At 46.0% G+C, this 72,089-nt stretch overlaps 2 protein-coding genes across 3 annotated transcripts in view; one reads left to right on the top strand and one right to left on the bottom strand.

Annotated features, from left to right (window-relative positions):
* The first annotated feature begins 12,437 nt into the window (after positions 1–12,437).
* LOC149431169 (uncharacterized) lies at positions 12,438–42,271 on the top strand. Of its 2 annotated transcripts, none has more exons than XM_089665832.1 (2): positions 12,438–12,515; positions 38,457–42,271. In XM_089665832.1, the coding sequence occupies exon 2, from the start codon at positions 38,764–38,766 to the stop codon at positions 39,715–39,717; it is 954 nt and encodes a 317-aa protein (XP_089521958.1). In that variant the 5' UTR covers positions 12,438–12,515; positions 38,457–38,763; the 3' UTR covers positions 39,718–42,271. The 2 variants fall into 2 exon arrangements, with proteins under 2 accessions (XP_089521958.1, XP_089521960.1); XM_089665834.1 differs by lacking the exon at positions 12,438–12,515 and adding an exon at positions 18,641–19,056.
* Positions 42,272–64,691: 22,420 nt separating this feature from the next.
* Positions 64,692–72,089, bottom strand: part of LOC149431168 (uncharacterized) — a 16,420-nt gene continuing 9,022 nt past the window's right edge. Inside the window, exon 2 of the mRNA XM_089665831.1 lies at positions 64,692–69,852. Within this exon, the coding sequence (XP_089521957.1) occupies positions 68,460–69,509 (1,050 nt within the window). The 5' untranslated portion in view covers positions 69,510–69,852 and the 3' untranslated portion in view covers positions 64,692–68,459. The remainder of the gene's footprint in view (positions 69,853–72,089) is intronic.

Genomic DNA, 72,089 nt, shown 5'->3' with positions numbered 1-72,089 from the left:
TTTTAAAAATTTGCAAATAAATAATCTTTCTTCATAAATCTTGGACAAAATGTATTCAGTTATCTTTTTAGTAAAAAAAAAAAAAAACCAAATTAGTGTATAACCAAAAATTATAATTTTTCAAAATTTTGTTTTACATTTTTATTTTATTTTTCTATATTATTATTTGTTTTTATTTTGTTTGTTTTTTTACATACTGTCACCCTAGCAGTACATGGTGACACTGTACTACTTGTGGGGGGTGATGAAGATTTTTCTTTTTTTTTTACACTGATTGCTTTTACACCCATAAAGGCTGTAAAATCAAACATTTCTCCTTCTCTCTGGCTGCATTCTTCCCTTTGAGCCTATATAAGAGGAGTAGGGTATAGTGGAGTCTTGTTGCCGTGGTTACCTGTCCGCAGATTATTGCTCCCAGAGCAAATGCGCAGTTTGCTATTTTAAAATCTGTTTACTGAAAGGCAGGGAAAGCAGAGTTCTGGTAGGCAAAGGAGAAATCTGTAACACAGGGCTGAACACACTGCAGGGATGGCAGGACTCCAGCAGACAAAGGGTTAAGTCCAGCTCACAGGGCAAAGGGTTCCGGGCAGAGCAGGGTTAAGTCCAGCACACAGGGCAAAAGGTTCAAGCAGAGTTAAGTCCGGCACGCAGGGCAAAAGGTCCAACCAGAGCAGGGTTAGGTCCAGCACACAGGGCAAAAGGTCCAAGCAGAGTTAAGTCCTGCACGCAGGGCAAAAGGTCCAAGCAGAGTTAAGTCCTGCACGCAGGGCAAAAGGTCCAAGCAGAGTTAAGTCCAGCACACAGGGCAAAAGGTCCAAGCACAATTAAGTCCGGCACGCAGGGCAAAAGGTCCAACCAGAGCAGGGTTAGGTCCAGCACACAGGGCAAAAGGTCCAAGCAGAGTTAAGTCCGGCACGCAGGGCAAAAGGTCCAAGCAGAGTTAAGTCCAGCACGCAGGGCAAAAGGTCCAAGCAGAGTTAAGTCCGGCTCGCAGGGCAAAAGGTCCAAGCAGAACAGGGTTAAGTCCAGCACGCAGGGCAAAAGGGTTCCAGGCAGAGCAGAGTTAAGTCCAGCACACAGGTTCTGGGCAGGATAGGGTTAGGTCCAGAGTCAAAAGCAACAATCCATCCAGGCACAGTGAGTCGCAGGCCATAGACTGGTACAGCAAAGTCCAGGGGCACAGGGCAGCAATTCAGGGACTTCACCTACTCATCACTGGTCTTCAGAGGGCTGTGGTGTCCTGGCCGCAGCTTCAAGACCACACAGGCAACATTTGCAGGAAGAGCAGAGAGGACAGCAGAGTCCCAGTGTCCAGGAAGCCACATAGACCATATGTGGCTACAATTCCCAGCAGTTCAGAAAGTGAAGCTCAGCCCACACAAAACTATCTTTCTCAGCAGTTCTGCTTATCTTCTAACTTCCTTCTAGGAAGACTTGGAACCCTCAGCTCCTGTGTGTTCACTCAGAAAAAGGTCTGAACCTTTCTGCCAGCATAGGGAAAATATATTGTTCCTTCAATTCAACCCAACCTCAAACACTCGGTGCCGACACGTCTGGCTTTTCACAGCCACAGGACACCATGCTGTCTGTGCCTCCCGCTGAGATCGACCTCATCTCCCACCCCCTCTGGGGCACAGGAACTCCTAGATTTGACACACTTGTTGAGTTCAACAAAAGAACACAAAAATAAAATCATATTTCTGCTATCCGTCACACATACAGGTTGCCGGTCTTGGGTGGCACTTGAGGACCAACATCTGGTTGTGTATCTGTGTTACTACTTCACGATCCCCAGCCTCAAAACACCAGCTCGGGGTCAAACCCACTTCTCTGCAGATAACAACTTGTTACCGATTCCCAGATAATACCCCATTAACTAGGATCCAACAGAGGACACCATACCTTAGATGGGTCACTGCTAGAGATGAGCGAAGTATTCAAAAATTCGATTCGGCTGATTCGGCGAATTCGAGGAATAAATTCGATTCGAGGCGAATATATTCGCTGCGAATTTAACTTATAAAAAGGGTGTTTCTAGGCTTCAGAGAGCCTTTATATTAGTGCAGAACACTGTACCTTTAATTTAAATGCCCTTGGAGTCTGCTGGGGAAGAGAAATAATACTGACAGTCAGTATGACATGCAGATGAGTGCCGTCGATCTTAGAATCACCGCACACTTCACTCATTTGGGCAGTCACGGGGCCAAAACCAGAGTGTGGAGCCACAGTGTGGCGGAGGAGGCAGCAGCAATGGGAGGCCATACATCACCCTATGACAAAATGGAACCCACCAGCAGTGTGAGGAGACCTGAAAGTGGCACATGGCAGAGTGTGGCGATGGAGACAGCAGCAATGGGAGGCCGTACAGGGACCCATGAGACACTCTGGACCTGGCAGCAGCATGAGGAGGCAGTACAGGGGCCCATGACAGATTACGGGCCTGGCAGCAGCATGAGGAGTCGGTACGGGGGCCCATGGCAGATTACGGGCCTGGCAGCAGCAATGGGAGGCCCGTAATCTGCCAGCACCCTATGACAAAATGGAACCCACCAGCAGTGTGAGGAGACCTGAAAGTGGCACATGGCAGAGTGTGGCGATGGAGACAGCAGCAATGGGAGGCCGTACAGGGACCCATGACAGATTACGGGCCTGGCAGCAGCATGAGGAGGCGGTACAGGGGCCCATGACAGATTACGGGCCTGGCAGCAGCAATGGGAGGCCCGTAATCTGCCAGCACCCTATGACAAAATGGAACCCACCAGCAGTGTGAGGAGACCTGAAAGTGGCACATGGCAGAGTGTGGTGATGGACACATGGGCCCCCTGGCCACGCTTGACTTTCTGGCCACATAGTCGACATACGGCTACGTTTACTTCCTTGGGCGGCTTGACGAAAAATTGCCACACCGCCGAGTAGGAAACTTTGCCCCCGATACTCCTCACTGGCTGACTGCTGCTTCCTCCGTGCACACCGGCACCACTACTGGCCGTGGTGGTAGGCTGCAGTGGAGCTGGTGCTGTACTCCGTGGCCGTTTGCCTCCACTGACACTGCTGCGACCCTGCTGCCTCCTGGGCAACCCACCGACTGTTTTGCTCGCTGCCAAGCTGGCACCCTCTTCTCCTGATGATGCGGAAGCTATAGCCTGATGACGACGAGGCTGCCAAGTGCGATCAGCCTCATCATCATCAATTAGGGTCTCCGCCTCACTACTAGCCCCCTTGGCTGCGTGTGGGTCAGGAGACAGACCTGTCTCTAGACCGGCTACCGAGCCACTCTCCTCGCCAGTACTTCTTCGCCTGGCTGCTGAAGAGGCGGATGTCTCCCCCCGTTCCTGACCGCCCTCTGTTAGCTCTTCCTCACTGTACAGTGGGGCTGAGCCCACAGCATGCGATACTTCGCTTGGTGAGGGAACACCAAAGGACAGGGGCAGGTAGAGGACACGTGATTTCAGTGGGCTTGCTCCCGGGCCATGCCAACTAACGGTTGTGTCTGACGTACCCACCGACCGTTGGCTGTAGGTGTCAGAGGTGACCTGGGAAGAGGAAGACGACCGAGCCAACCAATCGATGGCGGCAGGGTTGTCGGTGGAGACACGACCGCTGGATGACACCGGGAGCACTGGCCTCTGGCTGCGACTAGTGCTGCCTCGACCCCTTCCTCTGCTGCCACGTCTGCTCGCTCCTGAAACATTGCCTCCTCTGCCACTCCTCTGTGTGTTGTCTGACATACTCTTTAATTCAACGATTCTGTGTCCCTGAGTAACGATTCTGTGTCCCTGAGTAACAATTCTGTGTCTGTCCCTGAGTAACAATTCTGTGTCTGTCCCTGAGTAACAATTCTGTGTCCCTCAGTAACAATTCTGTGTCCCTCAGTAACAATTCTGTGTCTGTCCCTGAGTAACAATTCTGTGTCCCTCAGTAACAATTCTGTGTCCCTCAGTAACAATTCTGTGTCTGTCCCTGAGTAACAATTCTGTGTCCCTGAGTAACAGTTCTGTGTCCCTGAGTAACAATTCTGTGTCCCTGAGTAACAGTTCTGTGTCCCTGAGTAACAATTCTGTGTCCCTGAGTAACAGTTCTGTGTCCCTGAGTAACAATTCTGTGTCCCTCAGTAACAATTCTGTGTCCCTCAGTAACAAATCTGTGTCTGTCCCTGAGTAACCATTCTGTGTCCCTCAGTAACAATTCTGTGTCCCTCAGTAACAATTCTGTGTCCCTCAGTAACAATTCTGTGTCTGTCCCTCAGTAACAATTTTGTGTCCCTGAGTAACAGTTCTGTGTCCCTGAGTAACAATTCTGTGTCCCTGAGTAACAGTTCTGTGTCCCTGAGTAACAATTCTGTGTCCCTGAGTAACAGTTCTGTGTCCCTCAGTAACAATTCTGTGTCCCTGAGAAACAATTCTGTGTCCCTCAGTAACAATTCTGTGTCCCTCAGTAACAATTCTGTGTCTGTCCCTGAGTAACAATTCTGTGTCCCTCAGTAACAATTCTGTGTCCCTGAGTAACAGTTCTGTGTCCCTGAGTAACAATTCTGTGTCCCTGAGTAACAATTCTGTGTCCCTCAGTAACAATTCTGTGTCCCTCAGTAACAATTCTGTGTCTGTCCCTGAGTAACAATTCTGTGTCTGTCCCTGAGTAACAATTCTGTGTCCCTGAGTAACAATTCTGTGTCCCTGAGTAACAGTTCTGTGTCCCTGAGTAACAATTCTGTGTCCCTCAGTAACAATTCTGTGTCCCTCAGTAACAATTCTGTGTCCCTCAGTAACAATTCTGTGTCTGTCCCTGAGTAACAATTCTGTGTCCCTCAGTAACAATTCTGTGTCCCTCAGTAACAATTCTGTGTCCCTCAGTAACATTTCTGTGTCTGTCCCTGAGTAACAATTCTGTGTCCCTGAGTAACAGTTCTGTGTCCCTGAGTAACAATTCTGTGTCCCTGAGTAACAGTTCTGTGTCCCTGAGTAACAATTCTGTGTTCCTGAGTAACAATTCTGTGTCCCTCAGTAACAATTCTGTGTCTGTCCCTGAGTAACAATTCTGTGTCCCTCAGTAACAATTCTGTGTCCCTCAGTAACAATTCTGTGTCCCTGAGTAACAGTTCTGTGTCCCTGAGTAACAATTCTGTGTCCCTGAGTAACAATTCTGTGTCCCTCAGTAACAATTCTGTGTCCCTCAGTAACAATTCTGTGTCTGTCCCTGAGTAACAATTCTGTGTCCCTCAGTAACAATTCTGTGTCTGTCCCTGAGTAACAATTCTGTGTCCCTGAGTAACAGTTCTGTGTCCATGAGTAACAATTCTGTGTCCCTGAGTAACAGTTCTGTGTCCCTAAGTAACAATTCTGTGTCTCTGAGTAACAATTCTGTGTCCCTGAGTAACAATTCTGTGTCCCTCAGTAACAATTCTGTGTCTGTCCCTGAGTAACAATTCTGTGTCCCTCAGTAACAATTCTGTGTCCCTCAGTAACAATTCTGTGTCTGTCCCTGAGTAACAATTCTGTGTCCCTGAGTAACAGTTCTGTGTCCCTGAGTAACAATTCTGTGTCCCTGAGTAACAGTTCTGTGTCCCTGAGTAACAATTCTGTGTCCCTGAGTAACAATTCTGTGTCCCTGAGTAACAATTCTGTGTCTGTCCCTGAGTAACAATTCTGTGTCCCTCAGTAACAATTCTGTGTCCCTCAGTAACAATTCTGTGTCTGTCCCTGAGTAACAATTCTGTGTCCCTCAGTAACAATTCTGTGTCCCTCAGTAACAATTCTGTGTCTGTCCCTCAGTAACAATTCTGTGTCCCTGAGTAACAGTTCTGTGTCCCTGAGTAACAATTCTGTGTCCCTGAGTAACAATTCTGTGTCCCTAAGTAACGATTCTGTGGCCCTAAAGTCTCTTTGGCCCTAACTCTGTCCCTAATACAGAGAGGTCTGTCTCTCTTGAATGACCGGAGGCTAATGGAGAATTCTAAGATGGCCGCAATTTATAGCTCGACCATTACACAGTGCTGGCTGGCTGGCTGCTGATTGGCTAATGCGATCACATGTCATGAATGAATGCATTATGGGTCAGCGCGCCTTGTCTGCGCCCTTCCCAGAGATCCCCGCTCCGTCGCCACACATGTCGCCGCCATTTTTGGAAAATTTCGATTCGCGAATTTTTCCTAATCTTCGAAACGAATTCCACTTCGCCAAGTTCGATTCGCTCATCTCTAGTCACTGCTATGAACTGTTCTGAAAATGTTTACACCTCCAAAGACCCTAACTGCCAAAGGCCCCATTAACTGGAATCCAACAGAGGACGCCAAACCTTAGATGGGTCACTGCTATGAACTGTTCTGAAATGTTTACACCTCCAAAGACCCCAACCACCAAAGGCCCTAGGGCCCGAACAAAACAAACAACGGGAGGGTGGGAAGATTCCTACATGTCTGCTTCTCCAAAGAATTTTGATGCTCTTTGGGTCTCCTCCTCGTGTACCCTCCCAGCAGCTCCACCTACTCTCTGCAACTCCTAATCCGGTAAGTGACTGCCTTTCTGACCAACTATAGCTTAACCCTGTCCTGCCTTGTATCCCCTTTCCCCCTTGTCATGTAGCCCTCCGACTATTTATTATTTTGCTTTGGGTTTATCTGGAAGGAAGACAATCGCCTGAAGGACATCGACCGGAGGACACAGCGGGAGGACATCGCCCGGAGGACACAGTGGGAGGACATCAGCCGGAGGACACAGCGGAAGGACATTGGCCGGAGGACACAGTGGGAGGACATCACCCGAAGTACACAGTGGGAGGACATTGGCCGGAGGACACAGCGGGAGGACATCAGTTGGAGGACACAGTTGGAGGACATCAGTTGGAGGACACAGTAGGAGAACATCGGCTGGAGGACACAGTGGAAGGACATTGGCAGGAGGAAACAGAGGGAGGACATCGGCCAGAGGACACAGAGGGAGGACATCGGTCGGAGGACACAGGGGGAGGATATCGGCAGGAGGACACAGCGGGAGGGCATCACCCAAAGGACACAGCGGGAGGACATCACCCCAGAGGACACAGCGGGAGGACATCACCTGGAGGAAACAGCAGGAGGACATCACCCGGAGGACACAGAGGGAGGGCATCGCCTGGAGGACACAGTGAGAGGATGTGGAGGAACCGTTCCATCTAGGCTTCCTCATGTGGAGCAGTGCGTCCCAGCCAATGGTCCCCTTTTCCAGCAAGTCTTCCAGCACTCTGCCAAGGCAGGTATTATAGCTCAAAACACTCCCTTCCCTGCTCTCCCAAACCACGAGTCGGAACTTCGTGTAGGGTGAAAATGAATGACTCTTTATTAAACACAGCTTAGTATATACAACTTCACCCCCACCAGACAGCCTGGCACCGGGTTTTCCCCACCCACAACAAACCCTACAATACAACAATACAGTAGGAACTCTATTAGAAGTGAAAGACTACAAGGTCACATTTCCCTAAACAAACAGTGTAGAATGTCTGTGAAACATATACATCTTTACAAAGGGGAGAAAGCTGGAACAGAAAGGGCAAAATGTTATCGCACAGGGACAGTTCCTCACAAGGCTCCCCCATTGTGTAACACCCGCCAGACCCGGCGAGACCTTCAAACGGGTCCGCTTGGGACTGGTCGGTTCGGAGGGTCACTTCTCCAACTCGGGTTGCCGGGACAACCCATCCGCATTGGCATTTTGCTTCCCCGGTCGGTACTGGATTGTAAAGTTATAGGGTTGGAGGGCCAAGCTCCACCGCAGCAGACGACCATTGTCCCCAGAGACCTGGTTTAGCCATACCAGGGGGTTGTGATCGGTGAGTACGGTGAAGGAGCGCCCGTACAGGTAGGGCTGCAATTTCTTGAGGGCCCATACCAAGGCAAGACACTCTTTCTCCACAGCAGCGTAGGCCACCTCCCAGGGTAACAACATTCTACTTAGGTAGGCCACTGGATGGTCGTTCCCGTCGTCCCCGATTTGGCTCAGAACAGCGCCCAATCCAAAGGTGGAGGCATCTGTGTGAACACAAAATCGTTTGGAAGGGTAAGGAGCAGCCAAAACGGAAGCATGGATCAGATCATGTTTGAGCTTTTGGAAAGCCGTTTCACACTCTGGGGACCACACAACCTGTCGGGGCAGATTCTTCCAGGTCAGATCCATTAGGGGTTTAGCAATGGCGCTGTAGTTGGGGATGAATTTATGGTAGTACCCTGCAGTGCCTAGGAAGGCAAGGACCTGGGGCATGGTTTGCAGAGTGGGCCAATTTGCTACCGCTTCCACCTTTGCCGGTGCCGGTCGTTGCTTCCCACATCCTACCCAATGTCCTAGATATTGGACCTTGGACACCCCAACATGGCATTTGTCAGGTCAGATGGTCAGCCCTGCTTGCCCAGTGCTATCAAGCACTTCCTGGAGGTGTCGGAGGTGATCCTCCCAACTATCACTGTAGATAGCTATATCGTCTAGATAGGCGCAGGAGAAGTCCTGCAGCTCTTCCAGCAGCTTATCTACCATTCTTTAAAAGGTAGTCGGGGCGTTCTTCATCCCAAACGGAATGACCCTGGACTGGTACATGCCGAAAGGGGTGATTAATGCTGACTTTGGTACCGCGTCCGCATCCAGCGGAATCTGCCAGTACCCCTTGCAGAGATCAATAGTGGTAAGGAAATTACTTCTGGGCATCCAGTCCAGCAGCTCATCTATCCGGTGCATGGGGTATGCATCGGTCACGGTCCGGTCATTGAGCCTGCGGTAGTCCACACAGAACCGGACGGTTCCATCCTTCTTGGGTACCAGGACTACTGGGGAGGCCCAGGGACTGTCAGAGGGTTCTATCACACCTAAATCTAACATTTCCTTAATCTCTCTTCTCATCCCTTCTCTGATGAACTTGGGCACTCGGTAGGCTGCCTGTTTCAGGTTGGCCTGACCCTGCGTGCCTACACGGTGGGCAGTTGTGGTGGTGTAACCGGGCAGAGACGAGAACAACCCTCGGTGCTCTTGGAGCAGTTGGCGGGCCTGTTCCTGGGCCTTGGGAGGCAGCCGTGTGCTGATATCTACATCCGCTACACTCAGCTGGGACTGTCCGTCCCTCGGCATCCCCGGCAGAAGAAGCGTTTCTGAGTCATCGGTAGCCGGAGCACAAATAGCAGCTACACTCTCCTCCTGTCGTTCGATGAACAGTTTCAGCATGTTCACATGGAAGGTTCGCCGGATCCTTCCATCCGAACTACAATGTATGTGGTATCACAGAGTTGCTCCACCACTTGGTACAGGTGCTGCCAGGCAGCCTGTAATTTGTCATGCCTGACTGGTTTCAAGGCCAACACTTTCTGTCCTAATTGAAACGTTCGGTCTCGGGCAGACCGGTCGTACCACAGTTTCGGTCTGCTCTGGGCGGCATCAAGGTTGTCTCTTACTAGGGTCGTCAACTGTTGTAGCCTCTCCCTGAGCTCCAGCACATAGGCCACCATCGAGGTCCCCTCCTTGGCCACTGCTCCCTCCCAGTGTTCGCGTAGGAGATCCAGGGGTCCCCGAACCCTCCGTCCGTACAGCAGCTCGAAGGGAGAGAACCCAGTGGACTCCTGCGGTACCTCTCGGTCGGCGAACAGGAGGTGGGGAAGATGCCGCTCCCAGTCCTTATGGGACATGGTGAACGTTCAGAGTAACTGCTTCAGCGTACCATTAAACCGTTCGCAGAGCCCATTGGTCTGGGGTGGTAGGGAGAGCTGTACAGCGGTCTGATCCCACACAACTTCAAAAGTTGTTGGGTAAGCTCGACCGTGAACTGCGTGCCTTGGTCGGTCAGGATCTTCCGAGGAAATCATACCCGAGTAAAAATGTTATCACACAGGGACAGTTCCTCACAGAGGGACATTGGCTGGAGGACACAGCGGAAGGACATCGACCGGATTACACAGTGGAAGGACATTGGCCTGAAGACACAGCGGGAGGACATTGGCCGGAGGACACAGCGGGAGGACATCGGCCGAGGGCACAGCTGGAGGACATCGGCCGGAGGACATAGCTGGAGGACATCAGCCGGAGGACGCAGCTGCAGGGCATCGGCCGGAGGACGCAGCTGGAGGACATCGGCTGGAGGACACAGCTGGAGGACATCAGCCGGAGGACACAGTGGGAGGACATCGGCCGGAGGACACAGTGGGAGGACATCGGCCGGAGGACACAGCGGGAGGACATCACCCGGAGGACACAGTGGGAGGACATCGGCCGGAGGACACAGCGGGAGGACATCACCCGGAGGACACAGTGGGAGGACATCGGCCGGAGGACATAGCTGGAGGACATCAGCCGGAGGATGCAGCTGCAGGGCATCGGCCGGAGGACGCAGCTGGAGGACATCGGCTGGAGGACACAGCTGGAGGACATCAGCCGGAGGACACAGTGGGAGGACATCGGCCGGAGGACACAGTGGGAGGACATCGGCCGGAGGACACAGCGGGAGGACATCACCCGGAGGACACAGCGGGAGGACATCGGCCGGAGGACACAGCTGGAGGACATCGGCCGGAGGACACAGCTGGAGGACATCGGCTGGAGGACACAGCGGGAGGACATCACATGGAGGACATTGGTCGGAGGACACAGCAGGAGGACATTGGCTGGAGGACACAGTGAGAGAACATCGGGGGAGTGTAATCCTGAGTGTGGCTCGGGGTTATTGCTTTTGGTACTGAAAATTAACCCCAAGCCACACTTGGGATTACCGCCAGGGAGGTTAATGAAGAAGCATCTGAGACTTGTAGTCCTCCAGTGTATAATATACAATGTATATGGGACGTGCCGGGACTTGTAGTGCTCCTGTGTATAATATACAATGTATACGGGACGTGCCGGGACTTGTAGTCCTCCTGTGTATAATATACAATGTGTACGGGACGTGCCGGGACTTGTAGTCCTCCTGTGTATAATATACAATGTATACGGGACGTGCCGGGACTTGTAATCCTCCTGTGTATAATATACAATGTGTACGGGACGTGCCGGGACTTGTAGTCCTCCTGTGTATAATATACAATGTATACGGGACGTGCCGGGACTTGTAGTCCTCCTGTGTATAATATACAATGTATACGGGACGTGCCGGGACTTGTAGTCCTCCTGTGTATAATATACAATGTGTACGGGACGTGCCGGGACTTGTAGTCCTCCTGTGTATAATATACAATGTGTACGGGACATGCCGGGACTTGTAGTCCTCCGGGGTATAATATACAATGTGTACGGGACGTGCCAGGACTTGTAGTCCTCCGGGGTATAATATACAATGTGTACGGGACGTGCCGGGACTTGTAGTCCTCCTGTGTATAATATACAATGTATACGGGACGTGCCGGGACTTGTAGTCCTCCGGTGTATAATATACAATGTGTACGGGACGTGCCGGGACTTGTAGTCCTCCTGTGTATAATATACAATGTGTACGGGACGTGCCGGGACTTGTAGTCCTCCTGTGTATAATATACAATGTGTACGGGACATGCCGGGACTTGTAGTCCTCCGGGGTATAATATACAATGTATACGGGACGTGCCGGGACTTGTAGTCCTCCTGTGTATAATATACAATGTATACAGGACATGCCGGGACTTGTAGTCCTCCTGTGTATAATATACAATGTGTACGGGACGTGCTGGGACTTGTAGTCCTCCTGTGTATAATATACAATGTGTACGGGACATGCCGGGACTTGTAGTCCTCCGGGGTATAATATACAATGTGTACGGGACATGCCGGGACTTGTAGTCCTCCTGTGTATAATATACAATGTGTACGGGACATGCCGGGACTTGTAGTCCTCCGGGGTATAATATACAATGTGTACGGGACATGCCGGGACTTGTAGTCCTCCTGTGTATAATATACAATGTATACAGGACATGCCGGGACTTGTAGTCCTCCTGTGTATAATATACAATGTGTACGGGACGTGCCGGGACTTGTAGTCCTCCTGTGTATAATATACAATGTGTACGGGACGTGCCGGGACTTGTAGTCCTCCTGTGTATAATATACAATGTGTACGGGACATGCCGGGACTTGTAGTCCTCCGGTGTACAATATACAATGTATATGGGACATGCCGGGACTTGTAGCCTGTCCTGAAAATTGTATGTTAGTGCAAATAAAAAAGTATCACGTACAGGACGCAATTGTTTCTAAACAATGAGAAAGCATCCTGTCATTATAGGAAGACTGACTCCCACAGAACACCCCTCCCCCACTCTGAGCTACAAGAAAATGGAGGACACCCCTCCCCTTTGTTCTACAAGAAAATGGAGGACACCCCTCCCCTCTATGTGCTACAAGAAAATGGAGGACACCCCTCCCCCACTCTGAGCTACAAGAAAATGGAGGACACCCCTCCCCTTTGTGCTACAAGAAAATGGAGGACACCCCTCCCCCTCTTTGAGCTACAAGACAATGGAGGACACCCCTCCCCCTCTCCCATGCAGCTGTAGGCAGACACAGACAAGAATCTGAAGGACAAACTTCTGGAGAGATCAGGTAAGATGGGGCAGCATGGAGGGAGTACAGGGGTGACACTGAGATGGGGGGGGCACCATTTTTGGGAGGGGCAATACAGGAAAGACCGACAATCTGGTGATGGAAAACTTTTCATACAGGACGTCACCAGACAGAAACATTGGATAAATGGTCAGCACTTCCACCTGGCAGTACTCGGGTCGTTGTTTCGAATCCCAGCCATGGCACCTCCTGCCTGGAGTTTGTATGTTCTCCCTGTGCCTGTGTGGGTTTCCTCTGTGTACTCTGGTTTCCTCCCACACTCCAAAGACCTGTTGGTAGGTTAATTGGCTCCTGTCTAAATTGTCCCCAATATGTGTATGTATGAATGTGAGTTAGGGACCTTAGATTGTATGCCCCTTGAGGGTTAGGGACTGATGTGAATGTACAATATATATACTGTAAAGCGCTGTGTAAATTGACGGCGTACCTGAAATAAATAATCCGTCTGATCACATGACCCCCATCCATTGTACTGCACCCTCCCCTCCCTTCCCTGTACTGCAATAGTGCCGTCCTCTCCTCTAATATTAGAAATCTGAATCAAACAAATATGATTTATTGTTATCAGGAGGCGAGCAAAACCATGGACAGTGGGGTGGTAGTGGATATGATCTCCATGTATAATACATAAGGGGGGATATGATCTCCATGTATAATACATAAGGGGGGATATGATCTCCATGTATAATACATAAGGGGGGATATGATCACCATGTATAATACATAAGGGGGGATATGATCTCCATGTATAATACATAAGGGGGATATAATCTCCATGTATAATACATAAGGGGGATATGATCTCCATGTATAATACATAAGGGGGATATGATCTCCATGTATAATACATAAGGGGGGATATGATCTCCATGTATAATACATAAGAGGGATATGATCTCCATGTATAATACATAAGGGGGGATATGATCTCCATGTATAATACATAAGGGGGGATATGATCACCATGTATAATACATAAGGGGGGGATATGATCTCCATGTATAATACATAAGGGGGGATATGATCACCATGTATAATACATAAGGGGGGGATATGATCTCCATGTATAATACATAAGGGGGATATAATCTCCATGTATAATACATAAGGGGGATATGATCTCCATGTATAATACATAAGGGGGATATGATCTCCATGTATAATACATAAGGGGGGATATGATCTCCATGTATAATACATAAGAGGGATATGATCTCCATGTATAATACATAAGGGGGGATATGATCTCCATGTATAATACATAAGGGGGGATATGATCTCCATGTATAATACATAAGGGGGGGATATGATCTCCATGTATAATACATAAGGGGGGATATGATCTCCATGTATAATACATAAGGGGGGATATGATCTCCATGTATAATACATAAGGGGGGATATGATCTCCATGTATAATACATAAGGGGGGATATGATCTCCATGTATAATACATAAGGGGGGATATAATCTCCATGTATAATACATAAGAGGGATATGATCTCCATGTATAATACATAAGGGGGGATATGATCTCCATGTATAATACATAAGGGGGGATATGATCTCCATGTATAATACATAAGGGGGGATATGATCTCCATGTATAATACATAAGGGGGGATATAATCTCCATGTATAATACATAAGAGGGATATGATCTCCATGTATAATACATAAGGGGGGATATGATCTCCATGTATAATACATAAGGGGGGATATGATCTCCATGTATAATACATAAGGGGGGATATGATCTCCATGTATAATACATAAGGGGGGATATGATCTCCGTGTATAATACATAAGGGGGGATATGATCTCTGTGTATAATACATAAGGGGGGGATATGATCTCCGTGTATAATACATAAGGGGGGGATATGATCTCCGTGTATAATACATAAGGGGGGGATATGATCTCCGTGTATAATACATAAGGGGGGGATATGATCTCCGTGTATAATACATAAGGGGGGGATATGATCTCCGTGTATAATACATAAGGGGGGGATATGATCTCCGTGTATAATACATAAGGGGGGGATATGATCTCCGTGTATAATACATAAGGGGGGGATATGATCTCCGTGTATAATACATAAGGGGGGGATATGATCTCCGTGTATAATACATAAGGGGGGGATATGATCTCCGTGTATAATACATAAGGGGGGGATATGATCTCCGTGTATAATACATAAGGGGGGGATATGATCTCCGTGTATAATACATAAGGGGGGGATATGATCTCCATGTATAATACATAAGGGGGGGATATGATCTCCGTGTATAATACATAAGGGGGGATATGATCTCCGTGTATAATACATAAGGGGGGATATGATCTCCGTGTATAATACATAAGGGGGGATATGATCTCCGTGTATAATACATAAGGGGGGATATGATCTCCATGTATAATACATAAGGGGGGATATGATCTCCATGTATAATACATAAGGGGGGATATGATCTCCATGTAGGTGTGGAGGAGGTAGGTGATTTGTGTGGGGGGGGTGGTGTGAGTGAGCTGTGTGTTAGGTCCCCCACACACAGATCACCTACCTCCTCCCACCTAACACACAGCTCACTCACCCCTTCTCCCCTCACACAGACCACCTCCCTCCCCCCCACACAGATCACCTCCCTCTCCCCCTACATAGATCATCTACCTCCCCCCGACACTTACCTTCCCCCACTCACAAACAGACCAACTACTTCCTCCCTCCAACTCACCAATCACCTACCCCGCTACACACACAGATCACCTACCTCCTTCCTTAAATGTATTGTCTTCAATGAAGAGTCCAAATTCATAAATATCCAATGTTCACTGTGATCCACATCAATACACTCCTTAAGTGTTCCTGAAGAAGTCACATGATGTGACGTAACGCGTAGGGCGGAGTCAGGTGATATTGTCACACCCAGACAAGAAGTGATCAGGCAGATTGTAGAGTAATGGTGCAGATCACAGCTCTATACAAGTCTATGGGATTCTATGAAGGAAGCATCATTCCTGGGTGTACCGGGTATTGTGTACATTGTAATGTGAGGGTCAAATCTGAATGTCTTACCACCTGCTGCCCATAATATGTCTATAGACATCCTGGGTAGTGATCTATATCTGGATCCTAGCTGCATCCATGATTCTGGTATCATTTATTAGAGCCAGCAATCAGCTTTACTGTAAAAGTGATCCGAGTGGCTTTACAACCTCCCAATCACCTTTACAGTTCTCAGAACAGATATTCCCCTCCCCCATCTGCCACCATTCTCTGGCTCTCTTCCTCTTCCATCATGGTAGGAACTCGGGTCAGCTGTACATGGAGGAGATGGAGGAACATCTGGTCCCCGATCTCCACTGTTATGAATGAAGCCGGGGCACGGCGAGGATTTCATCACCTCCAGTGTCCGTGCTGTCCGGTACGGCTTGGGAAGCGTATGATCAAACACTATCTGAGCTTGATTAGCTGCTTTTGAAGGGCAGGAGAGGTATCCGGGGTTAATAGACTCTTGAAGCCTCAGTAAAGAGTACCTGTCACTGCCCTCAGCTATCATAAGAGGTTTTGTTCACCACTTGTGATATCAATAAAGTAAAAAAAAATAAGTGTGAAAAAAAAGAAATATAAATGTAAACACACATGTAGGTCCTGCACACATACACTGTATTGGCTCCGCCCTCCAAATCATGTGATTCAGGTGTTCCAATCCCCTACATGCCCACAGGTGTATACAATCAAGCCCCTAGGCATGCAGACTGTTTCTACAAACATTGGTGAAAGAATGGGTCGCTCTCAGGAGCTCAGTGGCTCCAAGCGTGGTCCCGTGATAGGTGGCCCCCTGTGCAATAAGTCCATCCGTGACATTTCCTGTCTACTAAATATTCCACGCTCAGCTGTTAGTGGGATTATAACAAAGTGGAAGCAACTGGGAACAACAGCCAGTCAGCCACCAAGTGGTAGGCCACGTCACATGACAGGGCGGGGTCAGCGCATGCTGAAGCGCACAGTGCGCAGAAGTCACCAACTGTCTGCAGAGTCAATAGCTAAAGACCTCCAAACTTGGTGTGGCCTTCAGATGAGCCCAACAACAGTGTGTAGAGAGCTTCATGGAATGGGTTTCCATGGCCGAGCAGCTGCATCCAAGCCTTCCATCACCAAGTGCAATGCAAAGCGTTGGATGCCGTGGTGTAAAGCACGCCGCCACTGGACTCTAGAGCAGAGGAGATGTGTTCTCTGGAGTGACCAATCACACTTCTCTGTCTAAATTTGATGGTTGCCAGGAGAACGGTACTTGCCTGACTGCATTGTGCCAAGTGTAAAGTTTGGTGGAGGAGGACTATGGTGTGGAGTTGTTTTTCAGGGGTTGGGCTTGGCCCCCTAGTTCCAGTGAAGGGAGCTCTTAAGGTTACATTTTGGACAATTTCATGCTCCCAACTTTGTGGGAACAGTTTGGTGATGGCCCCTCTCTGTTCCAACATGACTGCACACCAGTGCACAAAGCAAGGTCCATAAAGATATGGAGGAGCCAGTTTGGGGTGGAGAAACTTGACTGTCCTGCACAGAGTCCTCAACCCCATAGAACACCTTTGGGATGAATTAGAGCGGAGACTGCGAGCCAGGCCTCCTCCCCCGACATCAGTGCCAGACCTGACAAATGTGCTTCTGGAAGAATGGTCCAACCTTCCCATAGACACCCTCCTAAACCTTGTGGACGGCCTTCCCAGAAGAGTTGAACTGTTATAGCTGCAAAGGGGTGGGGCCAACTCAACATTGAACCCTACAGACTAAGACTGGGGGGCCATTAAAGGTCATGTGCGTGGAAAGGCCGGCCGACCAATATTGAACCCTACGGACTGAGACTGGGGGGCCATTAAAGGTCATGTGTGTGGAAAGGGCGGCCGACCAATATTGAACCCTACGGACTGAGACTGGCGGGCCATTAAAGGTCATGTGTGTGGAAAGGCTGGCCGACCAATATTGAACCCTACGTACTGAGACTGGGAGGCCATTAAAGGTCATGTGTGTGGAAAGGCTGGCCGACCAATATTGAACCCTATGTACTGAGACTGAGAGGCCATTAAAGGTCATGTGCGTGGAAAGGCTGGCCGACCAACATTGAACCCTACGGACTGAGACTGGGAGGCCATTAAAGGTCATGTGCGTGGAAAGGCTGGCCGACCAATATTGAACCCTACGGACTGAGACTGGGAGGCCATTAAAGGTCATGTGTGTGGAAAGGCCGGCGGCCCAATGCTTTTGGTGATATAGCGTATGTAGCTGGTGATCGCACCACACGTGTGCGGTATCGCCGCAAACATCAGAGTGAACATAATTCTAGGATCATAATTAACTCTACACTGATAACCTGTAAAGTCTTATAAGGCCTCACCTATGGACATGTTTAGGTACCGTAGTTTGTCGCAATTCCACGGGCACACGCAATTTTAAAACTTTGTGTTTGGCTTTTTTTTTTTTTTTTTTCTTGACGTAACATCATCTTTTATATTTTGCAGAATTTGGTAACCTAGTGTGTTTTTGTGCTCTAAAATCCATTTGCGTGTATTTTATTTCCTGAAAATTTGCATGTGATAGATGGCTGTGAAAATGTCAAATGACATTAAAAAAAAATTGCAACAGCCACCATTTTGTTCTCCAGAGCCTCTGCTTTCTGAAAATATATTATATCTATTTCTGGGGGGGGCTGATTTTTAACATGTATGTGAGAAATGTAAAAATACCCCGGTAGGCAAGCAGTTAGTCTATGGCAGACCCTCTGGGTTGGGTCTACTATGGGTTTCATGAGGGACCTCAGGCTTTTTTTTTTTTTTTCGAGGTACCCCGTTAAAATCTATACCAGACTCAATGGGGGTTATTTGTTAAACCTGGAGAGTGCAAAACTTGGTGCAGCTCTGCGTAGTAATCTGCATTTTTGATTTGACAGATTTGGCTTCCATTGATTTTTTTTTTTTTTTTTCGTTTCCTTGGGGTTCAAATTCGGCATCCAAACCTAAGTTCGGCAAGCTTTTGCTTGACCCAAACCCAGGGCTGCTCACCTCGTCACTAATAGCAACAACCTGCTCGCGGTTCTGTTGTCTTAATTTTTTTTTTTTTTTTTTTTTTTTTCTCATATTATTATTTTGCTTTTTTGGTTATTCCCCAACAGTTAAGTATGGAGAGCATGGATTCCCAGTTTGGAACGCGCTTTATCCTTTTTTATTGTTTTCTTTTCATACTATTTGTTGTCTTTTTTTAGCCTTTTTTGTTTTTCATTTTTTTTTTTTCCGTGTTTTTATTCTTTTTAGCTATTTGGAGCAGCGCCATCTAGCGTCTGCTCTCCGTACTGCACCCCCTGTATCAATCAGTCCCGTGTCACTTCCTGTCCATGGAACACTTTTCCTGTTTTTGCCCGTTTTAGATCCGATTTCTGCAGGCTGAACAGATAATCTGTCTCCATCCTGAACACACGGCCATCGTAGGGACCGTATGGGATTTTTGCCACTTTAGACCACACGGGTAAGTGAGGTGGAGCTCCTATTCATGGTACGGGGCTCCTGTCCCTGCTATTGACATATCCGTGATCTGTGACCGGCTCTTCCCCCTCGTGAATAATGATCTGGGTGTATAAATATCGCAGGATCTACCTCTCCATGTTGGTTTCCTCTTCATTGCTGGTTATTAAATGGGCCTCAGAATGTTTCCGATATTCTCTCCTAGGAAGGACATTCAGTCCGATCTCCCACCATGTTCCTCTGATACTAGGATAATCCCCTGACTTCTGGTACTAGAAAAACCTAGGCTGATGGTGGGACATAGACTCTTCCTCAGCATAGTCCTCCCTCACCATACTCCTCCCTGGGTCCATTGTTTTGGCTCAGCTTCTACTTCCTTCGGGTTGAGGAGATAGAGGAGTAAGAGTGTATGATGTTCTGTTCCTGTAAATACTGGCCACTGTCATACCTCCACACTCTTCTCCTGTACATACAGATCACTGTCATACCCCCCACACTCCTCTCCTGTACATACCGATCACTGTCATACCTCCACACTCCTCTCCTGTACATACAGATCACTGTCATACCCCCCACACTCCTCTACTGTACATACAGATCACTGTCATACCCCCCACACTCCTCTCCTGTACATACCGATCACTGTCATACCTCCACACTCCTCTCCTGTACATACAGATCACTGTCATACCCCCCACACTCCTCTCCTGTACATACCGATCACTGTCATACCTCCACACTCCTCTCCTGTACATACAGATCACTGTCATACCCCCCACACTCCTCTCCTGTACATACAGATCACTGTCATACCCCCCACACTCCTCTCCTGTACATACAGATCACTGTCATACCTCCACACTCCTCTCCTGTACATACAGATCACTGTCATACCCCCCACACTCCTCTACTGTACATACAGATCACTGTCATACCCCCCACACTCCTCTCCTGTACATACCGATCACTGTCATACCTCCACACTCCTCTCCTGTACATACAGATCACTGTCATACCCCCCACACTCCTCTCCTGTACATACAGATCACTGTCATACCCCCCACACTCCTCTCCTGTACATACAGATCACTGTCATACCCCCCACACTCCTCTCCTGTACATACAGATCACTGTCATACCCCCCACACTCCTCTCCTGTACATACAGATCACTGTCATACCCCCCACACTCCTCTCCTGTACATACCGATCACTGTCATAACTCCACACTCCTCTCCTGTACATACCGATCACTGTCATACCTCCCCACACTCCTCTCCTGTACATACCGATCACTGTCATACCTCCCCACACTCCTCTCCTGTACATACCGATCACTGTCATACCTCCCCACACTCCTCTCCTGTACATACCGATCACTGTCATACCTCCCCACACTCCTCTCCTGTACATACCGATCACTGTCATACCTCCCCACACTCCTCTCCTGTACATACCGATCACTGTCATACCCCCCACACTCCTCTCCTGTACATACCGATCACTGTCATACCTCCCCACACTCCTCTCCTGTACATACCGATCACTGTCATACCCCCCACACTCCTCTCCTGTGCATACCGATCACTGTCATACCCCCCACACTCCTCTCCTGGGCATACCGATCACTGTCTTACCCCCCACACTCCTCTCCTGTGCATACCGATCACTGTCTTACCCCCCACACTCCTCTCCTGGGCATACTGATCACTGTCTTACCCCCCACACTCCTCTCCTGTGCATACCGATCACTGTCTTACCCCCCACACTCCTCTCCTGTACATACCGATCACTGTCTTACCCCCCACACTCCTCTCCTGTACATACAGATCACTGTCATAGCCTCCACACTCCTCTCCTGCACATACCGATCACTGTCATACCTCCCACACTCCTCTCCTGTACATACCGATCACTGTCACACCCTCCACACTCCTCTCCTGTACATACCGATCACTGTCATACCTCCCCACACTCCTCTCCTGTACATACCGATCACTGTCATACCTCCACACTCCTCTCCTGTACATACCGATCACTGTCATACCTCCCACACTCCTCTCCTGTACATACCGATCACTGTCATACCCCCCACACTCCTCTCCTGTACATACCGATCACTGTCATACCCCCCACACTCCTCTCCTGTACATACCGATCACTGTCATACCCACACACTCCTCTCCTGTACATACCGATCACTGTTATACCCTCCACACTCCTCTCCTGTACATACCGATCACTGTCATACCTCCACACTCCTCTCCTGTACATACCGATCACTGTCATAACCCCCACACTCCTCTCCTGTACATACCGATCACTGTCATAACCCCCACACTCCTCTCCTGTACATACCGATCACTGTCATACCTCCACACTCCTCTCCTGTACATACCCATCACTGTCATACCTCCGTACTCCTCTCCTGTACATACCCATCACTGTCATACCTCCACACTCCTCTCCTGTACATACAGATCACTGTCATAGCCTCCACACTCCTCCCCTGCACATACCGATCACTGTCATACCTCCCACACTCCTCTCCTGTACATACCGATCACTGTCACACCCTCCACACTCCTCTCCTGTACATACCGATCACTGTCACACCCTCCACACTCCTCTCCTGTACATACCGATCACTGTCACACCCTCCACACTCCTCTCCTGTACATACCGATCACTGTCATACCTCCACACTCCTCTCCTGTACATACCGATCACTGTCATACCTCCCCACACTCCTCTCCTGTACATACCGATCACTGTCATACCTCCACACTCCTCTCCTGTACATACCGATCACTGTCATACCTCCCACACTCCTCTCCTGTACATACCGATCACTGTCATACCCCCCACACTCCTCTCCTGTACATACCGATCACTGTCATACCCACACACTCCTCTCCTGTACATACCGATCACTGTTATACCCTCCACACTCCTCTCCTGTACATACCGATCACTGTCATACCTCCACACTCCTCTCCTGTACATACCGATCACTGTCATACCCTCCACACTCCTCTCCTGTACATACCGATCACTGTCATAACCCCCACACTCCTCTCCTGTACATACCGATCACTGTCATACCTCCGTACTCCTCTCCTGTACATACCGATCACTGTCATACCTCCACACTCCTCTCCTGTACATACCGATCACTGTCATACCTCCACACTCCTCTCCTGTACATACCGATCACTGTCACACCTCCACACTCCTCTCCTGTACATACCGATCATTGTCACACCTCCACACTCCTCTCCTGTACATACCGATCACTGTCATACCTCCACACTCCTCTCCTGTACATACCCATCACTGTCATAACCCCCACACTCCTCTCCTGTACATACCGATCACTGTCATACCCCCCACACTCCTCTCCTGTACATACCGATCACTGTCATACCCCCCCACTCCTCTCCTGTACATACGATCACTGTCATACCTGAATTTATACCCTTTCTCTTAAATTGTGACCTAAACCAACAGCTTACATATTGTCCGGAAACATCAATATTTCCTTGGCGTTTGTTTCAATGATAATACTTTTAATTTTTATTTCTAGATAAAACTCATCTCTGCCTTTCTAACTGCAGCTTAACAATGAGGCGTGCATGCAGCCGCTAATATATTTCTGGCTTTTGTCTCTCAAACACACTATTTATTTCAAGATCAAACCTGCTTCATGGACCCCTCTTTATTGTCGGCTGAACTGAGCTGATGTCATACTGTCCAGCCACTGATAAATATTTGTGGCTATTGTCTTTCAGATAATACCTTCTGATTTGCATTTCATGATAAAACCTCTATTGCCCCTCCTCTTGCCTCCCCCTCCTAAATTGTGGCTTAACCAAGCAGCTTACATGCTTTTTCAGGCACTCTTAATATATATCTGTAGCACTACCCTCTTTAGGGCTACTGTATTTTTTTGGGTCCCCAAATGGTTGAATGGGATGGACTTTTGTCTTTTTTCAGCCAGACTAACTATGTATGTAACCCCCTAAGCTCTACAGACAACATGCATTTTCCACATTTGTCAGTAAACAGTGTGACGGGAGTCACTTTGGGTGGTGGGCCCATGGAACCCAGCTCACTTTGGAGAGGTGGAAGACCCCTGTCTCAGCTCCCCATATCCCTTTTATGTGTAAATCACCCTGTGCATGTTAGGGGTACAGGGTGATCTGTCCTAATATTGTGTAGACATGTTTAGGAGATAGGTGGGGTGGAGGTTGTTGATTGTTTAACTACCTGCCGACCGCAGATAGCCGAATGACGGCTGCACTGCGGCCGGCCAGTTCTGGGTGGACGTCATATGACGTCCACCCAGAACGCGCTCTCCTGGGGAGCGCACCCGGCGATCTCCGTGATCGCTGTGTCCTACGGACACAGCTGATCACGTGACGTGGTAAAAGGCCAATCACAGCGGCCTTTTACCACGTGCTCAGCCGTGTCCAATGACACGCTGATCAGAGGGTAATGCAAATGCTGGTTCTCGGCTGCACTTTCCTCACGCTGTCAGATCGTGAGGAAAGTACTGCCGAAAACCGGCATTTGTCAGAGCGGGGATCGGCACCGATCATCCGGGTCACTGATCATCAGTGCCCCCGATGATCGGTGCTCAGCAGTGCCACACACAAGTTCCGCCTAGCAGTGCGCCCACCTGTGCCCAGCAGTGTCACCACCTGTGCCCAGTAGTGCCACCTATCTGTGCCCATCAGTGCAGCCCAGCAGTGCTGCCAGTCAGTGCCCAGCAGTGATGTCAGTCAGTGACACCTATCAGTGCTGTCTATCAGTACCCATTATCAGTGTCGCCTATCAGTGCCACCAATCAGTGCCGCATATCCGTGACACCTCATTAGTGCCACCTCATTAGTGCCACCTATCCGTGCCACCTCAGTGCCGCCTATCAGTGCCGCCCATCAGTGCCCATCAGTGCTGCCTCATCAACGCACATCAGTGAAGGAGAAAAATTACCTGTTTGAAAAATTTTATAATAGAAACAAAGAAACTTTTTTTTTTTTCAAATTTTTTTGCACTTTTGTTGTTTATAGCACAAAAAGTAAAGCGCCCAGTGGCGATTAAATACCACCAAAAGAAAGCTCTATTTGTGAGAAAAAAATGATAAAAATTTGGGTACATGGGTACAATCTTGCATGACCGCGCAATTGTCAATCAAAGTGCGACAGCGCTGAAAGCTGAAAACTGGCCCGGTAAAGAAGGGGGTATAAGTGCCCGGTAGGCAAGTGGTTAATGTTATGTGGCTTATTCCCATTGTTCTATTGTTTGTCTGGCTTGGGAGCAAACTATTATGGGATGTATGTGTTTATGTGTATTAGCTTAGTGGGGGGGGGGGGGTCTCCAGCAGATGGGACTGTCTGCTGATGTGAAGTTTGAATGCCTGTGTGTCTCTTGTTACTAAATGTAGATCCCCCCGCCCTGTGTCATTATGCAGGGAGGGGGGATTGCCCCCTGAGTGTATATATCTTGTATCTGTGTTCAAATAAAGCTACAGCAGGTCGGACGCCTCACCGCCGGCGCCACGAGGGGCCCCGGCGGCCATCTTTGATTTTCATTTGGTCAGTATACTTTTGCATGTCAGTTTTCCTGCTATCCTGTACCTCTAATAAAGATACCTGAGGATATTACACTATGTGGCCCTTTCTATTTATTTGAGCATTGGTGAAAACCGGCCAAATCTACGGAAAAGCTACATCTATTTGGATACCAGGCCCTGAGGGATATGCTGACCAGATCTGACCAGACCAGGATGAGGATACAGGAGGTCCAGTGATATTTTACACAAATGCGCATAAAGATTGCGTATCTGGTGAGTGCGCAGTCTTCATATTTTAGCACCTGTTGGTCCTTCATATAGGACGTTTGAAGATCATCCCGGATCTCAAGAGCACTCCTTCATTGGACTGTTTCACTCTCCTCACTTTACGGCCACCATTTAGTGGCGTTATTAATTTCAGTCACTGTTTATCACTATTGTGTACCATTAGTGGTTTATTTATTATTGTGTCTAGTTATATAGCGCTGCACCTCCTCTTTCACATTTACCTCCTGGTTTACTTCCAATCTGGTGTCGCCTGGGTCTTGGGGTAACCATAGCCAGATTCACTGGTCTCGTGTTCCAGACCCTGAGAGTTACCCAGTCATGGGTGTCTGGGGTCCGTTACAAACAGTCCTTTGAGCTGGTTTTTAGTTTTTTTTTGGGGGGGGGGGTTTATGAAGGGGTTAACAACTTGGATGGGGTCTAGGGGTATATGGGATGCCCAAGGAACTGTAAACTTGGGGACAATCTTCTTAGCAACCATACTGTACAAGAAAAAAAAAGGATCAAAAATAACACTGTCTCTTTAAGGAGCACTGAAGTCCCCTTGGTGTATCTCCTCAGACCCCAATTAAATCCTCCTGTTCACCCAGCTGCACTGAGGGTATCCCTGGGTAATGGATTTCAAGATCTAGCAATGAAGTAGTCTCAGATGAGAACTAGTTGGGTTATGTACTTGACCACCCTCTCCCTTTATCTGGCCCAGGGGTGTAGATATATGCACACTGTCCTTTCCTGTAAGCGCGGTGGGTTGGTAGTTGTTTTCAAGCCTTTTGCTGGGATGGCTCCTTCCATGCCGCTCAGGATGTCTCCCAAAGACAGTGGTACAGGGGAGATCCTTCCATCCAGCAACCAGTCTGAAGGTAGGTTCCCCTCCCTGGGGCCCCCTCCCAGGCTCCACACTCCAGCTTTCCTCTCAGTCCATCTTTCTCCTAGCTCTGCACATCTGCTCCCCCGGCTCTACCACATTTAAGGGTTGTCCTTGATCACCATGCCCATCTTCCTGCCTGGGGATTGGCCAAGGTCCCTCAAACATGCAGATCTGGGCCTCCTTTCCTACCCTACCTCTCTGCCACAAAGTTCTCTTAAGTTTCTGGAAGGGTGGGAGGGCTCCATAAGTCCTGACCTGCAGAGCTTCCAAGCCTGTCCTGAGGTGAACTCACTACCTCACTTCCAGGCTGATTCACCCCAGGCTGTTTTCCAGCCTCTGACTTACAAACTCTTATTTACCTTACCTATAGGGCATTACCTATCCTTGACTTTTGTCTCACAGAAAATACACTCTAATTTGTATTGTTAAAAAAAAACACCCACTTAAATTGCAGACCAATCAATTTGTTTGTCCAGCCTATGACATGTTTCTGGCTATTGTCTCTCAACTCTCCCCTTTTTTTTAATTTGTGGAATAAACATGCAGCTGACATACTGTCCAGATGCTATAAAATATTTGTGGCTATTTTCGCTCAGATTATACACTCTCTAGTTTGTGTTTCAATATGAAACCCGCCTTGTCTTTCCCTTTTCTAATAAAGCTGCTTTCATGCTGTCCAGCTACGCTAAGAAATTTCTGGCTATTGTCTCTGAAGCCAGTCATACATGGATTGAAATTCGGCTGGTTCAGCAGGGAGTAGCTGAATTTCGAACCACGTGAGATCACCCTAGTTGATCAGAAGTCGATCTATCGATGGACTTGTGTACAATCAGCCTGTCAGGTTTTTCCACCGGCTATAGCCAGAAACACTAATCATTGCGTTCTGCCAGCAGGGAAGGCTCCATGCCAGCAGAACACAATAGAGCTCTGGGATGGATCCCCCCATCAACACCGACTGTGGACATGTTGGAAGGAAAATTGATAATCTATGGCCTGCCTTCGCTAAAGATCGGATTATCTCTTTAAAGATTAAACCTGCCTCATATCTTTCTCTTAAATTGCAGCCTCACCAAGATGCTTACATTCTGTCCAGACTCTATAAAGCAGGGGTGTCAAACTGGTGGCCCTCCAGCTGTTGAGAAACTACAAGTCCCATCAAGCCTCTACTTTTGGGAGTCATGCTTTTAACTGTCAATCTTGCAATGGCTCATGAGACTTGTAGTTTGGCAATAACTGAAGGGCCGCCAGTTTGACATCTGTGCTATAAAGCATTTTTGGCTGTTACACTATATTGCCAAAAGTATTGGGCCAGCCCTCTAAATCATTGGATTCAGGTGTTCCAATCCCCTCCATGGCCACAGGTGTATACAATCAAGCCCCTAGGCATGCAGACTGCTTCTACAAACATTGGTGAAAGAATGGGTCGCTCTCAGGAGCTCAGTGACTCCAAGCGTGGTCCCGTGATAGGTGGCCACCTGTGCAATAAGTCCATCTGTGACATTTCCTGGCTACTAAATATTCCACGCTCAACTGTTAGTGGGACTATAACAAAGTGGAAGCAACTGGGAACAGCCACTCAGCCACCAAGTGGTAGGCCACGTCACATGACAGAGCGGGGTCAACGCATGCTGAAGCGCACAGTGCGCAGAAGTCGACAACTGTCTGCAGAGTCAATAGCTAAAGACGTCCAAACTTGGTGTGGCCTTCAGATAAGCCCAACAGTGCGTAGAGAGCTTCATGGAATGGGTTTCCATGGCCAAGCAGCTGCATCCAAGCCTTACATCACCAAGTGCAATGCAAAGCGTCGGATGCCGTGGTGTAAAGAACACCATCACTGAACTCTAGAGTAGTGGAGACGTGTCCTCTGGAGTGACCAATCACGCTTCTCTATCTGGCAATCCGTTGGATGTGTCTGCGTTTGGCAGTTGCCAGAAGAACGGTACTTGCCTGACTGCATTGTGCCAAGTGTAAAGTTTGGTGGAGGGGGGATTATGGTGTGGGGTTGTCTTTCAGGAGTTGGGCTTGGCCTCTTAGTTCCAGTGAAGAGATGAATGAGAGTGGAGGCCTTCTCATCCGACATCAGTGCCTGACCTCACAAATGTGCTTCTGAAAGAATGGTCCAACCTTCCCATAGACACCCTCCTAAACCTTGTGGACGGCCTTCCCAGAAGAGTTGAAGCTGTTATAGCTGCAAAGGGCGGGGCCAACTCAATATTGAACCCTACGGACTAAGACTGGGATGCCATTAAAGTTCATGTGCGTGTAAAGGCTGGCGGCCCAATGCTTTTAGCAATATAGTGTATCTCTCATAATGAGTGATATGTAGTGATTTTATCCATCACCCTCTGAAAAGTAGCTGGGGTGGAATGCAACCAAATGCTTTTCTTTTACATTGGAAGTGACCCTGTGGAGTGGAGAATGGCAGCTTATCTCTGTCTTCCTTGGTCAAAAGTATCTGCCGGTACCCCTTGGTAAGGTCTAAGGCTGTAATATACTGGTCTGGTGTCAACTACTCTAAGTTTATCTACTCAGGGCATCAGATATGCATCAAATTTCGATACCTCTTTGGAAAAGGGAAAAGCCTTGGAAGTCATACATCTCTGCTAAACCCCATAAGGAGGTGTATGGCAGGCTCAGCCCAGGCTTCAACCAAGCCACGCTGCCAACATGTGTCACTCCACCCACGGAGCTCAGTTTTCTCATTGAGCTTTCTAAAATCATTACAAAACCTTGGCGTCCCGGTGGGTTTTGGTACCAACACAATTGTGTTTTGACCCTTCATTCTGTGACTCCTCAATGATACCGAGTTTAAAGTAGTATTAATGGCAATTTTTTTTTTGTTTTAAAATAACAAACAAGTCATAGTTACCTGCAGTGGTTTTGCACAGAGCAGCCCTGATCCTCCTCCTGTTGGTGTTTATGGCCCCTCCCTTCCGCTGAGTGACCCCAGAGCAAGCACCTTGCTATGGGGGCACGCAAGCAGACTCACTCCCAAACTGCTGCTCTGCAAGTCCATTCACACACAGAGCCGTGGCTCAGCCTCACCCCTTCTCTCCTCCCTATTGGCTCACTGGCTGTGATTAGCAGGAGCCATTGGCTCCCGCTTCTGTCTTAGCCAATGAGGAGGGAGAGTCCCCAGACAGACGAGGCTCTCATGCACATTGCTGGATCTCAAAGGGGCTCAGGTAAGTATTAAGGGGGGCTGGGGGCTCTGCTGCACAGAGGTTTTTTTTTCCTTCATGCATAGAACGCATGAAGGTAAAAGCCTTGAGCATTAACAACCACTTTAAGCATTTTCTAAACTCCTCTCATACAGCTTTTGTATGGGCCTTGCGAATGCGATAGGGTTTTACTCGGACCTTCACCTTCGGCTCTGTGACGATGTCATGTTCAATCATTCTGGTAAGACCAGGAAGTCCTGAAAAGATTTCCCCATTCCTCTCTAGAATCTTTTACCTGCTGAGTTTGTGGCTTTGACAGGATTGCGGCAACTCAGACTAGATCCACCCCTACAGGGGTCTGTGGGGTCACCTCAGCGAGGGCAGATTCCTGCTCTTGGTCTTTCCTGGGTTTTAATATATTCCAAGTGGAAGATTTTGCTAAGGCTTTGGCTTCCTATGGTGGTGTACTTGATAACCTGGAATGGTCTAAGTTTGGTAGACAGGTTGATCTGCTTCGTATGTCTACTGTACATGCTCCTTTACCAGAGGATTTACCTTCGCAATATTTACCCTTATTCGGGTGATATGCTCTACCACTGTCCTATGTGAAGAGGGTTACGTTTCCTGGGCCTATTTAACATGGTTAATCAGCCCTGGTGGTCTTCATCCATACACAAACTCAAATGGAGAAAACCAGGTCAATGCTTGAGGAATCTCTCTGAGGGCAAATATTAGCACTAGGAGTAAAGCAGTCCCAATCTTTCCTATCCTTTTGTACCACCCACCTAAGCATAGAATTTAAGGTTTTATTAAACCTTTTGACCAGCCCATCTGTCTGTGGGTGATAGACAGAAGTATGCAATTGTGTACCCTCCCTGGCGGTATTCCCCAGTGTTGCTCGGGGTAAAGTTTCAGCACCACAAGCGGTAACCCCCCCAAGCTACACTCGGGCTTACCATGCGGCGCTGCTCCAGGATCTGTTGTTCTCTTACCTTGTCCTGCGCTCCCGCGATGTCCCCCCTGCAGTGTCCCCGGCAATGTCCTCTGGCGGATGCCGTCATTTATCTTCTGGGTTCCGTCCCCTGCGAGCGTCGGGACGTACGGGGGATGGAACGGCTGGAAATTTGAAAAAGACAAAAAGTGACATTCACTAAAATCACATAGTATAACATTCCTGTATCAAACCATTTCACATACATTGTGTCCCGAGTGCTTTGTCCGGCGCCCTGCCTGCATTTTTACTGTTCTTTCTGCCTGGAAACTGAGAATTGTCCATGGCGTCCAAAAAGCGTCCCTTTATGTCAAAAGTGGTTTTAGACCGGCTAGAGAACAGCGATAGTAAATCAGAACCACTTGCAGAATTGAGTGATAATGATTTGTGGGGGAAATTCGTCATCAGACACTGAAACCGATTCTGCGACTGAGCTCAGCGATGTGCGAACTTGGCGCTCTATTTCACATTTCAGTGCTTTTGGTTTGATTATTTCGTTTTATGATTTCGTGTTTCAAATTTTATCATCCCCGGGATGGTTACTAGACTCTTGTTCGGACAGATTTTAACTGGTAGACCACAGATTTTAATGACTCGATTATAGCAACTCAAGATTGAACACAAAGTGTGGAAACCTTCTTTCGGGTTCGAGCACTTGTGATACTCTATTAATCATAGTGACTTGTTCACTGGCATTTGTTAATGTGGGGTTCTGCATTTGGGTGGCACCAAATGCTCCCCTTGACACTTCCAGGTCAGGATGTTCAGGTCTAAAGGAACTCCACCCCATTCTCTTCAGACATAGTCTGTAATGAAGTTCTACATTCTTCATATCTATTAACTGCATAGGAGATACCCCAACAATATCTACCCCTTCAAAGGGAACAGAGCAGTCACCATTTTCAGGCTCTGCTCACATAGTCCCACAGTTCCACGAAGAGAGGACAGTACCACTATGATGTCATGTATCAGATTGTGTACAACTTTGACATTCTGGGTATCCATGCCACAGGTAGTAGTGATAGTCACTGGTACCAGCGGGTATTCTATTGTTTCCCTATATATGCATACTACCCATAGGGCCCACTCTCCCAATTACTCTGGTATGGAGAAGGGTTACCTTATTACGGGAGTCCAGTAATGCCTAGGCATGAAGTTGATTTGCCCAGATGTCACAGTTTAATCGCTCCTCAGTCAGATCCAGCTGGGCAGTACAGACCCTCTGGGCATAGCAGGACACCCTCTGTATCACTCTGCACTTCATGGGCTCCTTCTGTGGGTACATTGAACCTGCGTATGTCCCCAGGAGTGATACCAACAACACAGCATGTTCTCATTCTGTTGTGCTGGAGCAGAACTCTGAGACACTGGAATTTATAGTTCCCTGACTCTTGAGTGATGATTCCCAGTTTTGGTCATGGCTTTGCTCTCTGCACTGGCAAAGCTCCTCAGGACTTGGCAGGTCCAAGTAGTTCCTCCACCATTGTGTACTATTCCACCATCTCCACCAATAGGTCCATCACTTAGGTTCCCCATGGCTGACCCAATGCTGAAGCCAATTTGTCAATGCCCTCAAGTAGTGGCATGATTACCCATTTCACAGTCTAAAGTCTTGTCAACGTCATGGCAAGTTGCAGTTGCATTTGGGAACATGGTGACTAGCTGGCCCGATACCTTTAACATTGTATTCAATGTGCCTGGACAGCAGTAGTCACTCCAAGGCGGGCCAAAATCTGCCCATTTAGCATTGCATAATTTTTTACATCAGCTGGTCGATAGTAGGCCTTCTGCAACTCCCCTGATTGTATTGGTGATGAGGCTGGTTCCGAGGTCACCCCTCTCTCTTGGCCATGCATTCATGCTAGGGCAACAACAATTTTCAGATGCTTTGCTAGAGTGACCAGCTGGGTCTGCACAAACTCCCTCTGCACCTAAAAGCTGTGCTGAACTTGTATCAGTAGGGCCAAGGTCTGGTCTTGGCATGCCTAAGCTTCTTCATGATGGAAGTTGGCTTCCACAGAGGCCTGAACTAGGACTCTTTCTACCTCCTCCAAGCCTCTGTCAGTGCATTGCAGTGCCTGTGCCTCTCTGACCCAGGACATACAAAGCAGTCACTGGGCCTTTAAATGTCAGTCTTTTGCTTTTAATAGCTTTCCCAGCAAGATATAAGGGAGTCCAGGATCAGTGCTTGTGGTTCAAGAGCAAAGATATAGCTCACTGCCAGCAGAACCCTTATCCCATATCCCATACAGGGTTTAAAGTCCCTGCACTAGGGGTCCCAAAGGCAATGTCTCTACAGCTCAGTCATGTCTCCATTAGACAGTACACAGTCCTCAAAGCTGTGTCCTTCTCCCATTACCACCTCACAGACACCAACTGACTGCTTCCTGCTCCTTTTCAGCCATCTCCTGCAGGTGGGTTAACTCTTTTAGGATCACAGTCCCCATAATCAGGGTTGAAGGTTCTTTCCCACTAAAAGTCTCTCCGAATCTCCAAACTCTGGGTCCAGTATGAGGACTTGCAGGTAAATCAGCTTTCCCCTTTGGCCTGATCACCCAGGAACCTGCACCTGTGTATCCTCTCCTCTCTTCACTTTGTGTTCATATGATTTCAACAACTGTGACCCCTGTGCACTCCTATGCCTCCAGCATCCCTGTACTCTGTGTGTCTCTAGTGACTTCTGCACTTATCTGCCTTCAGGAAACCCCTGTACTAGTGTGTCTCCAGTGACTCCTGTGGGGTCTACTGACCCCTGCAGTCTTGTGCCTTCTTGAGAGCCTTGCACTTCTGTGACCCCATTTTCTCCAACAACTTTTGCACCTCTGTCTCCAGTAACTCTTTTCCTTCAGTAACCACAGAGTCTCCAGTGGTTCCCAGGTGCATTGTGTGTTACCCACTGGCCTCTGAGCTTCTTATCTCACTCTGTGACCCTGAGCATCTAGAGCACGGGTGTCAAACTGGCGGCCCTCCAGCTGTTGCAAAACTACAAGTCCCATCATGCCTCTGCCTTTGGGAGTCATGCTTGTAGCTGTCAATCTTGCAATGCCTCATGAGAACATCTGGAGGGCCACCAGTTTGACACCTGTGATCTAGAGTATACTAGTCAGTGGAATCTGAGGGTTGCAACATGGGAGCCAATCTGCAGCAAAGCCCATCACCATTTGTGGGATACATTGGTGAATACCAGATGGCTCAATAGACTCTGCACTTCAGCCCTTCTTAGGGCCCACAGCTCCATCAGAAATACAGACTACCAAGAGGGTCCACAATTCCAGTAGCCCATGCAAAGCACATTGTTTGTTTTACCTATCACATTTAATTACATTTAGAGTGTCCATGCTGGACCACTAGTTGGAGGTGGCCTGACATGTTCTTTAAGTATTAGCCTGCCCGGCTCCACATGTTATGTCCGAGAGGGCTCCCAATGCAGTGAGGTGAATTTGTGACTGGAAAGCTGCATTTAATAACCTGAGTTGAGGGTGCATGTTTGTTTTTTTTGGTGGAGTATTTAAAATATTTTTGAGGTTTATAGGATGCAGTGAGTTGTTGGCCAAACTGGCAGCAATAACTACGTAACGTCATCTAAAGGTGAAAATTATCATTTTATTTTTTAAATTCTATAGATAAAATACATTTTATAAATAAATATTACAGTCAATTTATTTCAGACAACAGCCAGAAATATTGTGTGGACCCATTCCACAGTATGTAAGCACTCTTTCCAGGCTGCAATTTAAAGAGGGAGAAAGCAACCAGGTTTAGAATTAAGAAAAAACATTTTTAGAGTATTATTTCAGAGATAAAATACAGAAATATTGGATACTATGAGTGCCTTTAGTAGGCTGCAGTTTCAAAGGTTGACAACAGGCAGGTTTACAATATAAAATCAACATTGTTTTTTATTTTACAGCAAAATGGGGGAAAAATATTGTAATGCTTCTTTTTACAGTATTTAGGTACTTTTAGAACAAGACAGGCACAGCGTGGGGTCAAGGCTCTCCAGGTTGAGGCAACTTATGTAGCTGGGGAAAACGATGCAGGCCAGTCGTCACTAAATTAACCCAGCATAAATGGAAATTGTCCAGCCAGCCCTGCGGCCTTTCTCAATGTGGTTATACATACCATGTGTCCAGATCAACAATGATAGAAAAACAAGTTCCAGCCTTTTATTGACAGGTGGAGGAGCAACTTGGATCAGTCCTCCGAAGATATCGGAGTAGGTCTCGAGAGCCTCATGCCTTGAAACCAGAGATTGAAGCCTGTGGGTTCTTTGTGGGAGTTTCCATTCGACATCGAAAGCCCTGCCAATTGGGTACTGGAGCAGATGGTTTGTCCAGGAAATGAAAGGTCCAGGAGCTGATCAGGGGAATGTAGACAGAACGCAGTTCCTTGCCTCCAGATGATGAGGTGAAAGGGATGCCCCCACCTGTATGTCACCTCAACCTTAAGCAGGTGTGAAGCATACCGGGTTTGTCATAGGAACTCCTCCTTGATTGTGTAGAAATTAATCCAGCACAAAAAATTTGATTTGTAAACTGTGGAATTATTAATAAATGGCAGATTTTAAGAGCCAAACCGGTGGTGCAGATCACTCACACTGAAGGTTACTTACAGGTGACCAAGACAAAGGGGGCCACACCTTGTCACTGGTTAACAGGACACAATAACATCATTTGGGAGCCCCTTATTATACATTCAGCTGCCAGATCGGGAAATGTCATTTTGCAATGAGAATCTGTTGGGTGTGGACAGTTTTGGTGGTCCGAGTGTTTTTCTCCGGCATGCTGAAGGGATCTACATCACTGGATGCCATAATTTAATTATTGATTAGTGGGTTTTTTTGTTGTTGTTTTTGGAGTTTTTCATCTGTGTTTGGGTTATTTTTACCATTTTTTTCTTTTTTTTTTTGTAAATGAGTATCCGGGCATTCTATGTACCCCTTACTCGTTCATGTATTGGGAGCTGAATATATGAAGGCCCACTTTTTTAAACCTTCACAACCACTGGGCCAGAGTTGTGGGGGAAGGAGCTTTATCCCCATCAACATGGGGGCATGGCAAAATATAAATATGAGGGATGTAGAAATGAACTATAAATGTTTAGGAAGATGGCATGTTACACCAAGTGTGGCACATAGGTTAAATGGAGAGAATTCACCAATGTGTTGGCGGGGATGTGGAGGTAGAGGCACTATGGTGGGAGTGTTCAAAAATACAGGAATTTTGGGAGAAAATAGTGCACCTGATTTTGAAAATTACTGAATTTGATATTATACTAGACCCAGAGACTTGCCTTTTTCATGGTACAGAGTTGTCCGTTAACAAATATAAAGAATCTGGTATGTGCTATTATTTGAATGCAGCAAAGGGTTTGATGCCCAAGTTTTGGAGGTTATGTGAGGTGCCGAAGGTAGGGGATTGGGTCGACCGAGTGGATCAAATATGTAAGATGGAAAAACTTTGCAATATGTATGAAGATAGGATGGAGAGATTATGCGAGATGGAATAGATGGGAAGAATTTAAAAATATTAAAAGTCAAAATTAAACGTGGAATGTAGGGGGGCATAATGTAAAATTTAAAATAATAGCTATTTCTTCATTTTAGAGAAGGTTGGGTACCAGGAAGATAAGGAAATTGCAGAGTGGAATGGGTGGGGAGGAGGGGGGGGGGTGGATAAGAGGAATGGGGGGGAGAGTTTCAGGGGGGGTAGGAAATATAAGTTTAAGTTAAAGCGAAGTGATAATTGTACTATAAGTGTAAAAGTGTGTCAATGATTTTTAAAGTATGAGTAATGTAATTAATTTATTTGCTGGAAAAGTTATAAATATTTAAATAAATTAAAAAAAAAACATGGGTTCATGGCACTTCTCTAGGTGGCTTCTGGAAGGGTACCCTTCCCATACCCAGCCAGGTTGCAGACCTAGATAAGGACCTGCTATAGATTTTTTGGGGGTCTCTCCCAATTTATATTAGACCTTCATCTAGGATAAGAGTCTGGTATGGATATCGAGGGGAAGGTTTTTATAGACTAGTAGGAAAGTATTATCAACATCAGATTCTCCAGTTTAACATTTTATCAAAAAGGTCTATGAAGACATTAGGAGCTCTTTGAGATATGCTAGAAAATAAATGCGCGGTGTATGCGTTCCAAAGACCGGCTCCAAGCGGGAAAAGGAAAAAGGACGGGGGGTAGTAGTTGGAGGAAAGGGGGAGGGGACAGTGTGTGGGGGGGACTAGGCTAGAGGGCCATAAGGGGGGTAGAAAAGATGTTTTTTTTTTCTTTTTTTTTTTTTTTTCTTTCTGATGTCTCGTTTCTCTACATCCTACACATGTACCTTTTCACAGGTAGGGTTTAGGCCTCACCCAAGCATGCTGTTCAAAATGTATTGGTATTTTTTTAATGTTTTGCTTTAAGCCGTAATAAAATAATTGCTCACTGCCAAGGTTTTTTTTTTTTGGGGTCTTTTTGCATTGGTTCATGTCACACCCGGCACTGCCCAGCTCCTTGTCCCCTTTTTGTTTGACAATCCCTTGCCTATTAGCTTTGAAAATGGAGAGAATTGATTAAGATTCGCCTCTTATTGACTTCAGTGGAGTATGCAAGTCTGCAATTTTTGTGGATTTTAAACCTCCGAATGAAAATTTGAACCCAAGCACCTTTGCCCATCATTATTCCTGACAATGCTGTGAATGGGAACAGAGAATGAGATTCTCCTGCAGAAAATTGTAATAAACTGTTTATTTTACCAGTCAATGAGAATAATATACAGTGGGGCAAAAAAGTATTTAGTCAGCTACCAATTGTGCAAGTTCTTCCACTTAAAAAGATGAGAGAGGCCTGTAATTGGCATCATAGGTAGACCTCAACTATGAGAGACAAAATGAGGAAACAAATCCAGACAATCACATTGGCTGATCTGGAAAGAATTTATTTGCAAATTATGGTGGAAAATAAGTATTTGGTCCCCTACAAACAAGCAAGATTTCTGGCTCTCACAGACCTGTACCTTCTTCTTTAAGAGGCTCCTCTGTCCTGCACTCATTACCTGTATCAATGGCACCTGTTTGAACTTGTTATCAGTATAAAAGACACCTGTCCACAACCTCAAACAGTCACACTCCAAACTCCACTATGGTGAAAACTAAAGAGCTGTCGAAGGACACCAGAAACAAAATTGTAGACCTGCACCAGGCTGGGAAGACTGAATCTGCAATAGGCAAGCAGCTTGGTGTGAACAAATCAACTGTGGGAGCAATAATTAGATAATGGAAGACATACAAGACCACTGATAATCTCCCTCGATCTGGGGCTCCACGCAAGATCTCACCCCGTGGGGTCAAGAACAAGAACGGTGAGCAAAAATCCCAGGACCACACGGGGGGGCCTAGTGAATGACCTGCAGAGAGCTGGGACCAACGTAACAAAGGCCACCATCAGTAACACACTATGCCGCCAGGGACTCAGATCCTGCAGTGCCAGACGTGTCCCCCTGCTTAAGCCAGTACATGTCCGGGCCCGTCTGAAGTTTGCTAGAGAGCATTTGGATGATCCAGAAGAGGATTGGGAGAATGTCATATGGTCAGATGGAACCAAAATAGAACTATTTGGTAGAAACACAACGCGTTGTGTTTAGAGGAGAGAGAATGCCGAGTTGCATCCAAAGAACACCATACCTACTGTGAAGCATGGGGGTGGCAACATCATGCTTTGGGGCTGTTTCTCCGCAAAGGGACCAGGACGACTGATCCATGTACAGGACAGAATGAATGGGGCCATGTATCGTGAGATTTTGAGTGCAAACCTCCTTCCATCAGCAAGGGCATTGAAGATGAAACGTGGCTGGGTCTTCCAACATGACAATGATCCCAAACATATCGCCCGGGCAACGAAGGAGTGGCTTCGTAAGAAGCATTTCAAGGTCCTGGAGTGGCCTAGCCAGTCTCCAGATCTCAACCCCATAGAAAACCTTTGAAGGGAGTTGAAAGTCCGTGTTGCCCAGCGACAGCCCCAAAACATCACTGCTCTAGAGGAGATCTGCATGGAGGATGGGCCAACATACTAGCAAGAGTGTGTGCCAACCTTGTGAAGACTTACAGGAAACGTCTGACCTCTGTCATTGCCAACAAAGGATATATAACAAAGTATTGACATGAACTTTTCATATTGACCAAATACTTATTTTCCACCATAATTTGCAAATAAATTCTTTCCAAATCAGCCAATGTGATTGTCTGGATTTGTTTTCTCATTTTGTCTCTCATAGTTGAGGTCTACCTATGATGCCAATTACAGGCCTCTCTCATCTTTGTAAGTGGGAGAACTTGCACAATTGGTAGTAACTAAATACTTTTTTGCCCCACTGTAGTTTCCTTAATAAAATACAATTTATTTTACTGTACATATTCTTTCTATATATTACCTATATCGAATATAGAACATTTGAAATAGAAAGCAACTTTAATCATCCCTTTTCATTACATAGAATTGTAACTTTTTTTTTTTTTTTTTTTTTTTTTTTTACAGGTTAATGATCCATGTTCTCGGTCATGTTGGTTTTCATAAATACTACAAAGCCACGTGGGAAACAGGCCATAAGGACTTCTTTAAATGACTGAAAGATTTTATTGGAGGATTCAATCAAAGCACAAGACCTATTGGTGTTGTAAATGGATGGATACTCTTCAACATTGATCCAGCCTCAGGGGACGACAGCCTAGAAGTAATTTCAATGTTCTGCAAGTGACTACGGCTTTATAGTAAAGTCCAACCCATTCCTTCGCAAGAGAAGCCAATTCAGAAGATCTTTCATATCTCACGCATCAGGTTCAAAATGGAGGAGAAGCCATTTCAGTGTTCTGAATGCGATAAATCCTTTACAAAGAAGGCAAATCTGATCAAACACCAGATAGTTCACACTGGAGAGAAGCCATTTGAGTGCCCCGAATGTGACAAAACCTTTACCCAGAAGAGTAACCTCAACTTACACATGAGCATTCACACCGGAGCCAAGCTGTATCGGTGTTCAGATTGTGGCAAAGATTTTCGAGTGAAGGCAAATCTGATCACACACCAGAGGGTTCACACTGGAGAGAAACCGTATCCGTGTTCTGAATGTGGCAATGCTTTCACGTCAAAGTCACAGCTTACCAGACACCAGAGGAGTCACACCGGAGAGAAGCCGTATCCGTGTTCTGAATGTGACAAGGCTTTTGTTACCAAGATAAGACTTGACAAACACCAGAGGATTCACACCGGAGAGAAGCCCTATCGGTGTTCTCAGTGTGACAAAGCTTTTACAGGGAAGGAACACCTTATCAAACACGAGAGGGTCCACACTAGAGAAAAGCCATTTCGATGTTTTGTGTGTCTTAAAGATTTTTCCGATAAGTCGCATCTTATCCGACACCAAAGGATTCACACTGGAGAGAAACCATATCAGTGTTCAATATGCGACAAAGCTTTTACAACGAGGGAACACCTTCTGAAACACGAGAGGGTCCACACTGGGGAGAAGCCTTATCAGTGTTCTGAATGTGACAAAGCTTTTTCACAGAAGGCAATCCTTATCAGACACCAGAGGGTACACACCGGAGAGAGGCCTTATCAGTGTTCTGAATGTGATAAAGCTTTTAAACAGAAGACAGATCTTAGCTCACACCAGTGGGTTCATATTAAAAAGAGGCCATATCAGTGCTTAGAATATACAACCCAGAGAGAGCTCGTTACACAGCAAAGTGTCCACACTGGAGGCAATTTGACAATTTTTTCAGAGAATCATCAATGACTGAAATCTGTTTCCACATGAGTTTAATAATTAACATTTTTATGGAGCTTTGACTGAACATGTAATGCATTTGCATCATTCACTAACTGAGCTGTGTTTCCTATATTACCTGGTCTTGAGCTGATACCTTAACAACACTGCCTCAGGGCAGGACTGGATAGAGGTCAACTGGCATCTTGCCAAGCCTCTGAAGCTTCAGTGGAAGAGTCCTTTCCAGGTTCTGCTGACTATTGCTATATCAGTCAATCTTGAGGGTGCCAGCTAAGCCCACCCCTCCTGTTTTATATGTTCCTCCCATGATCTACTCCTCCTTTCCATGTCCCAGCCACAGATCTACATGCAAAGCTGTCATCCATTAAAGGAGGTGGAACATGGAAAGGAGTCATGGGATGGGAAGGGTGGGATTAGCCGGCACTCTCAAGATTGACTGATATAGCAATAGTCAGCAGAACCTGGAAAGGACTCTCCCACTGAAGCTTCAATCAGTCAATCTTGAGGGTGCCAGCCAAGCCCACCCCTCCTGTTTTTATATGTTCCACCTCCTATGATCCACTCCTTTCCATGTCCCAGCCACAGACCTACATGCAAAGCTGTCATCCATGAAAGGAGGTGGAACGTGGAAAGGAGTCGTGGATCATGGGATGGGAGTGGTGGGCTTAGCTGGCACCCTCAAGATTGACTGATATAGCAATAGTCAGCAGAACCAGGAAAGGACTCTCCCACTGAAGCTTCAGAGGCTTGGCAAGATGTCACTTGCCCGCTATCCAGTCTCTGTCACAGACCTGCCACAGACTAGGTAGAGAGGAGTCTCTGTGGTGAGAAAGGAACCTCTAAAACTGGATTAGGATTTCCAACACCAAGTTGTGGGATGTGTCCAAAAGTATCACTTAAGCTGACCACTTGTGTTTCATCCAGTTCTAAAAAGTCTGAGGGATTCCATCGGGTGAAGATTGGATATCCTTATTATCCTAAATCCAGCTATTGCTCATCTCCATAGACTAGCATCACTCAGCACAACTGCAAGAGATTTGAACTGTCGAGGTGTGGTCATATCCCTACTTCTTCTGGAGGACTGAAATTTTCTCTTTATTGGGGTTCTCTTTATTTATTGACTCTTTAGTGGACAGATATCCTTTTTTGGGTAAACTATGTTTGAGAAGAACACTTTTCAACCCTGGAAGCATTACAATGTTGGTCTTGAAGTGTAACTATGGGCAAAATTACTTTAGTAGAGCTTTATTCTCCTTTCAACACCACAATGCGATGCACACAACATTTGTGTGAGTTGTTACTGCAACGTTGGGTTGCGTTGACATCGATACAAGTTGGAACAATGGTGACTTTTTCATGGGATTGTGATTGATAAATATTATTAAAAAAAAATTTCCACATTATTTTCTTGGTGGGTCTGGAAATGGCCGGTGAAGACCCAACCCCATGTATTTGTTCAGAGCAGATCATCACTTCTAATAATAATCTATTGCTGCAAGAAGAACTGCACTAGAACCGATGTGCGTAATGTGACCTAACTCCACTTGGGACATCACTACACTCCTATGGGGCAATCTGTAAAAGCATTGAAAGCGCAAAAACTGATCATTTCAGCTCCTAGGCCTAGTCCTGGATCCTGGCTGTCAAAAACCCAACGGAACCCACAGGAGCTGTTGAGATGGGTGCGGTTTTAAATTGGCAATGGGAAGTGTAGAGGTTAACATAGTAGTTGTTGTTTTTCTGATTCTACCCTTGACCCTGCCAGTAGATCCATTATCTTTCTACTTCCTGTAGGAGACCATGTTGTCCTCAAAGATGGCATTTGAAGAAGCTGGGACAAACCAAACAACACTGCTGGGGGTGCTTACAACTATCAGCTTTTATTCCTATGGTTTAAACCTTTTTTCCAACAAACACGTGTTGCTGGAACTACTTTAGCAGTGTTCGCTGAAGTTGGGCTTCTTTTCCCCCTTTTTACTTGGCCACTTGAAGACCAGCATGTTAACTACTTGCTGACCACCATACGTAAATATGGCCTGTCTAAAAGTAGTTCTACGAAGAAAATGGATGTGGCTCTGTGATGAATGAAGCCGAAGCAATGGATTTGTGATGAATGAAGCCGAAGCGATGACAATTACATCACTTCTTACTTCAGAGCTGTCATTCCTTGGCTGTTACATCCAGGGAGGCAGCTAATCGGGGAATAATCTGTGCTTGGTTAGTTACTTTGGGGGGGAGGGTATAATAGAAAAGACATAAAGACAACATTTCACCTGTCCAAAGCTATCTTGTGATGGCAAATGATGAAAATTTTTTTTAAAAAATATAATTTAGAAAAAGTAGATAAAAATAATTATTAATAGCACCCCAGTACTTTTCATATATGTTTAGAAAGATCTTTCTTTTGGAGGTATTTAAAGTGATTCTAAAGAATCATTTATATATAAATATACACAAAGATATACTCACAGTGTGTGTGTAATATATATATATATATATATATATATATATATATATATATATATATTTATTACACACAGTATCTCCCAGAAGTGAGTCCCCTACCCCCCCCATTTGTGTAAATATTTGATTCTCTCTTTTCATGTGACAACACTGAAGAGATGACACTTTGCTACAATGTAACGTAGTCAGTGTACAGCTTGTATAACATGTAAATTTGCTGTCCCCTCAAAATAACTCAACACACCGCCATTAATGTCTAAACCTCAGGAAACAAAAGTGAGTCCGCCCCTAAGTGACAAGGTCCAAATTGGGCCCAATTAGCCATTTTCCCTCCCCGGTGTCATGTGACTCAGTGTTACAGGGTCTCAGGTGTGAATGGGGAGCGGGTGGGTTACATTTGGTGTTATCGCTCTCACTCTCTCATACTGGTCACTGGAAGTTCAACATGGCACTTCATGGCAAAGAACTCTGAGGATCTGAAAAAAAGAATTGTTGCTCTACATAAAGATGGCCTAGGCTATAAGAAGATTGCCAAGACCCTGAAACTGAGCTGCAGCACGGTGGCCAAGACCATACAGCGGTTTAACAGGACAGGTTCCACTCAGAACAGGCCTCGCCATGGTCCACCAAAGAAGTGGATATGCGTCCTATCTAGAGGTTGTCTTTGGGAAATAGACGTATGAGTACTGCCAGCATTGCTGCAGAAGTTGAAGGGGTGGGGGGTCAGCCTGTCGGTGCTCAGACCATACACCGCACACTGCATCACATTGGTCTGCATGGCTGTCATCCCAGAAGGAAGCCTCTTCTAAAGATGATGCACAAGAAAGCCTGCAAACAATTTGCTGAAGACAAGCAGACTAAGGACATGGATTATCGGAACCATGTCCTGTGGTCTGATGACACCAAGATCAACTGATTGGGTTCAGATGGTGTCAGGCGTGTGTGGTGGCAACCAGGTGAGGAGTACAAAGACAAGTGTGTCTTCTTACAGTCAAGCATGGTGGTGGGAGTGTCATGGTCTGGGGCTGCATGAGTGCTGCCGGCACTGGGGGGGCTACAGTTCATTGAGGGAACCATGAATGCCAACATGTACTGTGACATACTGAAGCAGAGCATGATCCCCTCTCTTCGGAGACTGGGCCACAGGGCAGTATTCCAACATAACAACCCCAAACACACCTCCAAGACCACCACTGCCTTGCTAAAGAAGCTGAGGGTAAAGGTGATGGTCTGGCCAAGCATGTCTCCAGACCTAAACCCTATTAAACATCTGTGGGACATCCTCAAACAGAAGGTGGAGGAGCGCAAGGTCTTTAACATCCACCAGCTCCATGATGACGTCATGGAGGACTGGAAGAGGACTCCAGTGGCAGCCTGCGAAGCTCTGGTGACCTCCATGCCCAAGAGAGTGAAGGCAATGCTGGAAAATAATGGCAGCCACACAAAATATTGACACTTTGGGTCCAATTTGGACCTTGTCACTTAGGGGTGGACTCACTTTTGTTGCCAGCGGTTTAGACATTAATGGCTGTGTGTTGAGTTATTTTGAGGGGACAGCAAATTTACATGTTATACAAGCTGTACACTGACTACGTCACATTGCAGCAAAGTGTAATTTCTTCAGTGTTGTCACATGAAAAGAGAGAATCAAATATTTACAGAAATGTGAGGGGGGGGACTCGCTTCTGGGAGATACTATATGTGTGTATGTATGTATATTATATATATGTATGTGTGTGTGTATTATTATAATACAGGATTTATATAGTGCCAACAGTTTGCTCAGCGCTTTACATTATAGCGGGAGACAATACAGTTCAATACAAGAGGGATTGGAGGGCCCTGCACCTTGGAGCTTACGTGTGTGTGTATATGTGTGTGTGTGTGTGTATATATATATGTGTGTGTGTGTGTTTTTTTTTTTCTTTACAATAACAAATATGTCTGTACTGGAGCAGCCCGGATCCTCCCCTTCTCGGGTCCCCTGTGCTGGCGCTCCTGGCCCCTCCCTCCTCTTGGGTGCCCCCACAGCAAGCAGCTTGCTATGCAGTCACCCACTGCTCCATGTATCCATTCACACATGGAGCCACAGATCGGCCCCACCTCCTCTCTCTACTCATTGGCTGTGATTGACTGCAGTGGGAGCCAATGGCTCGGGATAGCCGAGACTCCAGTGCACATTGCTGGATCGAGAGGGGGCTTAGGTGAGTATCTGGGGGGGGGGATGCTGCACAGACAATGTGTTTTTTTTGTTTTTTTACCTTTTTGCATAGAATGCATGAAGGTAAATCTTGAGACTTTAGAACCACTTTAATCACCATCGGGGTTTTTTTATTTTTTACTGTAAAAAGACAAACGTTTGAAAAAATTTTTAGCTTCCTTTAGTTTCTGCTATAAAACTTTATAAATAAACCTTTCTTCATTAATGTAAGCCAAAATGTATTCTGTTGTATTTCTTTTGGTGAGAAAACCATTTATTCTGCGTGAAAGTTAGAGTCTACAGACTATGGGATATATATTTGAAAATGATCATCCCTGATGTACTGACTGCCTGTCTCAATTCCTGAGGCCCTATAATTTCAGGACAGTAAGTAGGCAGTCCAAAATATTTACTAAGAAGCATTATGGGTTTATGCGAATTTGTATTTTTTTTTTTTTTCTTTTGCCACAATATTCTTAAAAATTAAATAAAACTTGATTTTATTTCACAAGGTTGCCATTTCACATACATGGCAGAGGAATGCTTAATACTTACAATACTTAAATGTAACAGTCCTGATGATCTGATCTCATTTCTGGAGGCCCTAAAATGCCAGGACAGTTTTTTTTTTTTTTTGGAAAGTAGATGGTCCAGGATACTTAGTAAGAAGCTTGATGAGTTATTTGAAGTTGTAATTTTTTTTGCCACAATTGTTTGGAAAACAAAGAAAGTAAATAAAATTTGATTTTTATTCCACAAAGTTGTCATTTTAACAAGTTATTTCTCATACATGGCATAGGAATTGTGATGGGAGTCACTTTGGGTGGGGGGCCCATGGAACCCGGCTCACTTTGGAAAGGTGGGGAGACCCCTGTCTCAGCTCCCCATATCCCTCTTATGTGTAAGTCCCCCTGTGCCTGTTAGGGGTACAGGGTGGTCTGTCCTAATATTGGGCTGGGGGGTTGTTGATTGTTTGATGTTATGTGGTTGCATCCCATTGTTCTATTGTGTCTCTTTCTTGGGAGCAAACTATTATGGGATGTATATGTTTGTGTATTGGATTGGTGAGGGGGTGTCTCCAGCAGCCCTTCCTCCTGATGGGACTGCCTGTTGGTGTGTCTCTTGTTACTAAATGTAGATTGCCCCGCCCTGTGTCATTATGCAGGGAGGGGGGACTGTTCCCTGAGTGTATATATCTTGTATCTGTGTTCAAATAAACTAGTCTACCTCCTGGTTTACTTCAAGACTGGTGTCGTCTAGTCTTGTATGGACTGCTGTGGTGCCTGTTGTCGGTGTTCGGAAGGGGAAGCGTCATTCTAACGGAAATTCCCAAGCGCAGTCTGGGTCGGTTCCATTACAGGAATGCTTACAATTACACCGTAAAACACTTTATTCTACTTCTTCTGAGTATGGGGATACCACATATGGGGGAATTGTTCGCTGTCTAGGTACATAGAGAGACCAAAAAATCCAGGCTTTGAAGGGGAATACACTTTGCATCTGATTTTGCTGTCACATTTCTTGCGGCCCCAAAGTGTCAGCACTGGACAAAAACCCACAAAGTGACCCCAGTTTACAAAGTAGATCCTCCACTATTTAATTAGAGGCACGGTGAGTCTGTTAAAGAATATTATTACAGGTACTTATATAGCGCCATCAATTTATGCAGCGCTTTACATACAGTATATATTGTAAATTCACATCAGTTCCTCACCCTCAAGGGGCGTACAATCTAAGGTCCCTAACTCACATTCATACGTACTAGGGCCAATTTCAGACAGGAGCCACGTAACCTACCAGCATGTCTTTGGAGTGTGGGAGGAAACCCACACAGGCGCAGGGAGAACATGCAAACTCCAGGCAAGTGGTGTCATGGTTGGGATTTTGAACAGTCAACCCTAGTACTGCCAGGCTGAAGTGCTGTTCAAAAGGATATTTCTCACACACAGCATATGTCTACTTAGAATTACACCCCAAAACGCTCTCTGATACCCCTCCTCAGTATGGGGATGACACATATTTCATACATTTTTGCAGCCTATCTGCATAGAGGGGCTCAAAATCCAAAGAACACACACAGGCTTGCAAGATGACATCGGATTTCCTGACTACTTATCACATGTCTGGTGGACCTGGATTGCAAGGACAGTAGAAACGCTCATAAAATGACTACATTTATTAATTACGCCCAAATGTTTTCTTTTTAAGAAGCATGGTGAGCCCTTTGAATATTTAATTTCTTGTTGCCACAAGTTTTTTTTTTTTTAAAAGAGAAAAAAAGTGATTATTTTTACACAAAGTTGTCAATTAATAAGATATTAACATCTTAGCACACACTCTTTCTCCTCATGAATATGGTGACTGGCTTACATTGGTCTGTGACATTGGGACTGGTGTGCCGGTAGTCAGGAACACTGTTGCTGGCTTACATTGGTCTGTGACATTGGGACTGGTGTGCCGGTAGGCAGGAACACTGTTGCTGGCTTACATTGGTCTGTGACATTGGGACTGGTGTGCCGGTAAGCAGGAACACTGTTGCTGGCTTACATTGGTCTGTGACCTTGGGACTGGTGTGCCGGTAGTCAGGAACACTGTTGCTGACTTACATTGGTCTGTGACATTGGGACTGGTGTGCCGGTAAGCAGGAACACTGTTGCTGGCTTACATTGGTCTGTGACCTTGGGACTGGTGTGCCGGTAGTCAGGAACACTGTTGCTGGCTTACATTGGTCTGTGACATTGGGACTGGTGTGCCGGTAAGCAGGAACATTGTTGCTGGCTTATATTTAGTCTGTGGCATTGGAACTGGTGTGCCGGTAGTCAGGAACACTGTTGCTGGCTTATATTTGGGCTGTGGCATTGGGACTGGTGTGCCGGATGTCAAGAACACTGTTGCTGGCTTACAATGGTCTGTGACATTGGGACTGGTGTGCCGGTAATCAGGAACACTGTTGCTGCCTTACAATGGTCTGGTGACACGATACAGGTTTGGTGGAAATCAGAAGCACTGTTGCCAGCTTTAACTGTTCCAGTGACACCAAGACTAGTGTGTGGCAATGATCAGGAATGCTGTTGCTAGCATATGCTGGTCTGGTAACACAGGGACTGGTTTGGCCACATTTAAGGACACTGTTGCTGATGGCACTGTAATTTTGTGGTGATGATCAGCAACACTACTGCTGATTTACAGTGCTCTCATGACACTTGAACTGGTGTGGAGGCAATCGATGACTGGTGTGATTGTGATTAGGAACACTGCTCCTGACTTGCTTTGGGCTGGTGACACTAGACTCGCTAGAGGGCAATGAGGAGCACTGTTGCTGGCTTAAAGCTGTCTGGTGATATTGGGTCTGCTTTGGTGGTGTTCAGGAACACCTTTCTGAATTACGATGGTCTGGAGAAACTGGGACTTGTGTGGTGGTACAAAGAAACGCTAAAGTGCTCTGCTTATACTGGGTCTGGTGTGGTTGCATTCAGGAACACGGTTTCTGGGTTACGCTGGTCTCATGACACTGGGACTGTTGTGGTGGCAATCAGGAACACGGTTTCTGGGTTACGCTGGTCTCATGACACTGGGACTGTTGTGGTGGCAATCAGGAACACGGTTTCTGGGTTACGCTGGTCTCATGACACTGGGACTGTTGTGGTGGCAATCAGGAACACGGTTTCAGGGTTACGCTGGTCTCATGACACTGGGACTGTTGTGGTGGCAATCAGGAACACGGTTTCAGGGTTACGCTGGTCTCATGACACTGGGACTGTTGTGGTGGCAATCAGGAACACGGTTTCTGGATTACGCTGGTCTCATGGCACTGGGACTGTTGTGGTGGCAATCAGGAACACTGTTTCTGGATTACGCTGGTCTCATGACACTGGGACTGTTGTGGTGGCAATCAGGAACACGGTTTCTGGATTACGCAGGTGTCATGACACTGGGACTGTTGTGGTGGCAATCAGGAACACGGTTTCAGGATTACGCTGGTCTCATGACACTGGGACTGTTGTGGTGGCAATCAGGAATACGGTTTCTGGATTACGCTGGTCTCCTGACACTGGGACTGTTGTGGCAATCAGGAACACTGATGCTGCCTTACACTGGTGTGGTGACACTGGGACCAGTGTGGCTTCGATCAGGAACACTGTTGCTTGATTACTTTGGTCTGTGACACTGGGAATAGTGTGATTGTAATCAGGAACATTTGACTGCTGAGCTGGTCTGATTACACTGGGAATGTTGTGGTGATCAGGAACACTTTCTGAATTACGATGGTCTGGAGAACCTGGGACTTGTGTGGTGACACAAAGAAACACTGTTGCTGGCTGTCTTAGGAGCCCGGGTAAGGAACAAGGAGCACCAGAGCACAGGGTGGCACAAGTGCCCGACAAGTCTTCCGCTGGCGATTAACTTGGCCATGCGGCCAGAGACTGCAGCAACTAGTAGGCAGAAGAGTAGGCAGGAGTCCGGCTAGGATTGGTAAGAGCAGGCAGGTGAGCAGAGGGAGCAAGCAGAGACATAGTCCAGAAATGAGCCAGGAGTCAAATGCAGGTTGTGTACAGGCAGAGTCAGGAACAGATGAGGTCAGCAACAAAGGATCAACACAGGAATGGATAGCAGATTCACAGGGAACACAGTAGACCAAATGGCATAGACCCATGGCAATAGTGCAGCCCACCTGGTGCCTATGCATGCTAGTGCATGCGCACCCACACACCGGCCACAAGCAGAGTGTCTCATTCCTCTGTCCTTGCGCCCATCGTGTGCGTTCTTCCTGACACACTGGGACTGGTGTATGTCAATGATCAGGAAGGCTACTGCTGGAAATGTCTGGTGACACTGGGACTGGTGTGGTAGCATTCGGAAACACTGTTGCTGGCTGACCCTGGGACTTGTATGTAGGTAAACAGGAACACCGATGCTGGCTGACCCTGGGACTTTTATTTAGGTGAACAGGAACACCGATGCTGGCTGACCCTGGGACTTGTATGTAGGTGGACAGGAACACCATTTCTAGCTTGTATGTAGGTGAACAGGAACACTGTTGCTGGCTGACCCTGGGACTTGTATGTAGGTGAACAGGAACACTGTTGCTGGCTGACCCTGGGACTTGTATGTAGGTGAACAGGAACGCCATTGCTGGCCGGCCCTGGGACTTGTATGTAGGTGAACAGGAACGCCGTTGCTGGCTGACCCTGGGACTTGTATGTAGGTGAACAGGAACGCCGTTGCTGCCTGGTCCTGGGACTTGTATGTAGGTGAACAGGAACACCGTTGCTGCCTGGCCCTGGGACTTGTATGTAGGTGAACAGGAACACCGTTGCTGGCTGGCCCTGGGACTTGTATGTAGGTGAACAGGAACACCATTTCTGGCTTGTATGTAGGTGAACAGGAACACTATTTCTGGCTTGTATGTAGGTCAGTGTTTCTCAACTCCAGTCCTCCTGGACCCCCAACAGGTCATGTTTTCAGGATTTCCCTCAGATGAAACAGCTGTGGTAATTACTAAGGCAGTGAAACTGATCAAATCACCTGTGCAAAATAATGGAAATCCTGAAAACATGACCTATTGGGGGTCCATGAGGACTGGAATTGAGAAACACTGATGTAGGAGAACAGGGACACTGTTGCTGGCTGGCCCTGGGACTTGTATGTAGGTGAACAGGAACGCCGTTGCTGGCAGGCCCTGGGACTTGTATGTAGGTGAACAGGAACACCTTTGCTGGCTGACCCTGGGACTTGTATGTAGGTGAACAGGAACGCCGTTGCTGGCTGGCCCTGGGACTTGTATGTAGGTGAACAGGAACGCCGTTGCTGGCTGGCCCTGGGACTTGTATGAAGGTTAACACTGTTGCTGGCTTAAACTGATTTGGTGACACTGTGACAGGTGTGCTGGCCCTGAGGAACACTGTTGCTGGTGTACTCTGCTCTGGCTGCACTGGGACTAGTGTGGTGGAAATTTAGGACTTTTGCTGCTGGTGACCCTAGGCAGGGGACTTGTATGTAGGTGAACAGGAACGCCGTTGCTGGCTGGCCCTGGGACTTGTATGTAGGTGAACAGGAACGCCGTTGCTGCCTGGCCCTGGGACTTGTATGTAGGTGAACAGGAACACCGTTGCTGCCTGGCCCTGGGATTTGTATGTAGGTGAACAGGAACACCGATGCTGGCTGACCCTGGGACTTGTATGTAGGTGAACAGGAACACTATTTCTGGCTTGTATGTAGGTCAGTGTTTCTCAACTCCAGTCCTCCTGGACCCCCAACAGGTCATGTTTTCAGGATTTCCCTCAGATGATACCGCTGTGGTAATTACTAAGGCAGTGAAACTGATCAAATCACCTGTGCAAAATAATGGAAATCCTGAAAACATGACCTATTGGGGGTCCATGAGGACTGGAATTGAGAAACACTGATGTAGGTGAACAGGAACACTGTTGCTGGCTGGCCCTGGGACTTGTATGTAGGTGAACAGGAACGCCGTTGCTGGCAGGCCCTGGGACTTGTATGTAGGTGAACAGGAACACCGTTGCTGGCAGGCCCTGGGACTTGTATGTAGGTGAACAGGAACACCGTTGCTGGCTGGCCCTGGGACTTGTATGTAGGTGACCAGGAACACCATTTCTGGCTTGTATGTAGGTGACCAGGAACACCATTTCTGGCTTGTATGTAGGTGACCAGGAACACCATTTCTGGCTTGTATGTAGGTGACCAGGAACACCATTTCTGGCTTGTATGTAGGTGACCAGGAACACCATTTCTGGCTTGTATGTAGGTGAACAGGAACGCCATTGCTGGCTGGCCCTGGGACTTGTATGTAGGTGAACAGGAACACTCTTGCTGGCTGACCCTGGGACTTGTATGTAGGTGAACAGGAACACCATTTCTGGCTTGTATGTAGGTGAACAGGAACACTATTTCTGGCTTGTATGTAGGTGAACAGGAACGCCATTGCTGGCTGGCCCTGGGACTTGTAGGTGAACAGGAACACCGTTGCTGCCTGGCCCTGGGACTTGTATGTAGGTGAACAGGAACGCCGTTGCTGCCTGGCCCTGGGACTTGTATGTAGGTGAACAGGAACACCGTTGCTGGCTGGCCCTGGGACTTGTATGTAGGTGAACAGGAACACCGTTGCTGGCTGGCCCTGGGACTTGTATGTAGGTGAACAGGAACACCGATGCTGGCTGGCCCTGGGACTTGTATGTAGGTGAACAGGAACACCATTTCTGGCTTGTATGTAGGTCAGTGTTTCTCAACTCCAGTCCTCCTGGACCCCCAACAGGTCATGTTTTCAGGATTTCCCTCAGATGAAACAGCTGTGGTAATTACTAAGGCAGTGAAACTGATCAAATCACCTGTGCAAAATAATGGAAATCCTGAAAACATGACCTATTGGGGGTCCATGAGGACTGGAATTGAGAAACACTGATGTAGGTGAACAGGGACACTGTTGCTGGCTGGCCCTGGGACTTGTATGTAGGTGAACAGGAACGCCGTTGCTGGCAGGCCCTGGGACTTGTATGTAGGTGAACAGGAACGCTGTTGCTGGCAGGCCCTGGGACTTGTATGTAGGTGAACAGGAACGCCGTTGCTGGCTGGCCCTGGGACTTGTATGTAGGTGAACAGGAACACCATTTCTGGCTTGTATGTAGGTGAACAGGAACACCATTTCTGGCTTGTATGTAGGTGAACAGGAACACCATTTCGGGCTGGCCTTGGGACTTGTATGTAGGTGAACAGGAACACAGTTGCTGGCTGGCCCTGGGACTTGTATGTAGGTGACCAGGAACACCATTTCTGGCTTGTATGTAGGTGACCAGGAACACCATTTCTGGCTTGTATGTAGGTGACCAGGAACACCATTTCTGGCTTGTATGTAGGTGTACAGGAACACCATTTCTGGCTTGTATGTAGGTGAACAGGAACGCTGTTGCTGACTGGCCCTGGGACTTGTATGTAGGTGAACAGGAACACCGTTGCTGGCTGGCCCTGGGACTTGTATGTAGGTGAACAGGAACACCGTTGCTGGCTGGCCCTGGGACTTGTATGTAGGTGAACCGGAACACCGTTGCTGGCTGGCCCTGGAACTTGTATGTAGGTGAACAGGAACACCGTTGCTGGCTGGCCCTGGGACTTGTATGTAGGTGAACAGGAACTCTGTTGCTGGCTGGCCCTGGGTGTTATATGTAGGTGAACCGGAACACCGTTGCTGGCTGGCCCTGGAACTTGTATGTAGGTGAACAGGAACACCGTTGCTGGCTGGCCCTGGGACTTGTATGTAGGTGAACAGGAACTCTGTTGCTGGCTGGCCCTGGGTGTTATATGTAGGTGAACCGGAACGCCGTTGCTGGGTGGCCCTGGAATTTGTATGTAGGTTAACACTGTTGCTGGCTTAAACTGATTTGGTGACACTGTGACAGGTGTGCTGGCCCTGAGGAACACTGTTGCTGGTGTACTCTGCTCTGGCTGCACTGGGACTAGTGTGGTGGAAATTTAGGACTTTTGCTGCTGGTGACCCTAGGCAGGGGTGTATTTGTCTTGAGTGGAATTTTTCAGTGGTGCAGTTCAGCCCCATGGAAGAAGGGACACTGGTTGTCCTGCGCCAGTTCCTGTGGGACGATCGCATCTAGGAGGTTTCTAAGGGGTATCGGGGCTGGGTGACAAGAAGAAGAGCATTGAGGCCATGGGACTCCAGGAAAGGTGTGATGGTGGGTCTCTCTCCTGGGCGTGAGAGGGGATGGTGGGCAAGCAATCGGGGTGGGTGTCAGGGTTTTTTTGTGTTGCTTAGGGCAGCACAAAACACAAATACCCTACTGACCCTAAGGCTGGTGTGGCAGGGACCAGAAACACTATTGCTGGTTTAAACTGATCTCATGACTTTGGGCCTGGTGTGGTGGAGATCAGGAACACGGTTGCTGGCTGCACTATCTCAGAAGGTACTATACTGATGTGGTGGTAATTAAGGACACAGTTGCTGGGTGCACTGGTTTGGAAACACTGGGACTGGTATGGTGGCAATGAAGGACACTGTTGCTGGGTGCACTGGTTTGGAAACTCTGGGACTGGTATGGTGGCAATGAAGGACACAGTTGCTGGGTGCACTGGTTTGGCACCGCCTAATCAGTGCCAGTGTAACAGCCCACAGCAAGGCAGCAGCAGTGTTCCTAATCACAATCACTCCAGTCCCATCGTCGCCAGACCAGCACAGCCAGCAAGTGTTTCTAATCTCTCCCAGTGTCAGCAACAGTGTTACTGATCACCACAAAAGTCCCAGTGTCACCAGAACAGTGCAGCCAGCTACACAGTGCTTCTGAATGCCGCCACACCAGTCCAACTGCTACCAAAGCAATGTAAGCAAGCAACAGTGTTCCCGATTGTTGCCACACTAGTAATCGCATCACCAAACCACTGCAGAGAGCAACTGTGTTCCTAGTCACTGCCACATCAGTGCAGTGTCATCAAAGCAGGTGCAGCAAGCAACAGTGTTCCTGATCACAACCCCATCAGTCCCAGTGTCAACAGACCAATGTAAGAAAGCAACAGTGTTCCTGATCACCGCCACATCAGTCCCAGTGTAAGCCAGCAACAGTGTTCCTGATCACCGCCACATCAGTCCCAGTGTAAGCAGCTACAGTGTTCCTGATCACCGCCACATCAGTCCCAGTGTAAGCAGCCACAGTGTTCCTGATCACCGCCACATCAGTCCCAGTGTAAGCAGCCACAGTGTTCCTGATCACCTCCACATCAGTCCCAGTGTAAGCCAGCCACAGTGTTCCTGATCACCGCCACATCAGTCCCAGTGTAAGCAGCCACAGTGTTCCTGATCACCGCCACATCAGTCCCAGTGTAAGCAGCCACAGTGTTCCTGATCACCTCCACATCAGTCCCAGTGTAAGCCAGCCACAGTGTTCCTGATCACCACCACATCAGTCCCAGTGTCAACAGACCAATGTAAGCCAGCAACAGTGTTCCTGATCACCGCCACATCAGTCCCAGTGTAAGCCAGCAACAGTGTTCCTGATCACCGCCACATCAGTCCCAGTGTAAGCCAGCAACAGAATTCCTGATCACCGCCACATCAGTCCCAGTGTAAGCAGCCACAGTGTTCCTGATCACCTCCACATCAGTCCCAGTGTAAGCCAGCCACAGTGTTCCTGATCACCACCACATCAGTCCCAGTGTCAACAGACCAATGTAAGCCAGCAACAGTGTTCCTGATCACCGCCACATCAGTCCCAGTGTAAGCCAGCAACAGTGTTCCTGATGACAACCACACCAGTCGCAGTGTCAACAGACCTGTGTAAGCCAGCCACAGTGTTCCTGATCACTGCCACACTAGTCCCAGTGTCAACAGACCAGTGTAAGCCAGCCACAGTGTTCCTGATTGCCACCACACCAGCACCAGTGTTGCCAAACCAGTGCAGCCAGCAGCTGTGTCCCCAATCACCACCATACCAGTACAGTGTCACTGCAGCTAGTAACACTGTTCCTAATCACCACCACCACACCTGTCCCAATGTCATGAATTCAGTTTAAACCAGCAACAGCGTTCCTGATCACAGCTGCACCAGCCCCAGTAGCAACCGACCAGTTTAGGCAATAGTGTTCTTGATCATTGTCACAGCAGTCCCACTGTTAGCAGACCAGTTCAGCAGCAAAAGTGCTTCTAAAATGCTACCACGCTAGTTCCAGTGTTACATAGTTAGTCTGGCTGAAAAAAGACAAAAGTCCATCCGGTTCAACCATAAAAAAAAAAAAAAAAGTTATAATCCTACACCCACAGTTGATCCAGAGGAAGGCATAAAAAAACCCAGCAAAGCATGATCCAATTTGCCCCTGCAGGGAAAAAAATTCCTTCCTGATCCCCCGAGAGGCAATCGGATATTCCCTGGATCAACTTTCCCTATAAATGTTATATCCAGTTATATTCTGTGTATCCAAGAAAGAATCCAGGACTTTCCTACAGCAATCCACTGAGCTGGCCACAACCAACTCTTGAGGGAGTCTATTCCACATTCTCACAGCTCTCACTGTGAAGAAACCTTTCCGTGTTCGGAGATTACATTTCTTTTCCTCCAGATGTAAAGAGCGCCCCCTTGTCCTCTGTGATGACCTCAGGGGGAATAACTACACCGAGTTCACTATATGAACCACTGATGTATTATACATGGAGATCATATCCCCCCTTATGTATTATACATGGAGATCATATCCCCCCTTATGTATTATACATGGAGATCATATCCCCCCTTATGTATTATACATGGAGATCATATCCCCCCTTATGTATTATACATGGAGATCACATCCCCCCTTATGTATTATACATGGAGATCACATCCCCCCTTATGTATTATACATGGAGATCATATCCCCCCTTATGTATTATACATGGAGATCATATCCCCCCTTATGTATTATACATGGAGATCATATCCCCCCTTATGTATTATACATGGATATCATATCCCCCCTTATGTATTATACATGGAGATCACATCCCCCCTTATGTATTATACATGGAGATCATATCCCCCTTATGTATTATACATGGAGATCATATCCCCCCTTATGTATTATACATGGAGATCATATCCCCCCCCCCCTTATGTATTATACATGGATATCATATCCCCCCTTATGTATTATACATGGAGATCATATCCCCCCTTATGTATTACACATGGAGATAATATCCCCCTTATGTATTACACATGGAGATCATATCCCCCTTATGTATTACACATGGAGATCATATCCCCCTTATGTATTACACATGGAGATCATATCCCCCCTTATGTATTATACATGGAGATCATATCCCCCCCTTATGTATTATACATGGAAATCATATCCCCCCTTATGTATTATACATGGAGATCATATCCCCCCCTTATGTATTATACATGGTGATCATATCCCCCCTTATGTATTATACATGGTGATCATATCCCCCCTTATGTATTATACATGGAGATCATATCCCCCCTTATGTATTATACATGGAGATCATATCCCCCTTATGTATTACACATGGATATCATATCCCCCTTATGTATTATACATGGTGATCATATCCCTCTTATGTATTATACATGGAGATCATATCCCCCCTTATGTATTATACATGGAGATCATATCCCCCCTTATGTATTATACATGGAGATCACATCCCCCCTTATGTATTATACATAGAGATCACATCCCCCCTTATGTATTATACATGGAGATCATATCCCCCCCTTATGTATTATACATGGAGATCATATCCCCCCCTTATGTATTATACATGGAGATCATATCCCCCCCTTATGTATTATACGTGGAGATCATATCCCCCCTTATGTATTATACGTGGAGATCATATCCCCCCTTATGTATTATACGTGGAGATCATATCCCCCCTTATGTATTATACGTGGTGATCATATCCCCCTTATGTATTATACGTGGAGATCATATCCCCCCTTATGTATTATACGTGGTGATCATATCCCCCCTTATGTATTATACGTGGAGATCATATCCCCCTTATGTATTATACGTGGAGATCATATCCCCCCTTATGTATTATACGTGGAGATCATATCCCCCCTTATGTATTATACATGGAGATCATATCCCCCCCTTATGTATTATACATGGAGATCATATCCCCCCTTATGTATTATACATGGAGATCACATCCCCCCTTATGTATTATACGTGGTGATCACATCCCCCCTTATGTATTACACGTGGTGATCACATCCCCCCTTATGTATTATACGTGGAGATCATATCCCCCTTATGTATTATACGTGGAGATCATATCCCCCCTTATGTATTATACGTGGAGATCATATCCCCCTTATGTATTATACGTGGAGATCATATCCCCCCTTATGTATTATACATGGAGATCATATACCCCCTTATGTATTATACATGGATATCATATCCCCCCTTATGTATTACACGTGGTGATAATTTCCCCCCTTATGTATTATACGTGGAGATCATATCCCCCTTATGTATTATACGTGGAGATCATATCCCCCCTTATGTATTATACATGGAGATCATATCCCCCCTTATGTATTATACATGGAGATCATATCCCCCCCTTATGTATTACTCATGGAGATAATATCCCCCTTATGTATTACACATGGAGATCATATCCCCCTTATGTATTACACATGGAGATCATATCCCCCTTATGTATTACACATGGAGATCATATCCCCCCTTATGTATTATACATGGAGATCATATCCCCCCCTTATGTATTATACATGGAAATCATATCCCCCCTTATGTATTATACATGGAGATCATATCCCCCCCTTATGTATTATACATGGTGATCATATCCCCCCTTATGTATTATACATGGTGATCATATCCCCCTTATGTATTACACATGGAGATCATATCCCCCTTATGTATTATACATGGAGATCATATCCCCCTTATGTATTATACATGGAGATCATATCCCCCCTTATGTATTATACATGGAGATCATATCCCCCTTATGTATTATACATGGTGATCATATCCCCCCTTATGTATTATACATGGTGATCATATCCCCCTTATGTATTACACATGGAGATCATATCCCCCCTTATGTATTACACATGGTGATCATATCCCCCTTATGTATTACACATGGTGATCATATCCCCCTTATGTATTACACATGGAGATCATATCTCCCCTTATGTATTATACATGGAGATCATATCCCCCCCTTATGTATTATACATGGAGATCATATCCCCCCTTATGTATTATACATGGAGATCATATCCCCCCTTATGTATTACACATGGAGATCATATCCCCCTTATGTATTACACATGGTGATCATATCCCCCCCTTATGTATTATACATGGAGATCATATCCCCCCTTATGTATTACACATGGTGATCATATCCCCCCCTTATGTATTCTACATGGAGATCATATCCCCCCCTTATGTATTATACATGGAGATCATATCCCCCTTATGTATTATACATGGAGATCATATCCCCCCCTTATGTATTATACATGGAGATCATATCCCCCTTATGTATTATACATGGAGATCATATCCCCCCCTTATGTATTATACATGGAGATCATATCCCCCTTATGTATTATACATGGAGATCATATCCCCCCCTTATGTATTATACATGGTGATCATATCCCCCTTATGTATTATACATGGAGATCATATCCCCCCCTTATGTATTATACGTGGTGATCATATCCCCCCTTATGTATTATACGTGGTGATCATATCCCCCCTTATGTATTATACGTGGAGATCATATCCCCCTTATGTATTATACGTGGAGATCATATCCCCCCTTATGTATTATACATGGATATCATATCCCCCCTTATGTATTACACATGGTGATAATTTCCCCCCTTATGTATTATACGTGGAGATCATATCCCCCTTATGTATTATACGTGGAGATCATATCCCCCTTATGTATTACACGTGGAGATCATATCCCCCTTATGTATTATACATGGTGATCATATCCCCCTTATGTATTACACATGGAGATCATATCCCCCCTTATGTATTACACATGGAGATAATATCCCCCTTATGTATTACACATGGAGATCATATCCCCCTTATGTATTACACATGGAGATCATATCCCCCTTATGTATTACACATGGAGATCATATCCCCCCTTATGTATTATACATGGAGATCATATCCCCCCCTTATGTATTATACATGGAAATCATATCCCCCCTTATGTATTATACATGGAAATCATATCCCCCCTTATGTATTATACATGGAGATCATATCCCCCCCTTATGTATTATACATGGTGATCATATCCCCCCTTATGTATTATACATGGTGATCATATCCCCCCTTATGTATTATACATGGTGATCATATCCCCCTTATGTATTACACATGGAGATCATATCTCCCCTTATGTATTACACATGGAGATCATATCCCCCTTATGTATTATACATGGAGATCATATCCCCCCTTATGTATTACACATGGAGGTCATATCCCCCCTTATGTATTACACATGGAGATCATATCCCCCCTTATGTATTATACATGGAGATCATATCCCCCCCTTATGTATTATACATGGAGATCATATCCCCCTTATGTATTATACATGGAGATCATATCCCCCCCTTATGTATTATACATGGAGATCATATCCCCCTTATGTATTATACATGGAGATCATATCCCCCCCTTATGTATTATACATGGTGATCATATCCCCCTTATGTATTATACATGGAGATCATATCCCCCTTATGTATTACACATGGAGATCATATCCCCCTTATGTATTACACATGGAGATCATATCCCCCCTTATGTATTACACATGGAGATCATATCCCCCTTATGTATTATACATGGAGATCATATCCCCCCTTATGTATTATACATGGAGATCATATCCCCCCCTTATGTATTATACATGGAGATCATATCCCCCCCTTATGTATTATACATGGAGATCATATCCCCCCCCTTATGTATTATACATGGAGATCATATCCCCCCCTTATGTATTATACATGGAGATCATATCCCCCCTTATGTTTTATACATGGAAATCATATCCCCCCTTATGTATTATACATGGTGATCATATCCCCCCTTAATCTCCACTTCTCTGTAGAGAATAAATTCAGTCCCTCTAATCTTTCCTCATAGCTGATCTCCTCCATGCCTCGTATCAGTTTGGTTGCTCTTCTCTGTACTTTCTCCAGTTCCCCAATGTTCTTTTTGTGAATTGGTGCCTAAAACTGAACTTCATATTCCAGATGAGGTAATACTAATGATTTGTACCGGGGGGAGGGGGGTGATATCTCTCTCTGGAGTCTGCACCTCTCCTAATACAAGAGTGGATTTTGCACACTTTAGAAACTGCTTGTGATCTACCAGAACTCCCAGATCCTGATGAAGTCACGTGACGGTGACGTAACGCGTAGGGCATGGGCAGAAGCAGTTTCAGGAAGTTAGAGGATCCATGTTTGTTTTAAAGTGCTTGTCATTTTAATATACAACGTAAGTGTGATTTTAATGCATATTGTTTTTTTTACTGACTTACTACATTATATGAGGCATTCCTTCATTTGGGCGAGGTTCTGGCGTCCGGTGGAACGAAAGATTTCCATTATTACCTATTGTTATCCATTATATGGGAGGAGGAGTGGATAGCCCTCTAGTGGCTAAATAAGATATTGCGAGGTCCAGGATTTATGGAGATGTCTTATTAAAGCGGAGTTCCGCTCACCCTGTGAAAAAATAAAGCCAGCAGCTACAAAAACTGTAGCTGCTGACTTTTAATAAAAACAGCCACTTGATTGTCCCTCGGTGTGTCCCCTGCAGTCTGTTTTACCGGCCGCCTTCATAGCTGGGTGTCCACTGCGCATTTGCGAGTAGCGCTGCGCTTTGTGAATGGGCCCATAGTCTTCTGGGACCTGTCACGTGTCCCAAATGACTACGGCGAGGGAGGACACCTTCCACTTCCGATCGTCTAGGCGATCGGAAGTGGAAGCAGGTACCTATTAAATTTGGGTACCTGCTCCCCCCCCTGCCCCCCAAAAGGTGCCAATCCTTAATGGGGAGCGGAAAACCAGACTTTAAAGCAGAACTTCCCCTTTTGGGTGGAGCTCCGCTTTAACCACTTGCTGACCGCAGATTGCTGAATGACGGCTTCTCTGCGGCCGGCCAGTTCTGGGTGGACGTCTTATGATGTCCTCCAAGAACACACCCTCCTGCAAACCCCCGGGGGCACGCACCCGGCGATCTCTGTGTCCTACAGACACAGTTGATCATGTGATATGATAAAAGGCCAATCACAGCGGCCTATTACCACGTGATCAGCTGTGTCCGATGCCACACTGATCACCAGGAAATGCAATTACCTGTTATCGCTGTCACAGCATGAGAAAATTACTGCCAAGAACCAGCAGTTGTCAGAGGAGGGATCAGCACCAATCATCAGGGGAATAATGCTCAGTGCCAAGCAGTGCCACCCACCAGTACCGCCCACAAGTGCCCACCCACCAGTGCTACCTGTCAGTGCCCAGAAGTGACGCCAGTCAGTGCCCTGCAGTGCCGCCTATTAGTGCCCATCAGTGCCAACTATCAGTGCCCCTCATCAGTGCCACCTATCCATGCCACCTCATCAGTGCTCATCAGTGCTGCCTCATCAATGCACATCAGTGAAGGAGAAAAATGACCTGATTGCAAAATTTTATAATAGAAACAAAGAAAAGCTTTTTTTTTTTCTTTCAAATTTTTTGCTCTTTTCTTGTTTATAGCACAAAAAATAAAACCCCCAGCAGGGAGTGCATACCACCAAAAGAAAGCTCTATTTGTGCGAAGAAAATGAAAAAAAGTTCATATGGGTACAGTATTGCACGACCGCGCAGTTGTCATTCAAAGTACAACAGTGCTGAAAGCTGGCCCTGGGGTAGGAAGGGGGTGAGAGTGTCCAGTAGGGAAGTGGTTAAATACATACAAGTGTTCCATGCGTTGGAGCTGACTGGTATCCGCTGAGACGGAGGATTTCTAATACCATCTTAGAAGTATCCATTCTATGGGAGGAGGAATGGCTAAAGGCGATATCGCCAGGTCTGGATGTGTGGAGATGTCACATTATGAACACGCAGTTTTTACATGCGTTGGATGTGAGAGTTCTGTGAGCACGGAGTGGCACGGTCATTAGCATGAACATTCACCATGGAATCGTAGTTACGGCGTTGGATCATGTGATATTTGGAAACTTAGGAACTCATTTATTGAAAGCACTTTAGTATCTTTATTCCCATTATTCATTAGTTTATGATATTTATGGTCTATGTTTTTGGTCATTTATTCACATAATTATGAGCACAGTTTATCCACCTGTATTATTATGACTGATTGGTGTTCCTGATTGCCCTCAAACCAGTACGGTGTCACCAGACCAGTGTAAGCCGGAAACTGTGTTCCTGATTGTCCTCAAACCAGTACGGTGTCACCAGACCAGTGTAAGCCAACCACAGTGTCCCTGATTGTCCTCAAACCAGTACAGTGTCACCAGACCAGTATAAGCCAACCACAGTGTTCCTGATTGTCCTCAAACCAGTACGGTGTCACCAGACCAGTGTAAGCCAACCACACTGTTCCTGATTGTCCTCAAACCAGTACGGTGTCACCAGACCAGTGCAAGCCAACCACAGTGTTCCTGATTGTCCTCAAACCAGTACGGTGTCACCAGACCAATGTAAGCCAACCACAGTGTTCCTGATTGTCCTCAAACCAGTACAGTGTCACCAGACCAGTGTAAGCCAACCACGGTGTTCCTGATTGTCCTCAAACCAGTACGGTGTCACCAGACCAGTGTAAGCCAACCACGGTGTTCCTGATTGTCCTCAAACCAGTACGGTGTCACCAGACCAGTGTAAACCAACCATAGTGTTCCTGATTGTCCTCAAACCAGTACGGTGTCACCAGACCAGTGTAAGCCAACCACAGTGTTCCTGATTGTCCTCAAACCAGTACGGTGTCACCAGACCAGTGTAAGCCGGAAACTGTGTTCCTGATTGTCCTCAAACCAGTACGGTGTCACCAGACCAGTGTAAGCCAACCACGGTGTTAATGATTGTCCTCAAACCAGTATGGTGTCACCAGACCAGTGTAAGCCGGAAACTGTGTTCCTGATTGTCCTCAAACCAGTACGGTGTCACCAGACCAGTGTAAGCCAACCACGGTGTTAATGATTGTCCTCAAACCAGTACGGTGTCACCAGACCAGTGTAAGCCAACCACGGTGTTCCTGATTGTCCTCAAACCAGTACGGTGTCACCAGACCAGTGTAAGCCAACCACGGTGTTCCTGATTGTCCTCAAACCAGTACAGTGTCACCAGACCAGTGTAAGCCAACCACAGAGTTCCTGATTGTCCTCAAACCAGTACGGTGTCACCAGACCAGTGTAAGCCGGAAACTGTGTTCCTGATTGTCCTCAAACCAGTACGGTGTCACCAGACCAGTGTAAGCCAACCACAGTGTTAATGATTGTCCTCAAACCAGTACGGTGTCACCAGACCAGTGTAAGCCAACCACGGTGTTCCTGATTGTCCTCAAACCAGTACAGTGTCACCAGACCAATGTAAGCCAACCACAGTGTTCCTGATTGTCCTCAAACCAGTACAGTGTCACCAGACCAATGTAAGCCAACCACAGTGTTCCTGATTGTCCTCAAACCAGTACAGTGTCACCAGACCAGTGCAAGCCAACCACAGTGTTCCTGATTGTCCTCAAACCAGTACAGTGTCACCAGACCAATGTAAGCCAACCACAGTGTTCCTGATTGTCCTCAAACCAGTACAGTGTCACCAGACCAGTGTAAGCCAACCACAGTGTTCCTGATTGTCCTCAAACCAGTACGGTGTCACCAGACCAGTGTAAGCCAACCATAGTGTTCCTGATTGTCCTCAAACCAGTACGGTGTCACCAGACCAGTGTAAGCCAACCACAGTGTTCCTGATTGTCCTCAAACCAGTACAGTGTCACCAGACCAGTGTAAGCCAACCACGGTGTTCCTGATTGTCCTCAAACCAGTACGGTGTCACCAGACCAGTGTAAGCCAACCATAGTGTTCCTGATTGTCCTCAAACCAGTACGGTGTCACCAGACCAGTGTAAGCCAACCACAGTGTTCCTGATTGTCCTCAAACCAGTACAGTGTCACCAGACCAATGTAAGCCAACCACAGTGTTCCTGATTGTCCTCAAACCAGTACAGTGTCACCAGACCAGTGTAAGCCAACCACAGTGTTCCTGATTGTCCTCAAACCAGTACGGTGTCACCAGACCAGTGTACGCCAACCACGGTGTTCCTGATTGTCCTCAAACCAGTACAGTGTCACCAGACCAGTGTAAGCCAGCAACTGTGTTCCTGATTGTCCTCAAACCAGTACGGTGTCACCAGACCAGTGTAAGACAGCAATGGTGTTTCTGATAAATAACTTGTTAGGATGACAGCCTTGTGGAATAAAATCCAATTTTATTTACTTAATTTTTTTCATAAAATTGTGGCAAAAAATGCCAAATTAATTAAAAATGAATCATATAAACTCATCATGCTTCTTACTAAATGTTATGAACTATTTACTTTCCATAAATGGTTCCTTTGTGCTGTCCAGAAATTATAGGGCCTCAGCAAATGAGACAGGCAGTCAGTACATTAGGGATGATCATTTTCAAATATGATAGTCTGTAGACTATCACTTTCACACAGAATAAATGTTTTTTTTCACCAAAGAAATGTAGCAAAATACATTTTGCTTAAATGAAGAAAGGTTTATTTACAAAAAAGTTTTATAGCAGAAACTAAAAGGAAGCAAAAGATTTTTCAAATATTTCAGTCTTTTTTTTTTTTATAACTTTCACGCAGAATAAATAGTATACACTGATTTGGTTTGTTTTTTTTTTTACCAAAGAAATGCAGCAGAATACAGTCTGGCCTAAATTTATAAAGAAATGTTTATTTGCAAAGTTTTATAGCAGAAACTAAAGGAAGCAAAAATGTAGGTTTTCTAAATGTTTATAGTCTTTTTTTTCCTTTTTATAGAAAAAAAAACAAAAAAACAAAAAAGGCACAGTGGTGATTAAATACCACTGAGCGATCGGTTAATATCCATATAGGATACAAGACTTTGCTGATTAAACCACCAAAAGAAAGCTGAATCTGTCCAAAAAAATATATTGAGAAAAAAAAATCACTGGGATGCTTTTTAAGCATTTTTAACATTTTATTCAAAATTATATTTTAACACATTTTAAAGTAATTCTAAAAGGCTCAAGGTTTTTTTTACCTTCAAGCATTTTTACCCCCCCACCATGCTTATCTGCCCTTCTCGATCCAGCGATGGCCATGAGAGCCTCGTCTCTCCATGGACTCTCACACCTGATTGGCTGAGGCACAGCCAGTAAGCCAATCAGGAGAGGGAGGGGACGGGGCTGAGCTATGGCTTTGTTTGAGAATAGACATGACTCAGGAACGCACCTGCTTGGGTGCCCTCAGAGAAAGCTGCTTTCTCTGGGGGCACTCAGCAGGAGGGTGGGGTCAGGAGCAGTTATAGGAACAATTTTGTTTTTTTTTCGAGAAAAGGTTTAAACCAGAGGAATAGCTGACATCATTGGATGAAGCTGACAATTGTAAGCACCCCTGCAGTGCCATTTGGTTTGTCCCAACTCCTTAATCTGCCATCTTTGATGGACAACATGGCCTCCCTACAGGATGATAACAGATTTACTGGCAGGGTCAACAGGTTTGAAAAACAGAAAAATAAAAAACCACTATGTTAACCTCTTGACTTCCCATTGCCATTTTAAAACCGCACCCATCTTAGCCACTCCTGTGGGTTCCATCGGGTCTTTGATGGCCAGGATCCAGCACTAAGCCGAGGAGCTGAAATGATCAGCTCTTGGTCTTCCAATGCTTGTACAGATCACTCCATAGGAGCACGCTCTAAAAGCAAAATCAAAACATTAAACTTGCTTTAATGTTCTGTTTACATTGGAAGTTTAGTGGTGTCACAAGTGGTGTCGGGTCACTCGCACACAGTACAGGGGCCGGGACAGATCTGTTCTAGCTATGTTCTTCCTGCATAGATCACTTCTAAAGGCATCCAGAAATAGATCGCTATCAGAAGTGATCTGCTGCTGCACAGATACCTGGGGGGGGGGTTGGGTTTCTACTGTCTATTTCCAGACCCACTAAGAAAATAAAGTATGGAAAAATAATTGAGATATATATATATATATATATATATATATAAAATCAATCACAATCCCATGAAAAAGTCAAAAGTCGCCATTGTGCCTATCCGTGCCCATGTCAACACAACTTAATGTTACACTAACAATTTACACAAATTGTAGTGTTGAAAGGGGAATAAAGCTCTGCTAATGTAATTAGTTACATTTGCAGGCCAACATTCTAACTGTTTCCAGGGTTGAAAAGTGTTTGCAAACATAGTTTACCCTAAAAAAGGAGATCCGTCCACTCACAGTCTATTAAGAGAACCCCAAAAGGAGGAATTTCAGTCCACCAGAAGTTTTTTGTAGGATAATGACCAACCACCTTGACAGAAAGTAATTTTGCTCATAGTTAAACTTTAAGACCAACATTGTAATGTTTCAAGGGTTTCAAAGTGTTCTTCAGAAAAATAGTTTAGCCAAAAAAGGAGATCCGTCTACTCAGAGTTAATAAAGAGAACCCCAAAAGGAGGAATTTCAGTCCACCAGAAGTAGGAATACGACCATACATCTCGACAGAAGGTAATTTTGCCCATAGTTACACTTTAAGACCAACATTGCAATGTTTCCAGGGTTGAAAAAAGTGTTCTTCGCAAACATAGTTTACCCAAAAAAGGAGATCCGTCCACTCACAGTCAAAGAGAACCCCAAAAAGAGGAATTTCAGTCCATCAGAAGAAGTTTTTTTGTAGAATAATGACCAACCACCTTGACAGAAAGTAATTTTGCTCATAGTTAAACTTTAAGACCAACATTGTAATGTTTCAAGGGTTTCAAAGTGTTCTTCAGAAAAATAGTTTAGCAAAAAAAGGAGATCCGTCTACTCAGAGTTAATAAAGAGAACCCCAAAAGGAGGAATTTCAGTCCACCAGAAGTAGGAATACGACCATACATCTCGACAGAAGGTAATTTTGCCCATAGTTACACTTTAAGACCAACATTGTAATGTTTCCAGGGTTGAAAAATGTTCTTCTCAAACATAGTTTACCCCATAAAAAGAGGAGATCCGTCCACTCACAGTCAAAGAGAACCCCAAAAGGAGGAATTTCAGTCCAGCAGAAGAAGTTTTTGTAGAAGTATGACCACCCACTTCGACAAAGTAATATTGCCCATAGTTACACTTTAAGACCAGCATTGTAATGTTTCCAGGGTTGAAAAGTGTTCTCCTTTTTTGGGTAAACTATGTTTGAGAAGGACACTTTTCAACCCTGGAAACATTACAATGTTGGTCTTAAAGTGTAACTATGGGCAAAATTACTTTCTGTCGAGGTGGGTGGTCATATTCCTACAAAAATTTCTTCTTCTCCTCCTTTATGGGGTTCTCTTTATTGACCGAGTGGACGGATCTCCTTTTTTGGGTAAACTATGTTTGCGAAGATCTGTCCACTCACAGTCAATAAAGAGAACCCCAAAAGGAGGAATTTCAGTCCACCAGAAGAAGTAGGAATGACCATACATCTTGACAGAAAGTAATTTTGCCATAGTTACACTTTAAGACCAACATTGTAATGTTTCAAGGGTTGAAAAATGTTCTTCTCAAACATAGTTTACCCAAAAAAGGAGGAGATCCGTTCACTCAGCGTTAATAAAGAAAACCCCAATAAGAGAAATTTCAGTCCTCCAGAAGAAGTAGGAATAGGACCACACTCCGACAGTTTGGAAGTTCAAATGTCTTGCAGTTGTGTTGTGTCAGTCTATCGAGATGAGCAACAGCTGGAAATAGGATAAAAAGGATATCTAATCTTTACCTGATGGAATCCCTTAGGACTTATTGCAGAACTGGATGAAACACCAGGTGGTCAGTTTCAGTGGTACGCCCGTAAAACAGCAAGAACTTGGTGCTGAAAGCCCTATACCAGTTTAAGAAGTTGCTTTCTGAGTAGAGACTTCTCCCTACCTGGTGTCCTAGCTGCAGATCTGTCTGCAAAGATATCATCCATGAGAGGAGGTGGAACATGGAAAGGAGGCATGGATCATGGGAGGGGAAGTGGAACACACAGTATAACCGGAGAGGTGGGCTTCTATGGAGCCTTCAAGATTGAGTGATATAGCAATAGTCAGCAGAACCTAAAAAGGACTCTCCCTCTGAGGCTTCAAATGGCTTGGCAAGATGCCACTTGACCACTACCTGGTCTCTGGTAATGAGCGTTGTTAAGGTATCATCTCAGGACAAGTCAATGAAGGAAACAATAAATTAGTGAATGATGCAAATGCATTACATGTTCAGTCAAGACTCCATAAAAAAAAAAAAAGAGAACAATGAAAATCATAAGGAAACATAGGTCAGTCATTGAGGATTCTCCCAAAAAATGATCAAGTTGTCTCCAGTGTGGACACTTTGGTGTGTAACAAGCTCTCTCTGGGTTGTGAAAGCTTTGTCATGTTCTGAACCCTGATATGGCCTCTTTTTAATGTGAACCCACTGGTGTGAGTTGAGATCTGACTTATGTTTAAAAGCTTTGTCACATTGTGAACACGGATACGGCCTCTCTCCAGTGTGACTCCTCTGGTGTCTAATAAGGTGTTCCCTCGTAGTAAAAGCTTTGTCGCATATTGAACACTGAAATGGCTTCTCTCCAGTGTGTATCCTCTGGTGTCTGATGAGGTCTTGCCTCGTTGTAAAAGCTTTGTCACATTCTGAACACTGATGCGGCCTTTCTCCAGTGTGAGTCCTCTGGTGTTTGACAAGGTGCGACTTATCTAAAAAATGTTTTTTACACACAAAGCACTGAAACGGCTTCTCTCTAGTGTGGACCCTCTCGTGTAGGATAAAGTGGTCCCTCCTTGTAAAGGCTTTGTCACATTGAGAACACCGGTAGAGCTTCTCTCCGGTGTGAATCCTCTGGTGAGTGGTGAGCTTACTCTCGGTTGTAAAAGCCTTTTCACATTCAGAACATTGATAGGGCTTCTCTCCGGTGTGAATCCACTGGTGTGTGTCCAGCTTTACCTTGGTTACAAAAGCTTTGTCGCATTGAGAACATTGATACGGCTTCTCTCCGGTGTGGGTCATCTGGTGTCTGCTAAGCTGTGACTTTGACTTGAAAGCCTTGTCACATTCAGAACACGGATACGGTTTCTCTCCAGTGTGAACCCTCTGGTGTGTGATCAGATTTGCCTTCACTCGAAAATCTTTGCCACAATCTGAACACCGATACAGCTTGGCTCCAGTGTGAATGCTCATGTGTAAGTTGAGGTTACTCTTCTGGGTAAAGGTTTTGTCACATTCGGGGCACTCAAATGGCTTCTCTCCAGTGTGAACTATCTGGTGTTTGATCAGATTCGACTTGTTCGTAAAAGATTTGTCACATTCAGAACACTGAAATGGCTTCTCCTCCATCGTGAACCTGAGGAACTTTCCCCTTCACAGTAGAGCCTTTATCTCAATCCAAAAAATGGAAATATGTTCTGAATTGGCTTCTCTTGCGAAGGAATGGGTTGGACTTTACTATACGGCCGTAGTCACTTTCAGAACATTGAAACGACTGCTCCGTTGTCGTCCTCTGAGGCTGGATCAATGTTGAAGAGCACCCAAACCATTCACAACGCCAATCCTGTGCGAACCTATCCAGTGTACTGCAATCAAATCCTTCAATCACTTAAGACACCCATGTATCTTGTTTCCCACGTGACTTTGTATTTATGAAGACCAGCATGACAGAGAACATCGACCATTAATCCACCTGAAAAAGAAAAAAAAAAAAAGTCAGAATTCTATGTAAACATGCAATAAATAAATATATATATATATATATAGTTATATATAGTTATATATAGTATTAAATATATTGAATACGTCCAAAAATTGTAGTATTTCAAATATAAGTCAAAATATTTGGGAAGAATATTTTTAAAAATAGATTTCAAATATATTTTTCTTCCATATAGGATCCAGGGCTTTTTTTCCAGTAGGAACATGGGGGAAATCGCAGTTACGGCACCTTCGGCAATGAATATATGTAATGGCAAGGGGTGCTGGGGGCTTTAATAATGTTGGCTGCTGGGAAATCTATTGTTACTAGGGGCAAACTATTTTTGAGGTGGACCTTTTGTCGCTGGGAAGGTCTATTGTTTTGCTGATGAGGGATCTATTGTTTTGCTGATGAGGGATATCTTTTTGCTGGGAGGGATCTACTGTTGAAGAATGGGTCTAGTGTTGCTGGCTTCTGGAGACTCTGTTGATGCTGGCTGCTGGGAGATCTATTATTGCTGGTGGGGTCTGTTGTTGATGGGGGATCTATTTTTTGCTGGGGGGAGGGTCTATTGTTGCTAGCTGTAAGGGACCCATTTTACTGCTTTTCTTGTTTTCATTAACACATTCCATACATATTACTTCGTACCACAAAATGACGCTTGATTCTTTATTCTCTAAAAGGAGCGGTGCTGGAAGGTGGGTAGTGGGTGGAACCAAGGGACAGTGGCTTGAAGGTGGGTAAGGAATGACTTGAAAGGAGGGAGTACCTGCACCCATTCTCTGAGGGGAAAAGCCCTGGTGAAATGTATCAATACAAAAAGAAAAATGGCACTCAGCAGTGAGCAGTTCTTTTATGAAGGCTTAAAACAAAACATTAAAAATACAAAATTCCTTTGAAAGACATGCTTGGGTGAAACCTAAAACCCACCTGTGAAAAGACATATATGTAGGATGTAGAGAAACAAAAGTGACATTATAAAGAAAAAAAAATACAAAGCGTCTGGGATTCCTCTCGACATCCATACCAGACCTTATGCTTGATGAGGGTCTGGTATGAATCGTAAGAGATGCCCCAAAATCCATCGTAGATCCTTGTATATGTCTGCAGCCTGGATGGCCAGCCAGGAAAGGGCATCAGCAAGTGTTTGCCCTCCACCTAAACTATACCAGGCCACATGCCCTCAACATGGGAAGGGTACCCTGCCAGAAGTCCCCTAGCAAAGCACCATGCCCCCATGTTGATGAGGACAAAGACCTTTCCCCACAACGAAGAAAGGGGGCCTCCAGATATCCAGCTCACATACATGAACAAGTAAGGGATAATAGTATGCCTGGTTATGAACAAAAAGTAAAATGGCAAAATAACACAACACCGATGAAAAACTCCAAACAACAAATAAAAACACACTTTTTTTTTTTTTTTTTTATTGTAAACCTGCCTGTTGTCTCCCTATGAAACTGCAGACTGCTAAATGCACTCACATGCATGTGCATTAGGTCTGTCCAATATTTCTGTATATAATAATAAACTCTAAAAAAAAATGTATTTCTTATTTCTTAACCTGGTTGTTTTCTCCCTCTTTAACTGCAACCTTGAAAAAGTGCTTACATACTGTGGTATGTGTCCGCACAATATTTCTGGCTGTTGTCTGAAATGATCAACTGTAATTTTCTATTTATAATTTGCCATTTTAGCTATATAGTTTTTTTTATTATTAAAATGATCACTTTCATCTTGAAATTACCTTTAGACGTCATCGCGTAGTTATTGCTGACAGTTTGGTCAAGAGAGCTGCTTTTATGATTCTAAGGCTTCACGGTATCCTATAAACCCCACAAAAATATTAAAAACATTCTGCAACAAAAATGTATTTATCCTCACCCGGGTTATTAAAATGTATTTCTTTTTGCACCCATATTAACACTTTAGCAGTCTCCCGTCTAGGATAAAGATCTGCTATAGGCGAATGGAATCCCTGGCTGCTCCGTTTACAAACAGAACAAAGCGGCTAGGAGCCGCCATTTTGCTGACAATTTCTGCACACTTTTCTCTTTGTAAACTTTTGCTGTAAAAAGCAGTTTCCATCGTATGGATGTGCTACTTCACAGGCAGGGGCAGGGGCAGGGGCAGGGTCAGGGCACCCCCCCCCCCCCAGGCATGTTATTTACATTTCGCATTTTTAATGATACCATTTAAGCAGTACTAAAATTTATGCTTCCTACCCA

The sequence above is a fragment of the Staurois parvus genome, unplaced genomic scaffold (genome assembly GCF_062004578.1).
Source record: "Staurois parvus isolate SC_StPar_1 unplaced genomic scaffold, SC_StPar_1.0 ptg002368l, whole genome shotgun sequence".
NCBI classification, from domain to species: domain Eukaryota; kingdom Metazoa; phylum Chordata; class Amphibia; order Anura; family Ranidae; genus Staurois; species Staurois parvus.
Note: the sequence above shows the minus strand (reverse complement) of the source record. Positions and strands in the feature narration are given on the sequence as shown.

What these genes read in the sequence shown, in the direction of transcription:
- LOC149431169 (XM_089665832.1), top strand. Translation starts at nt 38,764, where the DNA reads ATGGAGGAGAAGCCATTTCAGTGTTCTGAATGCGATAAATCCTTTACA.